The sequence below is a fragment of the Triticum urartu genome, chromosome 1A, assembly GCF_056163025.1.
Source record: "Triticum urartu cultivar PI428250 chromosome 1A, HENAU_Tu73, whole genome shotgun sequence".
Taxonomy (NCBI): Eukaryota; Viridiplantae; Streptophyta; class Magnoliopsida; order Poales; family Poaceae; genus Triticum; species Triticum urartu.
The window spans coordinates 53,202,187-53,273,831 of NC_141873.1; the positions used below are offsets into that span (position 1 = coordinate 53,202,187).

The following is a 71,645-nucleotide window of genomic DNA, read 5'->3' on the forward strand; positions in this document are numbered from 1 at the left end:
CGTACGCTTACGTGAGACTGGTTCCACCGACTGACATGCACTAGTTGCATAAGGTGGCTAGCGGATGTCTGTCTCTCCCACTTTAGTCGGATCGGATTCGATGAAAAGGGTCCTTATGAAGGGTAAATAGAAATTGGCATATCACCTTGTGGTTTTGGCATAGGTAAGAAACGCTCTTGCTAGAAACCCATAGCAGCCACATAAAACCTTGCAACAACAATTAGAGGACGTCTAACTTGTTTTTGCAGCATGTGCCGTGTGATGTGATATGACCAAAAGGATGTGATGAATGATATATGTGATGTATGAGATTGTCATGTTCTTGTAATAGGAATCACGACTTGCATGTCGATGAGTATGACAACCGGCAGGAGCCATAGGAGTTGTCTTAATTTATTTATGACCTGCGTGTCAACATAAACGTCATGTAATTACTTTACTTTATCGCTAACTGTTAGCCATAGTAGTAGAAGTGATAGTTGACGAGACAACTTCATGAAGACACGATGATGGAGATCATGGTGTCATGCCGGTGACGACGATGATCATGGCTCCCCGAAGATGGAGATCAAAAGGAGCAAAATGATATTGGCCATATCATGTCACTATTTGATTGCATGTGATGTTTATCATATTTTACATCTTATTTGCTTAGAACGAGGGTAGCATAAATAAGATGATCCCTTGCAATAATTTCAAGAAAGTGTTCCCCCTAACTGTGCACCGTTGCTAAGGTCCGTTGTTCTGAAGCACCACGTGATGATCGGGTGTGATAGGTTCTAACATTCGCATACAACAGGTGTAAGCCAGATTTACAGACGCAATACACTTAGGTTGACTTGACGAGCCTAGCATGTACAAACATGGCCTAGGAACACGGAAGACCGAAAGGTCGAACATGAGTCGTATAGAATATACGATCAACATGAAAATGTTCACCGATGATGACTAGTCTGTCTCACGTGATGATCGGACACGGCCTAGTTGACTCGGATCATGTATCACTTAGATGACTAGAGGGATGTCTATCTGAGTGGGAGTTCATTAATAATTTGATTAGATGAACTTAATTATCATGAACATAATCTAAAATCTTTGCAATATGTCTTGTAGATCAAATGGCCCACGCTAATGTTGCCCTCAACTTCAATGCGTTCCTAGAGAAAACCAAGCTGAAAGACGATGGCAGCAACTACACGGACTGGGTCCGTAACCTGAGGATTATCCTCATAGCTGCCAGGAAAGCATATGTCCTTGATGCACCGCTAGGTGAAGCACCTGTTTTCCCTACAGAACAAGACGTTATGAACACTTGGCAGACACGTAGTGATGATTACTCCTTGGTTCAGTGCGGCATGCTTTACAGCTTAGAACCGGGGCTCCAAAAGCGTTTTGAGCAACACGGAGCATATGAGATGTTCCAAGAGCTGAAAATGGTTTTCCAAGCTCACGCCCGGGTCGAGAGATATGAAGTCTCCGACAAGTTCTACAGTTGTAAGATGGAGGAGAACAGTTCTGTCAGCGAGCACATACTCAAAATGTCTGGGCTGCATAACCACTTGTCTCAGCTAGGAGTTAATCTCCCGGATGATGCGGTCGTTGACAGAATCCTTCAGTCGCTCCCACCTAGCTACAAGAGCTTTGTGATGAACTTCAATATGTAGGGGATCGAAAAGACCATTCCCGAGGTATATTCAATGCTGAAATCAGCGGAGGTGGAAATCAAAAAGGAACATCAAGTGTTGATGGTGAATAAAACCACTAAGTTCAAGAAAGGCAAGGGTAAAAAGAACTTCAAGAAGGACGACAAGGGAGTTGCCGCGCCCGGTAAGCAAGCTGCCGGGAAGAAGTCAAAGAATGGACCCAAGCCTGAGACTGAGTGCTTTTATTGCAAGGGAAACAGTCACTGGAAGCGGAACTGCCCCAAGTACTTAGCGGAAAAGAAGGCCGGCAATACCAAAGGTATATGTGATATACATGTTATTGATGTGTACCTTACCAGCGCTTGTAGTAGCTCCTGGGTATTTGATACCGGTGCAGTTGCTCATATTTGTAACTCAAAACAGGAACTGTAGAATAAACGGAGACTGGCGAAGGACGTGGTGACGATGCGCGTCGGGAATGGTTCCAAGGTCGATGTGATCGCCGTCGGCACGCTACCTCTGCATTTACCTACGGGATTAGTTTTAAACCTCAATAATTGTTATTTAGTACCAGCTTTGAGCATGAACATTGTATCTGGATCTTGTTTAATGCGAGATGGCTACTCATTTAAATCTGAGAATAATGGTTGTTCTATTTATATGAGAGACATGTTTTATGGTCATGCCCCGCTGGTCAATGGTTTATTCTTATTTAATCTCGAACGTGATGTTACACACATTCATAGTGTGAATGCCAAAAGATATAAGGTTGATAATGATAGTCCCACATACTTGTAGCACTGCCGCCTTGGTCACATTGGTGTCAAACGCATGAAGAAACTCCATGCAGATGGACTTTTGGAGTCTCTTGATTATGAATCATTTGACACGTGCGAACCATGCCTCATGGGTAAAATGACCAAGACTCCATTCTCCGAAACAATGGAGCAAGCAACCAACTTATTGGAAATCATACATACTGATGTGTGCAGTCCAATGAGCGTTGAGGCTCGCGGTGGCTATCGTTATGTCCTCACCCTCACTAATGACTTAAGTAGATATGGGTATGTCTACTTAATGAAACACAAGTCTGAGACCTTTGAAAGGTTCAAGGAATTTCAGAGTGAGGTTGAGAATCAACATGACAGGAAAATCAAGTTCTTGCGATCAGATCGTGCGGGAGAATATTTGAGTTTGGCACGCACTTAAGAAAATGTGGAATAGTTTCACAACTCACGCCGCTTGGAACACCACAGCGTAATGGTGTGTCCGAACGTCGTAATCGCACCCTATTGGATATGGTACGATCTATGATTTCTCTTATCGATCTACCACTATCATTTTGGGGTTATGCTATAGAGACTGCCGCATTCACTTTAAATAGGGCTCCGTCGAAATCCGTTGAGACGACACCGTATGAATTGTGGTTTGGCAAGAAACCTAAGCTGTCGTTTCTGAAAGTTTGGGCATACGATACTTATGTCAAGAAACTTCAACTTGAAAAGCTCGAACCCAAATCAAAAAAAATGTGTCTTCATAGGATACCCTAAAGAAACTATTGGGTATACCTTCTATCTTAGATCTGAAGGCAAGACCTTTGTTGCCAAGAATGGATCATTTCTAGAGAAAGAGTTTCTCTCGAAAGAAGTAAGTGGGAGGAAAGTAGAACTTGATGAAGTATTGCCTCTTGAACCGGAGAGTGGCGCAGCTCAAGAAATTGTTCCCGAGGTGTCTGCACCGACTAGGGAGGAAGTTAATGATGATGATCATGAAACTTCAGATCAATTTGCTACTGAACTTCGAAAGTCCACAAGGACGCGTTCTGCACCAGAGTGGTACGGCAACCAAGTCCTGGAAATCATGTTGTTAGACAATGGTGAACCTTCGAACTATGAAGAAGCAATGACGGGCCCAGATTCCGACAAATGGCTGGAAGCCATGAAATCCGAGATAGGATCCATGTTTGAAAATGAAGTATGGACTTTGACTGACTTGCCCGATGATCGGCGAGCCATAGAAAATAAATGGATCTTTAAGAAGAAGACAGACGCGGATGGTAATGTGACCATCCATAAGGCTCGACTTGTTGCTAAGGGTTATCGACAAGTTCAAGGGGTTGACTACGATGAGACTTTCTCACCTGTAGCGAAGCTGAAGTCCATCTGAATCATGTTAGCAATTGCCGCATTATATGATTATGAGATATGGCAAATGGACGTCAAAATGGAATTCCTTAATGGTTTCCTTAAGGAAGAATTGTATATGATGCAGCCGGAAGGTTTTGTCGATCCTAAGAATGCTGACAAGGTGTGCAAGCTCCAACGCTCAATCTATGGGCTAGTGCAAGCATCTCGGAGTTGGAACATTCGTTTTGATGAGATGATCAAAGCGTTTGGGTTTACGCAGACTTATGGAGAAGCCTGTGTTTACAAGAAAGTGAGTGGGAGCTCTGTAGCATTTCTCATATTGTATGTGGATGGCATACTATTGATGGGAAATGATATAGAATTCTTGGAAAGCATAAAGGCCTACTTGAACAAGTGTTTTTCAATGAAGGACCTTGGAGAAGCTGCTTATATATTAGGCATCAAGATCTATAGAGATAGATCGAGACGCCTCATTGGTCTTCCACAAAGTACATACCTTGACAAGATATTGAAGAAGTTCAATATGGATAAGTCCAAGAAGGGGTTCTTGCCTGTATTGCAAGGTATGAGATTGAGCACAGCTCAATGCCCGACCACGACAGAAGATAGCGAAAAGATGAGTGTCGTCCCCTATGCCTCGGCCATAGGGTCTATCATGTATGCCATGCTATGTACCAGACCTGATGTAAACCTTGCCGTAAGTTTGGTAGGAAGGTACCAAAGTAATCCCGACATGGAATACTGGATAGCGGCCAAGAATATCCTGAAGTACCTGAAAAGTACTAAGGATATGTTTCTCATCTATGGAGGTGACGAAGAGCTCGTCGTAAAGGGTTACGTCGATGCTAGCTTCGACACAGATCTGGATGACTCTAAGTCACAAACTGAATATGTGTATATCTTGAATGGTGGGGCAGCCAGCTGGTGCAGTTGCAAGCAAAGCGTCGTGGCGGGATCTACATGTGAAGCGGAGTATATGGCAGCCTCGGAGGCAGCACAAGAAGCAATCTGGGTGAAGGAGTTCATTAACAACCTAAGAGTTATTCCCAATGCGTCGGGCCCGATGACTCTCTTCTGTGACAACACTGGAGCTATTGCCCTTGCCAAGAAGCCCAAGTTTCATAGGAAGACCAGGCATATCAAGCGTCGCTTCAAATCCATTCGTGAAAATGTTCAAAATGGAGACATAGATATTTGCAAAGTGCATACGGACCTGAATGTCGCAGATCCGTTGACTAAGCCTCTTCCTCGAGCAAAACATGATCAACACCAGAACTCTATGGGTGTTCGATTCATCATAATGTAACTAGATTATTGACTCTAGTGCAAGTGGGAGACTGTTGGAAATATGCCCTAGAGGCAATAATAAAATGGTTATTATTATATTTCCTTGTTCATGATAATTGTCTATTGTTCATGCTATAATTGTGTTATCCGAAAATCGTAATACATGTGTGAATATATAGACCACAACATGTCGCTAGTGAGCCTCTAGTTAACTAGCTCGTTGATCAACAGATAGTCATGGTTTCCTGACTATGGACATTAGATGTCATTGATAACGGGATCACATCATTAGAAGAATGATGTGATGGACAAGACCCAATCTTAAGCATAGCACAAGATCGTGTAGTTCGTCTGCTAGAGCTTTTCTAATGTCAAGTATCTTTTCCTTAGACCATGAGATTGTACAATTCCTGGATACTGTAGGAATACTTTGGGTGTGCCAAACGTCACAACATAACCGGGTGACTATAAAGGTGCACTACGGGTATGTCCGAAAGTGTCTGTTGGGTTGGCACGAACCGAGACTGGGATTTGTCACTCCGCATGACGGAGAGGTATCTCTGGGCCCACTCGGTAAAACATCATCATAATGAGCTCAATGTGACTAAGGGTTGGTCACGGGATGATGTGTTACAGAACGAGTAAAGTGACTTGCCCGTAACGAGATTGAACGAGGTATTGGAATACCGACGATCGAATCTCGGGCAAGTAACGTACCGATTGACAAAGGGAATTGAATACGGGATTGATTGAATCCTCGACATCGTGGTTCATCCGACGAGATCATCGTGGAATATGTGGGAGCCAACATGGGTATCCAGATCCCGTTGTTGGTTATTGTCTCGAGAGTTGTCTCGGTCATGTCTGCATGGTTCCTGAACCCATAGGGTCTACACACTTAAGGTTCGGTGACGCTAGGGTTGTAGAGATATTAGTATGCGGTAACCCGAAAGTTGTTCGGAGTCCCGGATGAGATCCCGGACGTCACGAGGAGTTCTGGAATGGTCCGGAGGTAAAGATTTATATATAGGAATACCAGTTTCGGCCACTGGGAAAGTTTCGGGGGTCACCGGTATTGTACCGGGACCACCGGAAGGGTCCCGGGGGTCCACCGGGTGGGGCCACCCATCCCGGAGGGCCTCATGGGCTGAAGTGGGAAGGGAACCAGCCCCTGGTGGGCTGGTGTGCCCCCCATGGGCATCCTCCTACGCCTAGGGTTGGAAACCCTAGGGGTGGGGGCGCCCCACCAAACTTGGGGGGCAAGTTCCCCCCCTTGGCCGCCCCCCCCCCCCATCTAGATGGGATCTAGAGGGGCCGACGCCCCCCTCCCCCTGGCCCCTATATATAGTGGAGGAGAGGGAGGGCAGACGCACCCAAGTCCCTGGCGCCTCTCTCTCCCCCCGTGACACCTCTCCCTCTCGTTGGTGCTTGGCGAAGCCCTGCCGAGATCCCGCTGCTTCCACCACCACGTCGTCGTGCTGTTGGATCTCCATCAACCTCTCCTCTCCCCTTGCTGGATCAAGAAGGAGGAGACGTCTCTCCCAACCGTACGTGTGTTGAATGCGGAGGTGCCGTCCGTTCGGCGCTCGGTCATCGGTGATTTGGATCACGACGAGTACGACTCCATCAACCTCGTTCTCTTGAACGCTTCCGCTCGTGATCTACAAGGGTATGTAGATGCACTCCCCTCTCCCTCGTTGCTAGATGACTCCATAGATTGATCTTGGTGATGCGTAGAAAATTTTAAAATTCTGCTACATTCCCCAACAGAGACCAACGCCCATGACCCTGCTGCCAACGTCTGCCACCTCACCGTAGACTCCATGTGAGACTAGGTAGGATCCTTGGGTAGTACTTTCCTACCGAGACATCTATAGCATAGACTTGGACAAGAAGGCTCTAGTTCTCAGAGATAGAGCCGCACCAAAGTGCATGCATGATCTACCTTTTTTATTTACTAGTAAATGTGCTCGTGCGTTGCAACAGGTTCACTGCGGAGCAAACACTTAGTCCTCCTTCTGTGAGTCAGTGATGGGGAGCACCAGGTCAAATGAGATCTTCATCTACACCTCCGGTCACACACAAACACTGACCATACATGACCAGTAGATGACACTAACTTTGGAACTTTCATACAGATGGTGATGGAGTGATCTAATTATACACACTTCACACAGATTGATAATATACATACCGTGAAACCACCGTCAGTACTTTACTTATTTAATTTTTGCAAGCAACATCAAGCAATTGTATATACAGACCAAATGAACACGATTTATGATAATGAAGACTGCTTAGTCAGTCTCGGAGAACAATTTATATGTACAACAAGTTAAGTACAACATCGACAGGGCTCCGTTAGCAGTATAAGACAGTTTAATATATGCAAAAAGATTAACAATATCTTCCTAATTTATCCAAGAACTTTTCAAACTAACCATCTTAGTCTATTGTCAAGAATAGCACAGCAAAAGCAAGTGAGGATGGCTATAGTTGCATATGTAGAGTAAAAACCATAAAGCCTACGTTTTAACAACCCCCTGAGTCCAAGCCGAGGTGAAATATAATACAGTTTACTCATTTGCTAAACTTAATACATTTAACTCTTTAGCTTGAACATGTATCTTAAAAATGCATCAGTTTATAATCTGACCAAGTAAGGCGAACTCAAAAAAATAATGTACGTATGTTTCAAATCAGAACCGGAGTTTAGCAAACAACACAACTTATAAATTACTGCATGCTTCTTAGTCCTATCCTCTCAAGAAACATAGGGACTGAATTATGAAGGAAATATGCCCTAGAGGCAATAATAAAGTTGTTATTTATATTTCCTTATATCATGATAAATGTTTATTATTCATGCTAGAATTGTATTAACCGGACACTTAGTACATGTGTGGATACATTGACAAAACAAAGTGTCCCTAGTATGCCTCTACTTGACTAGCTTGTTAATCAAAGATGGTTAAGTTTCCTGACCATAGACATGTGTTGTCATTTGATGAACGGGATCACATCATTAGGAGAATGATGCGATGGACGAGACCCATCCGTTAGCTTACCATATGATCATTAGGTTTTATTGTTATTCACTGGTACAACGAGTTACTATACAAATGGTTTTTAACCCCTTTCCGTGACGGCGTTCGGAACCGTCACCTAGTGAGTGACTGCGAAAGGGGGGGTCCTTCCCACACGACCCAGAAACCGTCGGGGATATGCCTGGCACACACGCTCAGCAAAATGAGGTCATGTGCGACCGGCGAGCGACCAAATATGGCTATACATACAGTAGTGCTAAAAAATACAATTATACAGACAAAATCGTTTCTGGTTGTAAGTACATCCCACACAGTCAGTCCCCGCTAAACGTTTCCGTCCGTATATACATCCCACACAGTCACTCCAAAGAAAATGTTTGCGCAAGGGAGCGTAACGCAAACAGTTTTCAAGAGAATGTCGTGTGTGATTGTTCATTGATCCAACACGGTTTATTCCTAGAAACTGTGCAAGTTGCCTAAGGTCATCGCCCAAGGTGTTTTCTCAATAACCGTTTGCAATAGGAAAACCCAATTAGCAGGCTAATTGGCCAATTATCAGGATAATTGCTCTATTATTAATAATCCATTTATTAATCTAATTGACATTCATATTGAGCACATAATATATTTCATTTCCATATTAAGGAAGCAGGATTCATAATTGAAATACATCCGAGTACAACATGATATAGCTTCAGCACTCAGCTACCCCATTACACAACTGCACCAGCACCAGGTTTCACAGGCAACATCTAGAACCTTTCGAAATTAGCATCATAGACGGTACATAGACAGATGCATCTCATCTGGAAAACTGCTGAAGCGGAAGGCGAATATTGAGCCTTCATTCATGTTGAAGGTCTTTGCAACTTTAGGCCAGTGCTTGTGGATGATTGACCGTCCATCCTTCGACCTCTTCAGGAACACTTCAATATTGAACTGTGGGTGATGTATGAAAACTTTCCCCGCCTCCTCACCATAGAGGTGGTTTGAGAGGTAATTGATACGTCTCCGCCGTATCTACTTTTCCAAAAACTTTTGCCCTTGTTTTGGACTCTAACCTGCATGATTTGAATGGAACTAACCCGGACTGATGTTGTTTTCAGCAGAATTTCCATGGTGTTATTTTTGTGCAGAAATAAAAGTTCTCGGAATGACCTGAAAATCAACGAAGATTATTTCTGGAATATATAAAAAATATTGGCGAAAAGATCCACATCAGGGGCCCCATACCCTGTCCACGAGGGTTGTGGGCGCGCCCTACCCCCCTGGGCGCGCCCCCTACCTCGTGGGTCCCCTGATGCTCCACCGACCTCAACCTTGACTCCATATATTCACTTTTGGGGAGAAAAAATCAGAGAGAAGGATTCATCATGTTTTATGATACGGAGCCGCCACCAAGCCCTAAACTCTCTCGGGAGGGCTGATTTGGAGTCCGTTCGGGGCTCCGGAGAGGGGAATCTGTCGCCCTCGTCATCATCAACCTTCCTCCATCACCAATTTCATGATTCTCACCGCCGTGCGTGAGTAATTCCACCGTAGGCTTGCTGGACGGTGATGGGTTGGATGAGATTTATCATGTAATTGAGTTATTTTTGTTAGGGTTTGATCCCTAGTATCCACTATGTTCTGAGATTGATGTTGCTATGAGTTTGCTATGCTTGATGCTTTTCACTAGGGCCCGAGTGCCATGATTTCAGATCTGAACCTATTATGTTTTCATGAATATATGTGAGTTCTTGATCCTATCTTGCTAGTCTATAGTCACCTATTATGTGTTATGATCCGTTAACCCGGAAGTGACAATAATTGGGATACTTACCGGTGATGACCATAGTTTGAGGAGCGATACGTCTCCAACGTATCTATAATTTTTGATTGTTCCATGCTATTATATTATCTGTTTTGCATGTTTATGGGCTTTATTATACACTTTTATATTATTTTTGGGACTAACCTATTAACCGGAGGCCCAGCCCAAATTGTTGTTTTCTTGCCTATTTCAGTGTTTCGAAGAAAAGGAATACCAAAAGGAGTCCAAATGGAATGAAACCTTCGGGGGAGTTATTTTTGGAACGGAAGCAATCCAAGAGACTTGGAGTAGACGTCAGGGAAGCTTCGACGTGTCCACGAGGCAGGGAGGCGCGCCTGCCCCCCTGGGCGCGCCCCCTCCCTCGTGGGCCCCTCGTGGCTCCCCTGACCGACTTCTTTCGCCTATATATATCAATATACCATGAAACATCAAGGAGCGTAATAGATCGGGAGTTCCGCCGCCAGAAGCCTCCGTAGCCACCAAAAACCAATCTAGACCCGTTCCGGCACCCTGCCGGAGGGGGGAATCCCTCTCCAGTGGCCATCTTCATCAACACGGCGCTCTCCATGACGAGGAGGGAGTAGTCCACCCTCGGGGCTGAGGGTATGTACCAGTACCTATGTGTTTGATCTCTCTCTCTCTCTCTCGTGTTCTTGAGGTGGTACGATCTTGATGTATCGCGAGCTTTGCTATTATAGTTGGATCTTATGATGTTTCTCCCCCTCTACTCTCTTGTGATGGATTGAGTTTTCCCTTTGAAGTTATCTTATCGGATTGAGTCTTTGAGGATCTGAGAACACTTGATGTATGTCTTGCACATGCTACACCGTTCATAATTTTTCATACATGTCACTCTTGAGTCATTGCACATCCCGGTACACCGCCGAAGGCATTCATATAGAGTCATATCTTGTTGTAAGTATCGAGTTGTAATTCTTGAGTTGTAAGTAAATAGAAGTGTGATGGTCATCATTTTCTAGAGCATTGTCCCAAGTGAGGAATAAAAAAAGGCTAAAAAAGAGAAGGCCCAAAAAAAGAGAGAAAGGCCATAAAAATAGAAGGCCCAAAAAAATGAGAGAAAAAGAGAGAAGGGACAATGCTACTATCCTTTGCCACACTTGTGCTTCAAAATATCAACATGATCTTCATGATAGAAAGTCTCTTGTTTTGTCACTTTCATTTACTAGTGGGAATTTTTCATTATAGAACTTGGCTTGTATATTCCAACAATGGGCCTCCTCAAGTGCCCTAGGTCTTCGTGAGCAAGCAAGTTGGATGCACACCCACTTAGTTTCTTTTGTTGAGCTTTCATACATTTATAGCTCTAGTGCATCCGTTGCATGGCAATCCCTACTCCTTGCATTGACATCAATTGATGGGCATCTCCCTAGCCCATTGATTAGCCGTGTGGATGTGAGACTTTCTCCTTTTTGTCTTCTCCACATAACCCCCTCATTATATTCTATTCCACCCATAGTGCTATGTCCATGGCTCGCGCTCATGTATTGCGTGAAGGTTTATGAGTTTGAGATTACTAAAGTATGAAACAATTGCTTGGCTTGTCATCGGGATTGTGCATGATGAGAGCATTCTTGTGTGACGAAAATGGAGCATGACCAAACTATATGATTTTGTAGGGACCAACTTTCTTTGGCCATGTTATTTTGAGAAGACATGATTGCTTAGTTAGTATGCTTGAAGTATTATTGTTTCTATGTCAATATTAAACTTTTGTCTTGAGTCTTATGGATCTGAACATTTATGCCAAAATAAAGAAGAATTAGTTAGAGAAATATGTTAGGTAGCATTCCACATCAAAAATTATGTTTTTATCATTTATCTACTCGAGGACGAGCAGGAAATAAGCTTGGGGATGCTGATACGTCTCCAACGTATCTATATTTTTATTGTTCCATGCTATTATATTATCAACCTTGGATGTTTTATATGCATTTATATGTTATTCTATATGATTTTTGGGACTAACCTATTAACCCAGAGCCCAGTGCCAGTTTCTGTTTTTACCTTGTTTTAGAGTATCGCAGAAAAGGAAAATCAAACAAAGTCCAATTGACCTGAAACTTCACAGAACTAATTTTTGGAAGGAAAGCAACCCGGGAGACTTGGACTCCATGTAAGGGAAGCAACGAGGAAGCCACGAGGCAGGGGGCGTGCCCACCCCCCCTGGGCGCACCCTCCACCCTCGTGGGCCCCTCGTGGCTCCCCTGACGTACTTCTTCCGCCTATATATCTCCATATACCTTAAAACGATTGGGGAGCACAATAGATCAGGAGTTCCGCCGCCAGAAGCCTCCGTAGCCACCGAAAACCAATCTAGACCTGTTTCGGCACCCTGCCGGAGGGGGCAATCCCTCTCCGGTGGCCATCTTCATCATCCCGGTGCTCTCCATGACGAGGAGGGAGTAGTTCTCCCTCAGGGCTGAGGGTATGTACCAGTAGCTATGTGTTTGATCTCTCTCTCTCTCTCGTGTTCTTGAGGTGATACGATCTTGATGTATCGCGAGCTTTGCTATTATATTTGGATCCTATGATGTTTTCTCCCACCTCTACTCTCTTGTAATGGATTGAGTTTCCCCTTTGAAGTTATCTTATCGGATTGAGCCTTTAAAGATTTGAGAACACTTGATGTATGTTTTGCCGTGCGTATCTGTGGTGACAATGGGATATCACGTGGTTCACTTGATGTATGTTTTGGTGATCAACTTGCGGGTTCCTCCCATGAACCTATGCATAGGGGTTGGCACACGTTTTTGTCGTGATTCTCCGGTAGAAACTATTGGGGCACTCTTTGAGGTTCTATGTGTTGGTCGAATAGATGAATCTGAGATTGTGTGATGCATATCGTATAATCATATCCATGAATACTTGAGGTGACATTGGAGTATCTAGGTGACATTAGGTTTTTGGTTGATTTGTGTCTTAAGGTGTTATTCTAGTACGAACTCTAGGGCTGTTTGTGACACTTATAGGAATAGCCCAACGGATTGATTGGAAAGAATAACTTTGAGCTGGTTTCGTACCCTACCATAATCTCTTCGTTTGTTCTCCGCTATTAGTGACTTTGGAGTGACTCTTTGCTGCATGTTGAGGGATAGTTATGTGATCCAATTATATTATTATTGTTGAGAGGACTTGCACTGGTGAAAGTATGAACCCTAGGCCTTTTTTCAACGCATTGCAATACCGTTTACGGTCACTTTTATCATTCGTTACCTTGCTGTTTTTATATTTTCAGATTACAAAAACTATTATATACTATCCATATACCACTTGTATCACCATCTCTTCGCCGGACTAGTGCACCTATACAATTTACCATTGTATTGGGTGTGTTGGGGACACAAGAGACTCTTTGTTATTTGGTTGCAGGGTTGCTTGAGAGAGACCATCTTCATCCTATGCCTCCTACGGATTGATAAACCTTAGGTCATTCACTTGAGGGAAATTTGCTACTGTCCTACAAACCTCTGCACTTGGAGGCCCAACAACGTCTACAAGAAGAAGGTTGTGTAGTAGACATCAGGTGGCGGCCACGACGGCCACCTCCCGCCTTCGGGCCACGGCGGCGGAGCGGAGATGGCCCTGGATTTCGACGGTGGTGTGGCGGCAACAGCGGCCGACGGGCAGCGGCGGCGGAGCGTGTGGTGGGTGTTCCGCGCACACCCAACAGGGACGCCACGCGCACTACACTACGCCGGGGACTACGCCACCGCTGCGGTGTAGCCTCCCAGATGGAGTTGTCCTCTGATGACGGTGGAGTGGCTGAGCGACGACGACGGACCGGTGCCATTGGCGATTGTGGTAGAAGCACACAACATAAGCTACAGGGAGGGAGGGGAAAATGCGACGCAGGACTCGCTGACCGTGAGGGTTTTTATAGCAGGCCGGTAAGCATTGAGATTTTGGGGGATTTCACTAAGTCGGGCGGGAAGCTTGCGCAGGAACCTGCGAGGCTGCGCGGGAACGAGCTCACCGACGACTCATTGGCGCCACCGTTCGGCCAAAAGAACACCCCCGCGCGTTGTGCAAGTTTGCGCTGTAAGCTGTCCGCGGCAGCGGGGTGACAAGACGTGCGAGAGGAGGACGAAAGGACACATACACATACGGTTAATACAAAAAAACGTTTGCGATTTAATTACCTACTATACCCCCGTCCAGGTTTATAAGTAGGATTTAACTAATAAAATACGAATGCATGTCGCCAAAGATTATATCGTTGGAGTCGTATTTTAACATAGTTTCTAGCTATACAATTTTTGTAATATACATTAACACTTTTTTGGTTAAATTTAAGGTTATATACCAGCAAGCGTTTGCCCGCAACACACACAGCTTATTCCATCACAAACAGCTCAGATGAATCAACTGTATGCCACGTATCGCACACGCAACTCTAATCTAATTCGTGCTTGATGTCTCCGGCATCACTCGCACAATTTGTCTTATTTGCCACGTATCACTGTGCCGGCCTCTACTCGCGTCCCTCGGCAAGCTCTGCTCGCCATTAGGCGCCGCAACGCGCTTTGCTCGCCGTTAGGTGTCGCGGCGTGCTCGGCTTGTGGACAGCTTTTCCTTGCGCGTTCAACTGCTATATAATATATATATATATATATATATATATATATATATATATATATATATATATATATATTCGGACGAAATCCAAAACTCTGTCGCGGAGCGCTCTGCTCGCGTCCCTCCGCGCGCGCTCTGCCAGCGGTTGGGCGTGCGCACGATCACGTTGGGGGCCCATATGCATGCGGTTGCGCCACGCGCGTTGCCACGTGATGCAGTTACGTGCGGCGCGATGGAGTTATGCGCTGCAAATTAGAACTGCCATCAGGGCCTGTCGATATTACTGGCTGTCCGACTTCCCCTTTAATTCCCACGGCCATTATAACCTTAGTCTCTTCAACCTTTCGATCGCGCCCCACAACAGAACAAGCACACCCACGACGACACATAGAGAGGCGATGTCCAGCGGCGCTCCAATGGAGTTCGGCGAGCATAGAGTGGAGACCCACGTGAGGGAACGGAACTCTCGGTGATGTACACCATCGACCCGGCCGTGGTGGACGACTACATCAATAGCGTTGAGCAGTTGCTTGCTCGAGACAAGTACAAGGTGGTCGGCATTAACCTCCAGTACACCACTGGTCGTCCCGGCATAGATCAGAAGGTTGTCTTCGCTCAGTTGTCTGTGGGCCATCATGTCCTCATCTACCACTACTGCATGGCCACAGAGCCTTGCGACCGTTTCAACAGGTTTGTCAGGAGCACCGACTACAAGTTCGCCACGGTGGAAACCACCGACGATGCAAACGCGCTCCGTGTTACAGGTTTGGCCTGCAAAAACCTTGTCGAAATCCGTGACCACTACAGGGTCTGGGGCAGCACGAAGAAGGACTCCCTGGTCGAACTCGCCTCGGCCATCATCGACCCCTACTACAAAAAGATGAAGCGGGATGCCCAGAGAACAAGTCCCCTATCCTGTCACAGGGCCTGGATGCGGCAACTGGATGAACCTCACCTCAAGTTTGCGGCCAAGAGTGTGCACACATGCTATGAGATGCACAGGTGGATCGTTGACATGAGGAAGTGCCTCGTTATCAAAATCGGCGAGCCCGGATCGAGCCACAAGCAGAGCAAGCGTCACAAGAACTAGATGATGATCAGATGATCGTTTATGCTAGTTAATCATGCATGTAATATATAGTTTACTTTATTGGTGTGTGGAAATGCCATGTGTGTAGTAGCCACCTATGTAATTATGCATGTAATAGTTTACTTTGGTGTGTGCAAAAGCCATGGTTGTAGTAGCCACCTATGTAAGTGGATGTTTAATTTGGTTATGCAAGCATGTCCTTATAATTTTGTGTGTGTGTGTGTCGTTCTATATGCAATTCCATCGCACAACACACACGTCTTATCAGGGGCAACCATCTGTGTTATTATTGGTCTTCACACACATTTTTTATTACAGATCTGTTTGCCGCGTATCACACACATCTTGTTAAGTTGAACCATTTCTGTTCTCATGTCTCAACGCAAACAGTTCATCCGAGTGAACCGCATGCCGTATATCGCACACACCTTCATCTGACTGACCGTTTCTTTTGTGTTGCGTAATCACAAACAGTTCGTCCGAGTGAACTATATGTTGTATATCGCACACACATCCATCTGGCTGCCTGTTTCTTTTGTTCCTCCTCATCACAAATAGTTAATTGAACTGAACTGTATGCCCTACATCGCACACGCAACTAAAATCTGAACCGTGTTTGATGGACCCGCCATCGCAAACGTTTTGCACCTTTTTGACGGGTTTTTTACACCACCATTTGTGATTATGGCATCGCACACAGTTTCATCGAAGGGTCTCTGATCGTAGTGTCGCGTTAGCAGCATCCTGCAGTAGTGAGTGGGAGGAAAGTAGAACTTGATGAGGCAGTTGTACCTTCTCTTGAATTGGAAAGTAGTTCATCACAGAAATCAGTTCCAGTGATGCCTACACCAATTAGTGAGGAAGTTAATGATGATGATCATGAAACTTCAGATCAAATTACTACGAAACCTCGTAGGTCAACCAGAGTACGTTCCGCACCAGAGTGGTACGGTAATCCAGTTTTGGAAGTCATGTTACTAGACCATAATGAACGTACGAACTATGAGGAAGCGATGATGAGCCCAGATTCCGAAAAATGGCTTGAGGCCATGAAATCTGAGATGGGATCCATGAATTGCCTTAGCGAAGGAATCCAAATTTCACAAGAGAACCAAACACATTAAGAGATGCTTCAACTCCATCCATGATCAAGTCAAGGAGGGAGACATACAGATTTGCAAAATGCATATGGATCTGAATGTTGCAGACCCGTTGACTAAGCCTCTTCCATGAGCAAAACATGATCAACACCAAGACTCCATGGGTGTTAGAATCATTACAATGTAGTCTAGATATTATTGACTCTAGTGCAAGTGGGAGACTGAAGGAAATATGCCCTAGAGGCAATAATAAAGTTGTTATTTATATTTCTTTATATCATGATAAATGTTTATTATTCATACTAGAATTGTATTAACTGGAAACTTAGTACATGTGTGGATATATAGACAAAACAAAGTGTCCCTAGTATGTCTCTACTTGACTAGCTCGTTAATCAAAGATGGTTAAGTTTCCTGACCATAGACATGTGTTGTCATTTAATGAACAGGGTCACATCATTAGGAGAATGATGTGATGGACGAGACCCATCTGTTAGCTTAGCATAATGATCGTTAAGTTTTATTGCTATTGCTTTCTTCATGACTTATACATATTCCTTTGACTATGAGATTATGCAACTCCCGAATACCGGCGGAACACCTTGTGTGCTATCAAACATCACAACGTAACTGGGTGACTATAAAGATGCTCTACAGGTGTCTCTGAAGGTGTTTGTTGGGTTGGCATAGATCGAGATTAGGATTTGTCACTCCGAGTATCGAAGAGGTATCTTTGGGCCCTCTCGGTAATGCACATCACGATAAGCCTTGCAAGCAAAGTGACTAATGAGTTAGTTGCGGGATGATGCATTACGGAACGAGTAAAGAGACTTTCCGGTAACGAGATTGAATTAGGTATGAGGATACCGACAATCAAATCTCGGGCAACTAACATACCAATGACAAAGGAAATTACGTATGTTATCATTGCGGTTTGATCGATAAAGATCTTCGTAGAATATGTAGGAACCAATATGAACATCCAGGTTCCACTGTTGGTTATTGACCGGAGATGTGTCTCAGTCATGTCTATATATTTCTCGAACTCATAGGGTCCGCACGCTTAACGTTCGATGACGATTTGTATTATGAGTTATGTGTTTTGGTGTCCGAAGATTGTTCGGAGTCCCGTATGAGATCACAGACATGATGAGGAGTCTCGAAATGGTCGAGAGGTAAAGATTGATATATTGGACGATAGTATTCGGACACCGGAACGGTTCCGGATCGTTTCGGGTATTTTTCGGAGTACCGGGAGGTTACCGGAACCCCGGGGGGAAAGTAATGGGCCACTATGGGCCTTAGGGGAGAGAGGAGGCAGCCCACAAGGGGTGCCCCCCACGGGAGTTCGAATTGGACTAGGGAAGGGGGCGGCGCCCCCCTTTCCTTCTCCTCCTCCCTCTCCTTCCCCCTTTTTCCCCTTCCATGAGAAGGAATAAGAGGGGGGGCGAATCCTACTAGGACTGGGAGTCCTAGTAGGACTGCCCCCTTATGGCGCGCCCACTGGCCGACCTCCTCCCTCTCCCTCCTTTATATATGTGGGCAGGGCACCCTTTGGAGACACACCAATTGTTCCAAGCCGTGTGCGGTGTCTCCCTCCATGGTTTACTCCTCCGATCATATTCACGTAGTGCTTAGGCGAAGCCCTGCGCGGATCACATCACCATCACCATCACCACGCTGTCGTGCTGACAAAACTCTCCCACACTTTGCTGGATAAGAGTTCGAGGGACGTCATCGAGCTGAACATGTGTTGAACTCGGAGGTGTCGTACGTTCGGTACTTGATCGATTGAATCACAAAGACGTTCGACTATATCAACCGCGTTAACCTAACGCTTCCGCTTTTGGTCTACGAGGGTACGTGGACACACTCTACCCCTCTCGTTGTTATGCATTTCCTAGATAGATCTTGCGTGATCGTAGGATTTTTTTTTTAAAATTACATGCTACGTTCCCAACAAATTATCCCGTGAAAACAGATACTTAAAAGCATGAAGCATGTGAACACCTATCTGCAGCAAGGTGAGTCCTAAAGCACAGGACAAAAGCATTAGCTACTAATACATGTAGGAACTTCCCAAGTAGAAGAAAATCAAAGGGACTAATAGAAACACTTTCTACCCTGTCAATTGATGCCTAGTGGCTTCGAAGAACTGCTATGCCTGGCCTGAAGCAAAATTACATCTGCATCAGTAGGAAATGAAGGTTAAGTCATACAAAGGAAGAAATTGATTGGCGCAAAGCTCAAGAGTGGATTTTTGTAAAGGAAATAGCAATTAAAATGGTATTCATTTTAGCAATATCTTCTTTAATTCTTTCCCTCGATCTGTCATATCAACAGTGCGTTGTAAGAGGCCTCATCAAGTTTTATTATCTCTGAGCATACCGAAAAACATAACTATGAAGTTTAACCTCTCCAAATCATGATTAGATAGCATGACACATCTCTACTTATGCGGTATACTGAAAGTCCAATCCTCTATCTGCATTCTAGCTTGAGTGTGGATGTGACATTGCAGAAACATGACGGATCTGCTACGTGGATAACAGGACATGTATTAGAAGAATAACATACTCTTAATTTTCTGATTGTAGATTATTTATCAGAGTAAGTTTCTTGGCTACCAATAAATATTTGCTAAACAATTTCAGGTTACTGCAAAAAATAAATTGAGGATCCCCATATCCAAATTGCATATCCCCATTTGGCTAGGTCTTTACCTAAAGAAGCAACATCAACAGAGGAAGCATTCAGTGACTGGCTAATTACCTCCAGGCATCAGTAAACTCGTTTTGTAAATTGTTTTAAATAAAATCAACTAACATACATAACAGAAAATATAGGAACATGCTAGCTTGTTTTTAAACAAACATATTCATACAATGGGGTCACTGAAGCATCCTGTATTTTTTTAACCAGTGAACTCATCACAGACATCTTCTTTTACGAATTTAGTCTTCTGCTGTCAAGTACAAACAGGATCTGTCGGTCAAATGTAGGAGGGCATGTGTTGCTTGTCAGTCAAATGTAGTCTACTGTCGGCAACAGCTACATTGGCTACATTAAACTGACGAATTGACAAACAGACAAGACCCATCAGATGCTCCAAAAGTACCTGTGGCAAATTAGGTCTTGGTGATAGCTGATGGTCTTCCTCCCAAGTCGGCGGAGGTGATCACAGATGGCCTTGCGGCGAAGTCGACGGAGACGACGGCTGCAAAGTCGATGGATATGGTCTATTACAGAGATGTCAAAACCAATTAAATCCACTCCACTGAACACACCTCCTAATCCTTTTTTGCTAGGTGCAGCAAGCATATCTATTCATGTGTATGCAATTAAGCTAATTGATAACTGAAGAAATAGCAGAATATATGAAACTTCAAGAATTACTCCAGAATCATGCCCAAGAATTACTGTAACCAAGTTGAAGCCACCATGTTCAGGTATATGTAGTCAACAACATGAAATTTCTTGGTTCAATCCTTGGCTAGTAACAATAATTTTGCAGAAAAAAATAAACTGAAACAGGGGCTTGTATCATATCATCCAAACTGAAAATAGTGAGCAATCGGAAGTAGCACCAATTTTCAGAAAAGATAAACTGAAACAGGGGTAGATCCGAGGGGGGCAAATCAGTTACATTCATTATGCATCAGTTCAAACAAAGAAATATCGATTGAATTCATGCAGCAGCGACATGCATGACCTTTGGTAACATCTAAATTTATCAAATCAATCATGTATTTTTTGTGTAACATCTTCTTTTGGAATAAAAAATTATGACCCATTAAATATGATAATTTGAACTTAGTCTTACCAATCCACAATGTTTTTTTATATCTCCACTGATGATTGTAATAACAACACAAAAGAACTCAGTCGACACAAAAAAGTCAGTCACACATCAAATATTGGGCATGCATAGCCTGTTGCATTTGGGAGATGGGCTGCAGGGAGCCCTTTGTTTCAGTGATCTATTCCATATCCTTTCAGTGGTCAGTTGGTAAGTTAATTCAGTACATGGATTTTGTCTCAGCCATCATTTATTTCACTGTCTGTCTCTATATACTGCATTTCTGTTTGGCTGCGTGCTCTGTTTCTAGAGCGGAGCAGTAGCTACTCCACTGCACTTTTCTTTGTGTAGCAGCAGAAGCAAATTAACATATTCCACTTCTGTACAAAGGGCAGCAGCAACATATTAACATTATAATCTATTTTGTATGATGTATCAACAGATTAACATTATAATCCTAACTACACCAACCCACCTTGTATCAGTCTCAGAATATGGCCAGCATGCCTCCTCTCTCTTTAAGAACCAGCCACTTAACTCTGAATCACTTAGCAGTATTATTATTTCCCTGTTCTTAACGCAATCACTTGAAGAAAGCAACATGCTTCATGACTATATAAATGCCCGTGTGTGGTCTGACCAATCTAGTATGTACACAAATGATCAATACGGCTAAGCACATTCAAATTCCAACCATGCAAGGTATGAATCCATTGATTCTAAGCATCATGTAATTCCATTTGTTAACCACCAAATACTAATCAATGGGAACCCGTGGAATTGAGAAAGAAGATTAAACCTGAGGAAATATTGAGCGGTCCTTCTTGCATCGTGGCATTGGGCTGGAGTACCACTGCCATGGCGCCATCCCACATCACAGCTTCACCAAGGCAAGGAGCTGGCTTGAATCAACTTTGTCATTGCCGCTGGATCACTGTTTCCCTGCCTGGACGCGGCTAGGAGAAGGATGTGGGGTTGGCCAAGAATCCCTGCCTGCAGGCAGAACGGTTGCAGCAAAATTTGGTAACAAAGAGATGCAGATGATTCTGAAATTCGAACAACAATTAGTCAATCATGACTTCATGAGCATCAATTTAGCAAATAAACGTAATGAACAAATATGGAATGAGAAGCAATGAGTATATATGCTCTCTTCAGGACCGGCATGCAGAAGCTGGGGAGGCCTCGATAGCAATCTTGCAGTCACATTTGCACCCGTCCGGAGGAGGATACCTGGATGTGTTGCGGCCGTGAATGTGCCCATGATCTCGACCAGTGTAGCGCCAGGGAAGTGGCTGACGTCAAGGTGCAGGAGGAAGAGCCAGTGAGGGAAGGGTCGCCGCCTTGCGCGGATCAAGGCACTCGAGGATTCCACGAAGGAGGTTGTCAGGGAGTGCCGCCGCTTCTTCCATTTGTTGGAACTCCTCATCGTCCCGGAACACCTCCGCTGTACGTGATGTCCTCGTCCCCGTCCGCCTGCGGCTCCAACGGTGGCTGGCGAGGTGGCTGCGGGGCTCAGCCGCTCAGGGGGCATGGCGAGGCGTCTAGCTAGCTCGTAGAGATCGGGGGTTTGGTCTCCGGCAGCGGCTTTGCAAGCTCGCTAGGGCCACGAAGGCGGCCAGCCCCATCAGCACAAGATCCACGGCGGCTCAGAGATGGTGGCGCCTCCGGGAGAGAGGATCAACGCAGCATCAACGGTCTAGTGGTGGCGGCGACTTTCATCTGGTGGAGGGTTGCGAGATTCGGGCGTCGGGCATCGAGGCGATCCAATGGAGGCCGGCGGCGGCAACCAGGGCGAGCGGCTTGGAGGCCGAGAAGGGTTAGCGCTCGAGCAAGGGGATAACAGTTGGGATTCTTTCAGCCGGGTCGCGAGCCATCGGATTTACCGCATCACACGGCTGAACATGCCTCCATTCTGCAACACAGGTCTTGTTGTGGAATTATTTCTGCAATACAGGTCTTGTTGTGAAATTATTTCTGCAACACATGTTTTGTTGCGGACTTATTTCTACAACATAGGTCTTGTTGTAGAATATTATTTTTGCAACATCAGATTTTTTGTATTTTTTTGCAACTGAGCTTTTGTTGTAATTTGTTTTGCAACTGAGGTCTTGTTGTAGAAATAATTCACAAAAGAAGTTTGTTGTAAAATATAGACCTGTCATAGAGTATTGCAACATTGCATATGTTTCGGAAGCATATCTCTTTGTTGCAAAAGTGAGTTTATTAAAGGATGGTATGCAGGGCGCGTGTCACGTAGGGAAGGTGACGGATGTGGCCCAGTTATCCGCCGGTTGATGATAAGTGTTTCCCATAAAGAATCGTTGGTTGAATACAAATAAATGCAGGGTTAATTTGCAAAACCAAAACGTTTTCTCGGACCAACTTACAAAAGGACTGCAGGTTCAATTGTTAAAAACTGTAGGAACTTTTCTACAAACACGGCGTGACGGTGAACTCAATAGAAGCAATGCGTGCTTTATTAATAGGACCTAGCAAATATGTCTGTGTGTTACAACGGAAGAAAAACAATCAAATTATGCAGATATCATAAAGATAAAAAAAAGTCCAAATCAATTGCTAGGATGAAATAAGGACTTTTAATATCTTATTTCGTAACCATGTATGAATGATGTCATGATGAGATAACGGACTTCTTTTTGAAGCTCTGGACGTGGGCAACCCCACGGACTTTTAAAAGGTCATTTTAAAAACTGAAAGTTTGATGGTCTCATAATGACTTGATTTTGTAAGGCGCCATAATGAAATATTTTTTGGATGAGCAAACTACATTGATGGACAATGCCTGAGCTAGATTGGTGTGTCTCACCTTGACATAGCATAGCGGTGTTTTCCATAACCAATAAAAATTGTGGCATCAGAATAAACATAGTTGTGTATGGAGGCAAAATAAACATTTAGTTATTTTCATATAGCTTACAAAAATGAACCCATAGGAAGTTGTGTCAATTTTGGGGGGCTCGGCGTTATACAGAACACATAAACATTTTTCTTAACCGACGCGCGAGGATCTAAATAAAATCATAAAATGACTTTTACAGATCCCCTAATAAAATCTCTACGTAAGCAACAGTTTGTTTTGTCCGTCATTTACGTATCCGTTTTAATTTTTGTGAACATTTAAAAAAAATCATGGACATTTTTTTCAAATTACCGAATATTTTTTGAATACAAGATAATTTTTTCAAAATCATGAACATTTTTATTTCTCTAATTTTTTTAAAAAAATCGTGATTTTTTTATAATATGTGAACAGTGCTTTGAAATCACGAACATTTTTATGATTTTCCGATATATTCTTTCAAAACTCGCAACTTTAGAAATTTGGCTTTTTGAAAATCCCGGATTAATTTAAAGAAGGAAAAACAAATACAAAAATGATAAAGAAAAAAGCAAAAAATGAAATAATAAAAATCAGGAGCGTCACGACCGGCGTATGCGCTAGCCCATTACTGCGCGAGGAAAGTTGGAGGCGTGCAGAGAAAGGGGAAGACCAGGGCCGTAGCCACCGAGCTGCTTGTCTCCTCATGACAGGTGGGGGTATTAATATATAATAACCAAATCTGGCGGCGTTTTAAAAAAAAGGCAATAGCCCCTTTATTATTAGGGGCTATTAAAAAAAGTTACTGTAAGTCTGTAACTAAGGAAATGTTAAAAAAAGTTACAAGGTGCACCGATGAGGAAGGAGAGTTAAGAAGGAAAAAAACAGTTAAAGCTGGATCAAAAGTATCACACCAGGCTACCAAAGTAGACCGGATTATAGCAGATGATGAGCAGCGGAACTCGGCGCAGCATTTGAGAACAACATCGGTTCCTTTCCTGGAGTTGGAGACCAATGAGTTCCTTCTTTTCCAGATGTTCCCGATAAGCACGGCATAAGCGTCAACTCATCACAATTAGAAAATCACATACTTATGTGCAAAAAAAGGAGAGATAATTCAATCCTCAACACAAGCATAAAGCTATCCCATTTGCAAAGAAGACACACACAATCTTCAGCTATCAACGTAATCTATAAAGGAAGCCCTCACTAGGATAGGCCATTGACAGAGCACATATATACTATACGGTTTCCCTGGAAAGAGGATCGACCCCATTTGCAAAACATCAGCTGAAAGGGTCGGCAATTGACAAGTCACTTGAGTTGACATAATTGGTCTGCCAGCGAGAGTAACCGCTTCTGAATTTCAACCGAGCGTCCGGGGAAGCTCTAGCTTCCACTTGTAGCAGCCTGAGTTGATCAGTCATCCAATTCTTGTCGATGGCAATCGTGTCACACACTGCAAAGTTGATTTCCTTCACCACCCTCGCATTCAAAACAAAAAACTTGGCAAATCCAACTTCTTCCTCGCCACCTGTGTAATTCTTCAACACGAGTACTTTGAGATGACTCTCAAGGCATTTGACTGGATTTAGTGGGTCATACTGATACAAGTTTTTCATCTTTGCCTTCAAATATTCGTCCCACTGGGAAACAACAGATACATGCATGAGAATATATGTTAAAGTAGGTAGTTGCTAACTAGACTACAATATATACATGAGAATCAAGCATTCGTTTCAACATCTAAAGCAAACAAAATTAGCACTTACAATGACATAGAGCTTTTCCAAGCAGGGGAAGCAGTTGAGAACACCGAGAACCGCGTTCAAATCAGGACCAGAAAACTTGAGAGCCAAAATGTTCATGGTGCATATCGAATGGCCTAAGCTGGGCCGGATCCTTCCCTGAAGAAAAGAGAACAATGGGCATGAGAAACAATTATGCATGCATGCATCTAGGATTGCTGAATGCGAGAGCTAATAAGGGTAGTGTTGCTGCTACATACCTGGAAGACTAGGTTTGCAATCTTGATTTTGGAGACGTGTGGTGACAAAGGCCCCAATACCTTCAGTTTAGGCGCCTTGTTTACTTGAATAGTCTCACCGTCTACACCTCGGCAAAGAAGCCTTTCAAGGCGAGGTACGTCGTCAACGACCAATTCTTCTCTGCCAAGGAGAGTAGCGCTGAAGCTTATGATCCTAAGAGTTGGCGAGCTAATGTGGAGGCAACCCACATCATGAATGTCCTGCAGAAACAGCGCCTCCAAAACATGGCAGGCAGAGAGCAACACGTCCATGGCTTCCTCCGAGATTGAAACAAGCCACAGAGTGAGTTTCCGGAGGAGGGGGAAATTCAGAGAAGGCGCTGCAATGTCACTTGGGAGTTTGCACATGCCGATCCGGGCCACGAGAAGAGTCGGCGCCAAGCGGATCATGGATGGTAATGGCAGCTGGTAGTGGTCCACTGACGCGTGTAAACCACCCCAGAACTCGAAGCTGATGTCAAGTTCCTGAAGGTTGCGGAGGCATGAGGAGCAGAACCAGCTCTCGATCTGGGCAGCGTCCTCAGCCAACTTTTTCTTCGGTTTGTGCAGGCGAATGTGGTTGAACGAGAAGCGGCGGGCCGGGCCTGGGTGATCACGGAGGATGCTGGAGACGATGGAGGAGAGCTTGAACTTGTTGAGGCAGATGTCGCGGGCGTCCAGGTTGAGAGGCGCGGATCGCCAGAGCGGACACCATCTCCGGGAGATAGCTTGCGTGCGGGCGCCGTCCTTGGTTGGGAGGAGGGAGATGATGCTCCCTAGGATGGCATCGGGAAGGTCGCTGATGAGATCGCCGTGGCTGGGACTGGGGAGATCGCGTGCCCTTTTCCGAGGCCTGCGTCCGGCGGTTCCATCGGGCGTGCGCCTCTTGGTCTTGGCTGCTGTCATCTTCTTGTCCCTGGAACTGCCGCGGCTTCCTTTTTATTGGACGTGGGCAACCGCTGCCAGAGTCACGGACTTCTTCTTCGTGTCTGGCGGCTGGAGAGACGGAGAATACCTACAGAGGGGCCAGGTGTCAAATTTGGGCTTTTAAGCTGATTCATCACTTCCAATGGGAGACAACTCTAGACCTACTCCTAGTAGTATATGCGTTTTGGTATATGTAAAAAAGTAGTAGTAGTGTATGTGTCCGATCATAGCAAATTTTTATTTTTCGAATTAAATGATTTATCTTAAATTCTTAATTCAAATTTTGAAACATGCATATGTATGCATAATGACTACTCCCTCCATTCACTTTTATAAGTCATTTCAGACAGCTGAAAATGGGCTGCTTTGCATGCTGTCTGAAACGTCTTCAACGCCTTATAAAAGTGAACAGAGGGAGTATATATGTTCCACTATAAAAAAAAAATCGACCACATGGACCAACAGGGCCCCCGATCTTCAATTGCTTGAAAATAGATAAACATAGTACCATATATCCTCAGCACAGGCAAAGCCTCAGCTCGAACATTACAGGAATACAATTACTACCAGAATTTTATAAATTTCATCTACAGCCATGTAGCTAACACAGAGCACACTCCAATAGCACGACCTGAAAGCACCAACAACCTTGAAGAAAAACAGCAAACCATACAGCTCTCTATCTAACCAACTGAGGCCCAGTTCCTTTCAGCTTTTGGGAAACTTCCCACAGAATCAGCCGTCAAGTTCTTTTCTGTGATTGTGGTCTGAGATTATGGGATGAGTTGTGTGCTGAAATGTATGTACCCTGAACTGAAACTGAGTGCTGAATTGCTAACACTTGGTTGTTTCGAGCAATTTATCGTCAAATATGAGCATGAAAATGATTTGTGAATATCATAGATTGCTAAATATTACAATAAAGAAGGTTCCGAGTTTCCTTTGCTATAACTTGTAATCACGGTAGCATTGAGCACTCACAGTACCAAAATTCATCCATCCATCCATCCTCTAGGAAAAAGCTAGCGCCATCCATTCAGACATCAACCAAATCACCTACTCCTACCAAACAAACATACATCCATTCATCCATCCATTTAGGAGACCGAGCAGAGAGGAAACATGCATCCAGTTCATCCACTCATCCATCCATCTAGGAGACAGAGAGGAGAAAGCTCGCCTGAGGCGACGTCGGGCGTCGAGGTCACCGGCGGGGGCGGAGTCGGGCGAGGCGGCGTCGGGCGTCGAGGCCAGCGGGCGGGGCGGAGTTGGGCGAGGCGGCGTCGGGCGTCGAGGCCGGCGGCTGGGACGGAGTCAGGCGAGGCCGGGGCGGGCGTCGAGGCCGGCGGCTGGGGCGGAGTCAGGCGAGGCTGTCGGGCGACGCGGCGGCGGCGGCCCTGCAACCCTAGCGGCGGGGAGTTGGGGGATCGCGACAGAGAAGACTTGTCGTTGTCAGGACCGAAGTGTGCAGGATTCAGTTATCCTGTTAATGTTCAGACAATGTTAATGTTCAGACAAGAGGTGTAGCAGATCCGGCGACACCGTTTCAGTAACAACGAATGGCCACGATGGCTCTGGGGTAGATCGTCACCGTCGGATCCACTCACTTTACTGTATCATTTATTTCAGTTACAGCACTTTCTCTAGTTGCCATTGGCTTCGCCTGTAAACAGCCGGGTTGTGGCTGGACCGAATCATTATCGATTTCCTCAATTGCCTTGCCAGCTGTGGCTGAACAAGAACCCTAAACACTTACTCTTACATCAATACAGCTGAGATCGGGCTATAATTCTACAAACTCCTTTCGATTTGTCAACTAGAATCACTCCCTTCTCTTCGCGTCCTGACAAATTGGTATCATGAGCCATCGTTCTTTGGCGGAAACGCGCTGTGGTGGTGAAATTTTTTCTTAAGATCCGCAATTCCCACCCTATTTCCCTCCCTTCTCTTGAGATCCAACGGTACAGCAGGTTGGGCGGAATTGGTGGCGGGGTTCGGGTGGAGGCGCAGGCGGCGGTGAAATTCGGACACAGATCGGTCGAGCAGAAGCGGTTGTTTGAACACTCTGTTCGATCGGTAAAATCCCGCGTTCTACGCTCCGATCCGTGTGTCAAGGAGGCGAATTCTTCGGCGGCGGCAGGATCTGTGGTATTGGGAAGGGTTGCTGACAATTCAGTGGTAAAATTCCGTACCCATACTTCAGATCGAGGCGATGGGGCGTTCCAAACCTGTTGACGACACCGAGGGCCAGGAACTTTTGGCCATGCGAGAGGAATTTGGGGTCTTGCAGAAGGATAATGCACAAGTAAAGTCACAAGTGTGTAAACTGCAAGCAGATGTTCAGGCAATTGGGTCGAAGCAGGGTGAAATTTCAGCAACAGTGGGTGAAGTTGAGAAAGTAGTGTTGGATCTGGGGAAGCAGTTGTCAGTAATCAGTAATGTTCTTCAAACACTAGTCAAGACAACCCAACAAACCCAGCAGTTAGATCAACCTTCTAGTTCTCAACAAGTGCCCAAATCCCCTACCTTAAACCAAGATCTGACACAAGAGCAGGAAGGACGATTGGACCAACTAAGGCAGCAATTAGCAGATGAGAAAGCAAAGTCCAAGCAACTGGAAGATCTTCAACTTCAGAATCTACCTCCTATCCGCACAAATCAACCTAATGGACCACCTGGTTTCACTCAGCAGGGCAGACAGGAAACACACAACTCTGGTAATACTCCTCTGACGGCAAGGAATAATACACATACACCTGTATTCAACCACTTCTATCAGAACTACAGGGACAGACAGTTGTGGCAAGGATATCCAGGGACTTATGAACTTGATATGCAAGCTCAATTCATGAAGTCTCTGACTAAAGGTCCTAAACTGGAATTTCCTAGATTTTCGGATGAAGATCCAGTGGGTTGGATCAGGCAATGTAACAAGTACTTTCAAATGTTAGCTGCACCTGAAGAGTACAAGGTTTCTCTTGCCCAAATGTATATCATTAGAGATGCTGATACATGGCTTAGGAGATCTGGACTATTGAAGAAACAATTGTCTTGGACTCATTTTGGGAAAGAAGTCATAAAAAGATTTGCAGAGCATGGATCTTATGATTTAACTGAAAAGTTCAACTCCCTCAAGCAAGGAAACAGTTTAGTTTCAGAATATACCAAGAGCTTTGAAGATCTTATGGCTGATGTGCTGGAAGAAACTCCTGAGCTAGGAGAACAGTGGTTTGTTAGGTGTTTCGTCAATGGCTTGAGAGAAGGAATTAAGTTTCAAATCAGACCACTCAGACCACAGTCACTCACAGATGCTTTCTGTTTGGCCAAAGAAGTGGAGCCCAATCATCCACCAGCAAGCACAATGCAGAAGAAACAACATAACTCTTTTGTAAATTTCTATCAAAAGAACAGTAATAGTCTGCAGAACAAGAACAGTACTCCAGCAGTTGGGTTTCAGCAAACTGTGCAAGTTAAACAACCTGAAAATACCAACAACAATTCTCAGAGAATTAGAAAAGTAGGAGAATGTTGGAGATGTGGAGACAAGTGGATGCATGGTCACAAATGCAAGCTCATACCTAACATTCACTTACTGCAACAGGAAATGGGAGAGCAACCAGAAGACACAGAAGACAGCCCCCCTCTAGAACAAGAAGAAGTTCAGGATGAGGGAGAGCAGGCCATGTTTATCACTGCTCATGCCATGGGGCAACAACTGGCAGTTCCCACACCAACAGTAATAATCCATATCAATGGCAAAAGAGCTGTTGCTTTGCTAGATTCTGGAAGTTCTTCCTCTTTCATGAATCAAGAATTTGCTGTGAAAACCAACTGTCATCTCCTTCCAGTTAAACCTAGAGCAATAGCAGTTGCAGGAGCAGGGAAACTCATATCAAATGCTGTGATTCCAAACTGTGAGTTTCAGTTAGGAAAAACAACTCTAAAGCATAACTTCAGAACATTGTCCCTTCCTAGTCATGATGTAATACTTGGCTATGACTGGTTTACAAAGATGAGTCCTGTATCTTTTAATATACCTGATAACACCTTCAGTTTCACTATGGAAGGAAAGAAAACAGTGACAACAGCTATATTCAATACTCCTGAAAAGGCGAAAGAAATCCCAGCGGAGGCAGTGAGTAAGCTGTTGGATAAAGGAGCAGAAGGATTTTTACTGCAAATGCATAATATTGTAATGGAAGCACCTGCTAGTTTTCAAACCCCTCCCCAGCTCCAAAAATTACTTTTGGAATATGTAGATTTGTCTGAGGAACCACACACTCTTCCACCACACAGAGAGTGTGACCATACTATACCCCTACAACCAGGAGTTGAGCCTCCTCATTCCAGACCATACAGAGTACCACACCACCAAAAACAGGAAATGGAAGATCAAATCAAGAAAATGCTGGCTGCCCATTTCATCAGACACAGCCATAGTCCATATGCAGCTCCTGTGATATTAGTGAAGAAAAAGGACAACTCAATGAGGCTATGCACTGACTTCAGGAAACTCAATTTTGTAACTGTCAAAAACAAATTTCCCATACCAGTAATAGAAGATTTACTGGATGAGTTGAATGGAGCTTAGTACTTCTCCAAGTTGGACTTGAGAGCAGGATATCATCAGATTAGAATGCACCCAAATGATATACATAAAACTGCTTTTAGAACTTTCTTGGGGAATTTTGAATACCTAGTAATGCCCTTTGGATTGTCCAATGCACCGGGCACTTTCCAAGCACTCATGAATAGCATTTTTGGACCCTATCTGAGGAAATTTGTTTTGGTTTTCTTTGATGACATATTGATCTACAGTAAATCCCTCAAGGAGCACATGGAGCATATTGAACTAGTGCTTAAACTACTGAAGGAGAACCAATTATGTGCTAAATTGTCCAAGTGTGTTTTTGCTGTCCAACAAGTGGAATACCTTGGACATGTAATTTCTGCAGCAGGAGTAGCAACTGACCCACAGAAAATCAAAGCAATTGCTGAGTGGCCAACACCTGATAATGTGACAAAATTGAGAAGTTTTCTTGGACTGGCAGGTTACTATAGGAGATTTATTAAAGGCTATGGCATGATATGCAGACCTTTACATGATCTTCTGAAAAAGGGCAATTTGCTTGGAAATCTGAACATGACAAAGCATTTGGTCAGCTTCAGCAAGCCTTAATCACAGCACCTGTCCTAGCATTGCCTGATTTCTCTAAACCTTTCATATTGGAAACTGATGCCTCTGGAAAAGGAATAGGAGCAGTATTGATGCAGCAAGGTAGACCCTTAGCTTACTACAGTTCTTCCCTATGCCCTAGGAATGCTGTTATGTCTACCTATGAGAAAGAGGCACTAGCTATCTTAGAAGCTCTTAAGAAATGGAGACATTATCTCATAGGAAATGAACTGATCATCAAAACTGATCAACAGTCCCTGAAGTTTATTACTGACCAGAAGATCACTGAAGGAGTGCAACACAAATTAATGATGAAGTTACTGGAATTTAACTTCAAAATCCAATACAAGAAGGGTATACAAAACAAAGTAGTTGATGCTCTCTCTAGAGTACTCCCTTCTTGCATGGCTATCTCTGTGGCAAGCCCAGTGTGGGCACAAGAACTAGTGGGCAGCTATCCTAAAGACCCAGTCACCAAAACTCTCCTGGAACAGCTACTGTTACAGAAAAATAATACCATGTCTGATTATAGTTTGACAGCTGGTATTATTAGATATAAAGGCAGAATCATGGTGGGAGATGTGGAAAACCTGAGAAACAAACTTATAACTGCATTGCATAGTTCCCCATTGGGAGGACATTCAGGAACAAGAGCCACATATCAGAGAATTAAAAGCATCTTCTATTGACCTGGTTTAAAAGCTGTTGTGGAGCACTTCATTGCTGCCTGCCCTATATGCCAAAGAGCCAAACATGAAAATTGTTTACAGCCTGGTTTACTAGAACCTCTTCCTATGGCTGACATGGCATGGCAACATATACCCATGAATTTCATAGAAGGACTGCCTAATTCTCAAGGTAAGGAGGTCATCTTGGTGGTAGTGGACAGATTCACTAAATATGCCCATTTCATTCCACTGTCACATCCCTACACAGTTCTGACAGTAGCTCAAGCAGTGGTAGACAATATCATCAGATTACATGGACCACCTAAAATGATCATCTCTGACAGAGATAGAATTTTCACTAGCAAACTGTGGAAAGATATCTTTGCTGCACTTAACAGTGAATTACGGTACAGTACTGCATACCACCCTCAAACAGATGGTCAAACAGAACGAGTGAATCAGTGTCTGGAAACTTATTTACGATGTATGACCACTGATCAACCCAAGAAATGGTCTTCCTGGCTGTCCCTAGCTGAACTCTGGTACAACACTACTTACCATACTGCTCTGAAGATGTCGCCCTTTCAAGCATTATATGGTTTTCCCCCACCATTAATATCTGAACTAGCTATACCTGGTCCTGAAGATGAGGAAGCGCAATCCTTTCTAGCAGATAAACAGCTCATGTTAGATCACTTAAAGTCTAATTTGCAGCAAGCCCAAAACAGAATGAAAAAGTATGCAGACATGAAGTGAAGTGAAAGGGTATTTCAAGTGGGAGACATGGTATATCTGAAAATGGCTCCTTATAGACTTGCTGCATTTGGATTTCGTGGAGCTCTGAACCTACAAAACAAATTCTATGGTCCATTTATGATTATCCAGAAGGTGGGCAAAGTGGCTTATAAATTGCAGTTTCCAGATCATGTGAAAATCCACCCGGTGTTTCATGTTAGTCAGCTGGAGAAACACATCGGCTCCAAAGCCATTCCCAGCACTAACCTACCAATGGTAACAACTGACGGTACGATCAAAACAAGGCCTGCAACAGTTCTCCAGGTCAGACAAATTCCTAGACACAATTTACCGGTGGTCCAGTGGTATATCCAGTGGGAAAATCTGTCGCCTGAAGATGCAACTTGGGAGGATGCAGATTTCATAAAAGTACACATTCCCAGAATTCTTTCGGGCGACTACACAAGGGTGGAGAGATCAAGAGCAAGCGCCATGAGGACATGTCGTTTCTCAAGAAGGGGGTACTGTCAGGACCGAAGTGTGCAGGATTCAGTTATCCTGTTAATGTTCAGACAAGAGGTGTAGCAGATCCGGCAACACCGTTTCAGTAACAACGAATGGCCACGATGGCTCTGGGGTAGATCGCCACCGTCGGATCCACTCACTTTACTGTATCATTTATTTCAGTTACAACACTTTCTCTAGTTGCCATTGGCTTCGCCTATAAACAGCCGGGTTGTGGCTGGACCGAATCATTATCGATTTCCTCAATTGCCTTGCCAGCTGTGGCTGAACAAGAACCCTAAGCACTTACTCTTACATCAATACAACTGAGATCGAGCTAGAATTCTACAAACTCCTTTCGATTTGTCAACTAGAATCACTCCCTTCTCTTCGGGTCCTGATAGTCGTGTGACTCGTTTGGTGCAGCCGGCCACCAGTGGCAGTTTCTTTGTAATTTGCCTCTCAAACAGGGGGTACTCCGTGGGAGCGCTCAGAATTGCCAGAAGCGAGGTTCCCGCACGATTTTTGATTGAACTACCGATTCTCAGATGATTTTAATCAATTAGATCGAGTTCTTTTGAGCTTTTGATTTTCCAGATCAAGATTGTTCATTTTTTTTGGAGGATCAGATCAAGATTGTTCATAATCGAGCCAAAAGAACTGGGCCGAATACAACAACTCTCCTGCTTATCCTGCAATTCTCGGCACCGCAAGCGCCCAGCCTCGCTTGTTGCTGAAACTTTCAGCCGCTACCCGCAGCAGTAGCCTTGCTCCGTTGACCAGTGTATCTAGTAGGCCTAAGCTATGTACTCCAGACCAATATATTAGTCAGTGCCGCGTTTGAGTATTAATACTCGCCGGATCATATGAAAACGCATCACGATAATTAAACAATTGTGTTTCTAGTCTTCCATAAAGCCCATAAAACATCAGCTGCAATGTATCCATTGAAGCAGTCAAAATTGAATGGGATTAGTGCATCGGAGATGGCTGTTAGCAGGCTCCTGACTGCTGAGTACAGTCTCTATGTTGAGGCTTGTGGCGGTTAGCTTGAGGTTTCTTCAGGGTTGGATCCTACTGGTCCCGTTTTTCTTTTCTCTCTTCTATTCTCTCTGTAAGCAGTTTTCCCTCTTATAAATGAAATGGCAGAGCACTTATTAGTCACGGCACAAAAAAAGAAACAGTTTCAAATTGGCTACAACTAACGTTTAGGAATCAGGGAAAATATCGAAGCTGGCATCTATTCATGGACCAGAGGGCGAGATGAATATATTGGCTACAACGGTTGGATTATGTTTATATTTTTCAAGGTCCATGGAATAAAAAACAGTCTTGCTTATCCATTTTTCCTTGCAGATATTCTTCTTCCTTTTTTTCTTAACAATAGTTGACCAAATCAGAAATGCACTCCAAAACTCTCTCTTGGTTGAGGAGAAGAGTTGCCAAGCACAATCATGCAAAAACAAAAAAACATACAACTATGTAAAACCAGAATGCTCTGATTTCAGTTCAATACTGGATCAATGGATTGCTAAGTTTGTTCCTTTCGGTTCAGTTTTCATCTCATCCAACTGTACTACCGTTCTATTTTTTATTTTCCTTGTTCATCTTTCCCATTTTGGAAGTTGGATTCAGGATGCGTGTAATTTCTGGGTCCGGTTCTGTTTTGAATGAGATTCGACTTACTACACCCCATGTATGAAACTAAGATACTGATATCTTGGCAGAAGCCCTTGTTTTATTAAACAAAAAAAGGTAGGGGCCTCCCCTCCCAATATTCTGTTGCTAAAAAACAACATATATCGTAGGTACTCAGAAACATCTTATTACATTTAAAACTCGCATAGACTAAGGTACACAGTAGTATGTCGATGCCTACTCCAGCACGATATTTCACATGCAAAAACTCTCAAACTACATATTGAGACAATATTCTTACCCATTGAACCAGATTAGCACATTGGCACATAAAACCACACAAGCATCTATGTATCTTGCAACATCTTAGTTCCACTACAAACATCGGTATTGGCTGTGCCTAGAAGTATAAGAAGTCAGAGCATTAAGAACAGTTCCGAGCGGAAAATAAAGATAAATGACTAAGAGGAGGCAATAGTGAGACAATTAGAAAGATGGACCGACAAATATAGCTACATCAAAATAGCTCATAATTATTGATGTTCTATAACTCACTCTTTATGCTAGCAATAGATAAACAAGACCATGCAAGAAATATTCATTAACACTACGCACTTAGCTAATTCATAATAGATAATTTAGGTGGTAAGAATGAAAGATATGAATTGGACTAGAATTTTTCTCATGTAAATTCATCCTTGACATGTTAATAGGAGAAAATTATATTTATACCAAAATAATAAGATCTAGTAACACAAAGTGATCTTGGGTATTTTGCCTTAAATAAATGGACCCCAAGACAAGAAATTCAGTTTTACATATGCGTGCCACAAAATAAACCAATCACCTGTAGAAGGTATCATGAACAAATGACAAAAACACTGGTATTTTGGAAAGTATGGATTCAATGGAAGTTGTTTTTATGGAATTATGGTTAATACAAAGATTAAATCAAATAATCATGGATACAAGAATAAAACTAGCTTTGAGGTTGCAAATATGCCTACTAAGTTATATTTATTTGATATTTGATTCAGTGTTCTCAAAGACAAAAGACAACTACTTCAGATAGCAAAGGAAAATGTCTAACTGCTTCCTTTTACCGGAAACTATTGAATACTTTTTAGTTGTGAATAAACATTTAAGAATCACAATAATTGTATTCTAGCAAAATGTGCAGAACATAATCAAATTGGGTTACTCCTGCAAGATAAAGACTAAGTATGAGTAATCACCTGGTGTATAGAGACTCGTGAAAGGATGGTAGTTATTGATATGATGGCCTTCATGAAGTCTTTTGGATTGCATCAACTTAAGTTCAACTATATATACATTGGTGTTCACGTATATAAAAATTGCATCAATGTCTTCAGAGTATGCCAATATATTTTGCGTCCCTCCTTCCTCAATCTGAGGAGGCAGCCCAAGAACGGTACACATTTTAACGGTCTTCTGCAACAACCATGTAGCAACACCATGAAAATCGACATCCATCTGCCATATTTCGAGGTGAGGGTAATACAATATGGCAAGGCCAACAACACCATTCTCTGTTTGAATGATCCGGCGTCTGTCACGGCAAAAATTATTTGCAACCGGAGGCCCCTTAATCAAAGCTAGACTTTGCATATCCAAGTCGAACTTAAGTATGCCATCCTTTGTAGACAACAACCAATAAAGCGCATTACCAACAAGTGACCCATGAGTGCATGTGTCACGGATATGAGACGGAACCTCTATTGAGATAAGATTGCCCCATACACCAGTGTCCGAGGAGTAAACAAAGGCAAGGAGCTTCTTTTCCTTTCTGTCCTTGCACACCAAGACCACCTTGAAGTGGCTGAACTGGCAGGCACCGTGGACGTGGCCCTTGTCGGTGCAGAGCACCGCCCCGTTGAGGAAGCTCCTCTTGAACAATGGAGGAATGGCCACGCAGCGCTGCTCGCCGGTCATGGGGGTCCATACGACGATCTCTTTCCGCATCCGGTCCTTGACGAGGACGCGGCCATGGCGGCAGCTGAGCACATCGTACTGGCGGCCACGGCCGAGCTCGTCGTCGTTGCTGCGGTGGCCCCTGCAGCTTTCAAGCGAGAAGCGCTGAGAAGGGATGCGGTAGGGAGGCACAGGGGTGAACGCGATCTCGTCGAGGCACTCGAAGAATCCAAGGAGCGGCGGCTTCCAGTGGTGCGCACAGAAACGGTCGAGGAACCTGGGGTCGGCGACGAGGCGCCGCCATCTCTTGCAGACTGCGGAGGCGCGTGGCAGGGAGGACGGCCGGAGACGGAGAAGGATCTCCTCGAGGAGATCGTCGTTGTCCGGCAGGGGATCGTGACGACAGAGGAGATCGTTTGCGACGGCGGCGGCGGGCAACGGATCGAGACGACATGGACGAAAAACAACGTTCGCGATCAGGTTTCTCGCGAGGCAAAAAGAACATCTTAAATACTTCCGTGTGCAGATGTGAAAACCAGGAATATAGTAACCCGACGATTCTTTTGGAGTTGCATCCGGACTGGAAACGAATCGGTGTAACTTTCCTGGTTAACTTCCGTGTGCACACGCATGAATTAAACGTGAAGCCCTCATGCCAGTGCCACGTGGCTAAAATTGATACCCCCTCCTTCCATGTGTATACGAAACCATCGTATGTCATAAGTACTACCAAAATAGTGATATTAATAATTTGACCAAGGAAGGACGCGCCGTACTGCGCGAGTTGCGCGCTAGAGGCATTCTTCATCATGTTTCTTGTTCATGATCCAGAGTAGGCCGTGTTCATGTTTTATTTTCAGTTCTGTGCCCCCGTCTTGGTGTTAGCAAGACTATTTATAGTCTGTTATTCACTCAGTTGAAATTGACCGAGGCAATCTTTATAAATTTTTTTTCAGTTTTGTTGCTTTTCCTAACACATTTTTTTTATTTTCAACACGATGGAATCCCTCCACGGTGGTTATATTTTCATTTCCAGCTAACCGTATTTTGTACAAGTCCAGGAGGAAGAAGACATGAGACTTAGAGCCCATGGAGATGGAGGAGAACATGACGTTCAGTCCAGCCATCCACGAGAGAGATCATTGCCTTTGTCTTCGCCTCCTTGAACAACAACTTCATTAAGTTCCTTAATGACACATTGTCAAATTCCCCCCTGTAGGGGTGCGATGGTTGATACTGAAAGTCCTGGCTTTCACAGTTGCAGCGTGCCACTGATCGATCCAGGAGAGAGTCGCTCGTCCACATCGCCAGTAATTAAATTCCTACCTTTTATTAAGGCTTGAGCACACCGTGCTCATGAACTAGCTAGGATGGTTTCAGCACCGGATGCGGTGATATCCTTACTTGTAGACAATGCAACAATTCAGCACCGAATTGGTGCCTACTTCAAGCTTTGCAACAATTAGGTATGATCACATTTGAGCTTGCATGATGGTACCGTTCTTATTCTTCAGGTTTTAGTTCCTTTCAGGTCATAGTTGGCAACATGGTTCAGGGATGCATCAGTTAAACATTTTGGGGCCACTATAGATAAGTATTTACGAAAAAGCTACAATACTCCTTCAAGTTAGATTTATACATGAACTGCAAAGAGTTTTATGAATGTATCATTACATTGTTTTGGGTTTACACATGAACTGCAAAGAGTTTTAGGAATGGATCATTATATTGTTTTGGGTTTATACATGAACTGCAAAGAGTCTTACCATGATTTCCTGTACTAAAAAGGACTGGTGCACACTTGCTTCGCTGGAAAGAGTCCCCCTGTTTTACTATCTTTGTTAAGCCCATCGAAATTGGTAAATGATTCGGTTCCTTTTCATCAACTGGAAATTATAGGTCCGTGGCAACACTGCCGGAGTGTGCGCCGCCTACACTGACCAAGAAACTTTAACAAGTATAGACCTGCCTTAAGTATGTATGTAGTCTACTTGTGCATTCATTTTCCCCTTCCCCTTGCATATGAATCCATCTGATCATGTAATTCCATCTGCATTTCAACAGGAGTAGCATATTCTGGTAGCCAAGAGCTTTTGGAAACATCAGTGATCAAAGAGGTCTCCAGCAGAGATAGCAGAGGTGCTCATGAGGAATGAAGAGACAGACATCACACTCGAAGGTCTTACTTATCCAGTTCCTCCAGGGAAAGAAAGATGGCGCTGGCAAAACAGAAAATGTGGACCAGGTGGCCAAAGAGGAAGAACAAGAGAGAAGTGATGTTCCAGACAATCAAGATCAGCAAGATAGGAGCAATGTGTATACAATGCGAATATCATACAATTAGTGCCAGGAACTTCCAGCAACAATGTATCGTTTTTCTATAACGATATCAATTTTGGTAACAATAAGGTAATCTGGTATCGTGAATTGTGATACAATTTGAGTGCATACAAACCAAGTTATGAACTGAGTAAGCTGCTATTTCAATGCACAAATACTGTTCAATATAAGCAGTCTACAAGGTTCAAATAGTCAATGTAGTCAAAACTCAAACCTAGTATATTTAAAGGAAACTTAGCATGCCTGGCTTCTATGACACATTCCAAATCAGTCTTCAGTACAAGTGTTCACCCCATTTTCTTCTCGTAGGTCATACTCGACAATTAGGCCAAGATTGTCAACAAACTTGTGATACACCTGGCACCCAGCGCACTGTGTGTGCAGTGCATGTTAGAAAGTAATGAACAGCATATCTCAGAAAATAAATGAGAATAGACATGGACTTGTTTAATATTAAAAAAAAGAGCGCGGTAGGCAGATAAGGTCAGTACTAATATAAGCAAAGCTGCTGGATGTACAATGCAATTAAATAAATACTCTGAACAATTTACCTGAAGAAAAACTGTTCCTCTTTCATAGGCCACCCTGTTTATCAAACGCTCTGTCCTTGCATCACATTTAGTACATGTAAACTTCACAAGCAAGCTTCTTCTAGGAAGCTTTATATCAAAACTAGCTTCCTGCAATATCAGATAAGAAACGTATGTTGTTTTAAAGCCATTCTAGACAACAGGTTAATCCGCAGTATGATGATTCAATTTCAAAGTGTGATTTCATACAGTACAATTTACTATTTTAGTATATAGGAGTATGGTATAAGGATGAATATCTGCATCATTAAGCTTTCAGCCTACCCAGTTCAAAAGCTATGGTTTGTGCCAAGTTTTGAAGAGTACATTGCTGCATGAGTATTATGTGGGGGCTGCATAATTAAAATGCCTAAAAGTACAAGACTGAAAGAACCCAAAAGGTACATCGTCTATGATACGTTTAGCATTTGTATTTGAACTGGAATAGGATTGCATAAGCGCACTCAACAAGTGATCTGAACCGGTGCATAACAGGCAAACCACACCTCATTCTAATAATCTCACAAGTTTAAGGTTGATAACGGCGGCAATACTGAACTTATCGTGCATCATTCAGAGCCGTGGCTTGCAAGGTATTGTCCACAGCTGCCTCTTGTGACGATTTGACACCAGGTTGATACATGGATGCGGTTATATATCTCTGTGTTATTAAGCAATATACTGGTAAATTTTTAGTTACGATTCAAAGTCCTAGTAATTGATAGATGGAGTAGTAGATATTTGAAGCAAGCAGCTAAATATAGTTCATATTGCTGCCAAATCCACAAACAATTGCAGAATCGCTTACCGTAATTAGCTAGTCCAATTTCATTAACCTAACCACGATTAGCACAAAAGGCAGGCAACACGCAGACAACCAGTTCATCCATAGCCGGGGGGGGGGGGGGGGAAGAGGGGGTTCTCACCGCCGGTGACGCTGCCGAGGCGTTGTCCGGACCAACCTCGCCGGAGCAGGCACAAACATACAGTCGCCTACGACGACATGAAACCCTCAGGCTCCTGCAAGGAGAGCACACAACCAACCTTATTAGCTCAGGCGTCGTTGGGGGAGCTGAATCCGACAAGGGCAAGAAGCAAGCTAGTACCTGGGAGCGGGCGTCCCGGGCATGGGATTGGAGGAGGCGACGTGAACTCGTGACGGGGGTGAGCTACGGGTGAAGGGGCTCCCCGGGAACGGCAGCGCCGCCGCCGCCGAGCAGCCGTACGCCGCAGCCGTCGTCGCCATCGGCCGGCCGGTGGCTACTGGATTGGACTGAAGATGGAGAAATAGAAAACGCGAAGTTGGACCATTGGATTGATGATGAATGGCACAGATCGCAGTGCTGGGATCCGTAGTACACGCAAATGAGGGGAATGCTTGTATGCAAAGAGGTCCCTCGTCTTTGGTGAATTTGCTTCCGCCGTCCTCTTCCTTCAAGCCACAATCACCCACCAGGCCACCACTCCCGCCTATCTCCGCACTGCTTCCCGACGGCGGCGGCGCTGCTCCAGATCTACGGCCAAGCGCACCCCTTCCCTTCCCTTCCCCAACTACTCCCGCCGAAGGCCGCCTACGGGGCAACCCGGCCCCACATCATCGAACGGGAACCGGCCGCCGCCGCCGCCACGCCCGGGGGCCGCGGGCGCACCGCCTCCGACACATCTACGGCGGGAGGAGCTCTCCCTGCCCTGCTCGCGCGCAAGCTGCAAGGTGGGTACCTCGCTGCTTCCCCTTCCCCCCAATGCCATTCCGGATGGGATGCATTATGTGCTCGCTACCACATGTTAATACATGACCATGATGCATATAATCATGTAACAAGCCTCCTGTGTATCTGGCAAAACTACAAGGAAGATCAGATCCTAGTTTTGATGGCATGATTGTTCCATGATAATGATATTGTTTAACACCCAACCTATTTAGTGTTGTATCCATGGCAAATGTGACTGTTGAAACAGCCTGTTACATAGCTCCTGCACTCTAGGTTTACATAGCTGCTTATTTTGCATCCAACTCACTAGTCTTACTGAACTCGAGATTTGAAGAAAACGAGCATTCTCCAGTAGCCAAATTATTAAGGTAATCTCAAATCTTCCAAAAATTCTTCAGCCACATTTTGCTTAGTTAGCATGCAAACAGTTTGCGCATGAGCACCACCCGGTTGTATTGTCGGTTGATGGTTGTATGTGTTGGTCTATGTTGGTGATAATGATAATGGAATATAGCAAAATGTGGCTTCTCGGTGTTTTTTGGTGATGCTAACGCCGGTTTACTCGTTTTTTTTTTGGAATATACCAACCCGGTTATAACGCCCGGTTGAAGAAGCTTAATCGGTGTTTAACATGTGTCCACCTTGGACTGGTGTTTGCAAATTTCCCCTCGTGATGAATGGAATATAGCTCCTCTGCATCCTCTACATAATTCCTGCAAATTGGTTTATTTTTATCTATTATAGTGATAATGATTTGATCTTATCTGGCACAAAATTGACAACCACTACCATAATCACAATGCTTTGTAAATTTATATGATGCTATATTTTTTGAAGTAAGACCATGCTAACCTGGTTCTCTTGGAAAAAGGGACACGTGAGATTGCATTATATGGTAGTATTACTTGAGAGTATTGTGCAAAATAATGTGTGCTTTGGTTTTTCTCTTACCTTATTTGCTTGGGCTAAATGTTCCAAAGATATGCTGATATTTAAAGGTAATCTTCCTTTTGTGCAGGCTAGAGTTTCCCATAAATAACTAGATGGCTCAAGCTGCAAGGCTGAGTCTAAGAATGCAGAAAGAGATTAAACTTCTGCTCAGCGATCCACCTCCTGGAGTTTCTCTTAATCTGTCTGATGAGGAAAGTTCCTTGCCGTCTTTATCGAGCATTGAGACCAGTATGTACCCCCCACCCACCCATACACACACACACACAGTCATCCCAAACAGTGCCTATATTTGCCATTCCAACTATTTTCTCGTCGATTTGATGTGACTTTTCTACTCATTAAATGAAGGAATTGAGGGCCCTGAGGGAACAGTTTATTCAAAAGGAGTTTTCATTCTGAAGATCCAGATTCCTGAGAGGTTTGTTTTGATTATGATGGAAGCCAACCACCCCTTCCCTTTTTGATTTGAATGTTCTGACAGTCACGCTTGCTGAAATGCAGATATCCTTTTCAACCTCCCAATGTGACTTTTGTTACTCCCATCTATCACCCCAACATCGACAATGGAGGACGCATTTGCCTTGACATTCTAAATTTACCTCCAAAGGTTAATTATGTGAACTGAAACTAATTTATGATTACATGAATTATCTTGTGCATAAAGGTAGTCCTCAATCCCAACAATTTTGTGTATGGATAACGAATACTGATGTGCAGGGTGCCTGGCAACCATCACTCAACATTTCTACTGTTTTGAGAAGCATTGGTTTGCTGCTAACTGAGCCAAATCCTGATGACGGGCTCATGGCGGAAATAGTAAGTACTTGTTTTTGGAAGGAAATGGAAATGCATTTGTTTCACAATCGTAGGCAGATCAATGATCATATCATGACAAAAAATGTCTTCGTAATTCAACCATGCTGTTATTTTTGTTACAGAGTCAAGAGTACAAATACAACAGACAAGTTTTTGACATAAATGCTCAATCTTGGACTCAGAAGTATGCTAATCCGGCAGTAGTTGGCACAAGTGGTTGGAGCTCTTTAGATGCTTCAGTTCAGGTACACAAGCGCCTGAAATTCTAATCTCCACTTTGTTGTGTTCTTGTCGTGAGCTTACTGTGTATACTGATAGGCACAGACCATGAAAATGGAGAACTCACAGAACCTGGAACCTTTGCTGGAAGTTCCTAACAAAGATTGTGAAGGGAGTCGAAAGAAGATGCGGTTACTGGGTAAAACGTTATCACTAAAATCAGAAGGATCTGAAGAGAATGCCAGCACTCTTAAGCAGGATGTGGTGGCAGGCCACTTACGATCCACGGCAGTATCCACTCTTCCTACTACATGCTTGTCTTATGTTTCTGTCAGACAGAATCCTACTTCCGAAAGTATTTCTGCCAGTGCTGATAGTGGAGTAATTTCAAAGAAACAATACCAAGTAAATAGAGCAAACTTCCAGTTACATGGACAGAGACCTTCTGTTACATTAGAGGCTCCAAACCAAAGGACCAGTGACAGTGTGGAAGGTAAGTTCCCCAATCATCTTCCAGTGTCAGCATCCGATACTAAAGATCATGTCACGCAATCTTCTGGTGATGTCTTAGTGAAGAGTATGACAAAAAGCATTGGTGAATCATCAGGTAATGTGCATAAATCATCAGAAGGCAATAGAACGACTGTTGGGTCACTTGGTCAGACGATGCAACTGAAATTGCTAAAGCCTGAAAGCAAGAGCAATGATCAGAATGAATATATGGCTCCAGATCATCTTTCTTCACTGCCAGGTTTTAATAATCTGCAGAAAAAGTCCTCAGATGTTTCAAAGGAAATTTCTATTGGATGTGCTGATCTGGTTCAAGACAATTCTCATACTGAGCATGTACTTTCTAAAACCCAGTCGGTAATACATAAAGAATACAATCAAGGTCGAAAGAAGCTGAGCTTACTAAGTAAGAGGCTGTCACTGAAATCTGAGCTGCCTGAGATGGACAGGACAAGTGACAAGGGATATAAGCCATCTAATTGTTCACAGGATGATAGGAAGCCTAGTGAACTGCCATTGTCAGGTCCAGTTGCCATAAGCCGAACCAGGGACCTGGGCTTTGTTGATTCACAGAAAAGTTTCAGCCAAAGCAATCGTCCCGTCAAACAGAATGCAACATCTATGAAAAATGTTGTTTCAGACAGTGAAGATAGTGCAGACGAATGTCAGGTCATTGAACCAGGCCTTGTTCAATCACACAAAAGTGTCAGCCAAAGCAATTGTTCCACCAAACAAAATGTAAAGCTGATGGAGATTGTTTCAGATAGCGAAGATAGCGCAGACGAACGTGAAAAAAAACCTTCAAGATCAAGGTTATCGTTGATGAAGAGGCGGTTGGCTGGAAAGCTTCGAAGTTGATTCCATCCGAAAACGTTGTTGTCATGTAGAGGCTTTGAAGATGAAGATGTCCCATTAGTAACCAGGCTGTTTCTGGGCAGCTCGTGCACGTTTTGATGTTTATATTGCTTTATGATGTGGCGACTGTTGTGGTTGTGTTAGCAGCTAGTCTCATTGGGAGCAACTCTGTTTCTATGTTTTTATCCCTGGTTACGATGTAAAAAGAAACAAGCAAGAAAGCAACGTGCTTTCTTTTTATCTCATATGATGCTTACTTTCTCTTAAAATCAGTTTGGTTAACAATTTGAATACCAATATTCTAAACAATTTGGAAAAAGGATAGCTTGCATACTTGCTTGTTCAGTAAAATTGATAAGTTATTAAATTATTACCTATGCATTCTTGCCATCTAATTTTTCACATCTAATCATATATCTGTGAGCAAGCTCGTATTTACAACTCCATAGTTTCTCCACAGCAAAAAGGGCTTATTGTTCCCTCGTAAGCCCATATATTTCCTGGCAAGCGGTGCATTCTGTATTTGTTTCAGTTGTTTGTATTATTTATTCGTGTTACAATTCATTTTCTTGACAATTTTGTACTGATTGTTTCCGAAAATTACAAGCTGAAAGGTCGCAAAATTTAGTCTCTATGGGACGTCATATAAGATGAGGCGCCCCTGGAAAGTATTGGTTAGTCTGCCTGGTAATATATAAATAACATGTGCTGATGTGCATTTCGGGCAATTTTTTTTTGCGGGTACGGGCAATTATGGTATGCTTGTAGTGTTATTGACAGGTTACTTCCTGCTATTCATGTCCTTTGTCGCTCCTGTTAAACCTTTGCAAGCATGTTGCCCGTATTCTCATTCTGTTAAAAATAGGTTTGCCCCTACCATAGCTGTCCATACGGCGCATCCATCCATTGTAAAGACCTCGGGTTATAGGTGAGTTACACAGGCCAAACACCAAAGTTGAGAACACTTTATTATTTTGGGACGGACCGAGTATTTGTTCTACCCCTGCTCCATATTCCGGCATGCTCTGATATGTTGTAAAACTAGTTTCTTCGACAGTGACAACAAAGAACTCTCCACTTGTGCAAAAAGCTCTGATCCAAGATCCTCCTCAGAATTCTAGCAACACATGTGATTGCTTACCTGCTAAAGACATTCTTTTTTTTATTGTGGATTTTTTTTAATCTATTCATCAAACATCATGGCAGTACAAAAAACACATGAAGCAATAGTTAGGCCTTGAGCATCTGGGGCAAAATCTGTCGGCAATCAATGGTTAGGCCTATTCCAAAAAATCAATGGTTAGGCAGTACGTTTCGAGAGAGCACAAATTTACTCTTCTTTTGGAAACAAATCTGTCAGTTAACAGCTTCTGAGGTAAGTTTCAGTTTCGTCAGGTTTAGGTGTTTGCTTTCTTTCCATCAGTTTTGTCAGTAGAATGTTTTCCTTCAGTTAGCAGAAATAAGCTGAGCTGCGACTCGGCCGTAGTTTGTTAGGTGTTTCCGCGGCCCTGAGCTGATCGTGGGATGAGTAGATGGTCACGGCCGCATCACGGGCGACATGCAGGGAGAGCTGGGATGGCGGTGCTCACGACCCGGACGTGCCTAGCTTTTTGTTTTCAGTTAGTTTTCCTGTAATCGCTGAATAAGGAGCAATTTAGCAGAAAAGCTGTGAGGTTGAACGTGGAACAAAAACTCCATTGTCCCTCTCGTGAGCTCCACCGCTAGGTCTGACAAGTGGCATCAGAGCCGTTTTGTTAGGTCCCCGACAGGTGACGACGGCAAGCAGAAGGCGGGGAACGTCGACGACGATGGCAGAAAAGGCGCGCCAAAGTCCGCAGCCGGCTATGGGCGCGAGCTGGCGGTGGCGAGGCAGTACGCGCCGGTCGTGTCGGGTCCCTCCAACGTGCCGCCGTTGACCCGGACAAAATACGCGGAGTGGAGCCTCCTCATGGAGGTTGGGATGCAAGCGAGAGGCATGTGGCACGAGATCGAGGGAGCTGAAGACCTCGACGACGAGTTTGGGTACCACAACGACCGGGGCGCGACGGAGTTCATCCTACGATCGGTGCCGCCGGAGATGCTGCCCATGCTGCCGAAACACAAGACCTCCCAACAGCTATGGGAGGCGATCCGCGCTATGCGCGCGGGCTCCGAGCGCGTCTGTGACGCCAAGGCGCAGACACTTCGCGACGAATTCGATCAACTCCGTCACAAGCCTGGTGAGTCCATCGATGATCCGGCGATGCGCCTGACAGGGCTGTGCGCGCGGGTCAAAGAGCTCGGAGACACGATCAGCGACAAGCGGGTGATCCAAAAGTGGCTTCAGATCGTCCCCAAGCGCTACTCGGAGCTCGCGATCTCCATCGACAACCCGGTCGATATGGACACAACCTCGATCGAGGAGATCATCGGCCGTTTCAAGGCGGCCGAGGAACGGTACGAGCTAGACGCCGAAGTAGAGGGTGTCAGCAAGCTCCTATTCACTCTGGAGGAGTGGAACGAGCACCTTGGGCGTGGTGATCAGGGCGGCTCCTCGAGCGGTGGCGCAAACGGTGGCAAGAAGCCGCGCGGAAAGGGCCAGGGCGACCGCGGCAAGAATGCCGCTCGCCTGGGCGGCGACAAGGGCGGGCCCAAGCGCGCTGGCAACTGTCGCTACTGTGGCATTAGCAGCCACTGGGTCCATGAATGCCGCAAGAAGATCAAGGGACGAGGGTGGCGGCTAGGCGAACGTCGTGGAGACAGAGGATGCAGATCCTACGCTTCTCATGGTGCAGGTGACGTTGTTGCCGTGGAACCTGCACTAGAGGCGTGTGGCGACGAGGTGGTACATCTGCACGAGGAGCGCGCTGAGGTCAGCCTCGGCGCCGTCGGAGGCGCCAAGGAGCCCCGATGGCATGTAACGCCCACGATGCGGCTATATCTTTCACGTGTCGAGGCACGACTTAGAGGCATAACCGCATGGTGGTTTTATCGCAAAAGGGGTAATCTTCACATAATCCCATGTACTGAAAAAGAAAGGGATAACGAGTTGGCTTACTATCGCCACTTCACACAAATAACAAGTTTAAACATACATCATCCAGAATACAATCAAGGTCGGACTACGAAACCAAAATAAAAGAAGACAACCCCAAATGCTAGATCCCCGATCGTCCCAACTGGGCTCCACTACTAATCATGAGGAAATGAAACATAGTAACGACCAAAGTCCTCGTCGAACTCCCACTTGAGTTTGGTAGCATCACCTGCACTGGTATCATCGACACCTGCAACTGTTTGGAAGTATCCGTGAGCCACGAGGACTCAGCAATCTCACACCCGCGAGATCAAGACTATTTAAGCTTATGGGTAGGGTAAGGTAATGAGGTGGAGCTGCAGCAAGCGCTAAGCAAATATGGTGGCTAACATACGCAAATAAGAGTAATATGAGAAGCTAGGCAACGGTCGTGAAACTATAAGTGATCAAGAAGTGATCCTGAAACTACTTACGTTCAACCATAACACAAACCGTGTTCACTTCCCGGACTCCGCCGAAAAGAGACCATCACGGCTACACACACGGTTGGTTCATTCTAATTAAGTCAAGTGTCAAGTTCTCTACAAACAGATATTAACAAATTCCCATCTGCCACATAACCACGGGCACGGCTCTCGAAAGTTTATCCCCTGCGGGGGTGTCCCAACTTAGCCCATCACAAGCCCTCACGATCAACGAAGGATATTCCTTCTCCCGGAACAACACGATCAGACTCGGAATCCCGGTTACAAGACATTTTGACAATGGTAAAACAAGACCAGCAAAGCCACCCGACTGTGCCGACAAATCCTGATAGGAGCTGCACATATCTCGTTCTCAGGGCACACCGGATAGGTCAAGCTACAAGTAAAACCAGCCCTCGAGTTTCCCCGAGGTGGCCCCGCAGGTTGCCTGGTTCGGACCAACACTTAGAGAAGCACTGGCCCGGGGGGGGGGTGTTAAATAAAGATGACCCTCGGGAGCGTGACTCCCAAGGAAAAAAAATATAGGTGGTGGTGATGCAAATGATAAAACCAAGGTTAGGCCTTGCTAGAGGAGTTTTATTCAAAGCGAACTGTCAAGGGGGTCCCATAACCCCAACCGCGTTAGGAACGCAAAATCAAGGAACGTAACACCGGTATGACGGAAACTAGGGCGGCAAGAGTGGAACAAAACACCAGGCATAAGGCCGAGCCTTCCACCCTTTTGCCAAGTATATAGATGCATTAATTAAATAAGAGATAATATGATATCCCAACATATCCATGTTCCAACATGGAACAAACTTCGACTTCACCTGCAACTAACAATGCTATAAGAGGGGCTGAGCAAAAGAGGTAACTTAGCCAAACAACAGTTTGCTAGGAAGGTTGGTTAGAGGCTTGACATGGCAATATGGGAGGCATGATAAACAGGTGGTAGGTAGCGCGACATAGCGATAGAGCGAACAACTAGCAAGCAAAGATAGAAGTGATATCGAGGGTAATGGTCATCTTGCCCGAGATCCCGCAAGGAAGAAGAACGAGTCCATGAAGAAGACAAACGGATGTAGCCGAACGAAACCTCACAACTCTGATGCAGAGCATCCTATGGACATCACCATGTCAAGAGTCCGTTCGGCGAGTGACACGTGCGACATCTACTTCACATACACAAAGGTGAATCATCTCCTTTACACGTGCTCACTTGACACCTTCGAGGATGGTATACTACTTGACACTCCACTCGTGTGCATGCATAGGTATTGTCGGAACACTACGGACGACGAGGAGGAGTGCAAGCGCCAAGGAACAACTACACCATCCGCGAGGGAAGCCTGGAAGCGAAGACGGAGCTGCTGAAGCTACAGCGGCCGGACATCCGGGCCAGAGGCCGGACATCCGGCACCTGGGCAGCCGCACAAGAACTGCCCCAATAGCCGACCAGCCGCAAACTAGCTCCAGGCCCCGGACATCCGGCCCTTCCCCCAGAAATCCGGACAGCAACTATCCAGAGAAGAACAGATTCGGCCCCGCGAACGGCCGGACATCCGCCCCCCAGCCCGGACATGCGGCGCCTGCCTGCGCGTAGAGTCGGGCCAAAGGCCCATGTATCCCTTTCCCACATACCCATTCATGGCTTAGACTATATATACCCCTTCCCCTCCTCCTAGTTAGGGTTAGCATTGGTTTAGCTCATATTTATAGATAGAGCATTTCAGCCTTCGGTGTTTCACCGTTTTGACCATGACTCATTCACCCGGAGTCCGTTTTTGACGTTCTTTAGCTCGTTTTGAAGCTCTTGACATCTCCCTTCTCACAAAAATAATACCATCACCATTTGACTCCATCAAATTTTTGGAACTTTGGCATCTTTGCCTAAGGCTTCCACCATATCATCCGCATAACCACCACCGACTTCCGCAACCTAACCCATATTGATCCCCACAGCATTTGAGGTTGTTTGAGTTGTGATTTGAGTCTCCTAAGGTGTTTCGGCTACTTAGGGATGGTTGCTTCTTCATCAACCACCACCATAACTTCCACATAGGCTTGCCCACCATATACTTCTACCACTCCAACTTAACCCAATTTTGTTTGTGTTGTGAGTTGTGTCTCCTAAGGTGTTTCGGCTACTTAGGGACCGTGCTTCCAACTCCGACACCGTGTATAGTCCACCACCTTACCCTCCATTTCCGCATTGCGTACTCCACAACCCATCATTGCCATTCCGCAATTCCTTTGAGCTTCCACAAAACCACCACCGCATCCCGCTACCACCATTTGACATTTGCCTTTGAGATTTTGAGTTCGCGGTTTTTCCGTTTCCTAAGGTGTTTCGGCTACTTAGGGACGAGTCTACATCATCTTGGTATCTCCATCAAGATTACCGCCACTCATCATCACCAAGGACGGTAACCTCCGTATCATCTTGGTATCGTGGTATCCCTCCTTTGTATATTCCCTTGCCATTGCATTGATAACCTCTAGCCTATTTTGCGTTACTTGCCTACCGAAACTAGCCATTTGAGTATTGCCGGCAATGTTACTTGTGCACATTAGTGATCTACACCTTCCATTGCATACATACCATATCATATTGGTATATATCATCCCTTGTGCCACAAGTTTGTTCTCGCATATACACAATTGCTATCTTGGTTTGTGCATTGTGCAAAAGTGGCCATACAAAAAAAGAAAGAATAAGCTTTTAAGCAAAAGAGAAAGAGCAAAGAAACTTGTAAGCAAGTACCATAGCATCATACCACATTGTCATATCCGATCATCTTGGATCACCTTGAGAGGAACATCGTGAACCATACATATATAGCATACTTGGGATAGAAAACTCATAGATTTTGCGTTTTATAGGTTGTGCACAAGTTTCATATCCGCCTATAGAGCAATCGTGCTAGCGTCTCTCTTGAGTTTTGCAACACGAGCGTTTTTCGTGGATTCCACATTTTCTGCTCATCCTTGGTTGCATGACCCCGTTTATCTATCCGTGTGTGCGTTTCCGTGTGCCATTCATTGCTATTGGTCTACTTGTTTCACTTGCGAATTTGTGAATCTTTTTCAACATTATTGACTCTTGCTAACATTTTACATCAAATTTTTGTGCCACTATCCTCACCGAGCTCCACCATAAGCCTTATTTGTGTAGGTGTGAGAAACCAACAAGAATTGGTACCAATTGTGCTATTTCCTTGTTACATCATTGAGTGATCATTGATCCATCTTCAACACCGGTCAAGGTACATTTGGTATAGTTCTTCTCCTTTCTCCACTCATATTTGCTCGAGTCTTGTGATGGATAGGCAAGGCATTTCATCTTCGGTCTACAACAACAACGACAAGTTCGATGCCACGAACAACTCTAACGACGCCAAGATGCAAGCTCAAATGGAGGAGATGAAAGCCCTCATCAAGTCCTACAAGCGGTCTTCCTCATCTTTGAGAAGATGCTCAAGAGCACATGCCTCCGAGCTACCATCTCCGGCAAGGTCACATCGGCATCGACACCATCACCACCACGAACGTGAAGGTCAAGAGCTCAACACCAGCAACTACTCAACGACTTCACCATCTCCCTTGGCATCTTCGCCAAGCGACTGGATCTTCGCCTTCGGATATATGACATCTTCGCCAACAAGCACCTCAAGACTACGCTCAAGAGAAGCTCCCCAAGCTCAAGTCCGCGACTTCCACGAGCTACTACGACCTCGACATCGACCATGAGATTCCTTTCTATGGAACTCAAGAACCCGAGGAGTATCTCGAGTGGGGGCGCCTAATGGATGACTACCTCAAGCTACATCAAGTTCCATTCGAAGATCAAGTGAAGTGTGCCACAATGAACTTCCATGACTACGCGTCCACATGGTTGCTTCACACACCTTCGGAGAGATACGACATGAGTTGGCCCAAGACGAAGAGAGCTTTGCAGCGAGAGTTCGTGCCTCCAACCTACACGGAACAACTTCAACACCAATTGGAGAACACCATCCAAGGATCCAAGTCCATCGATGAGTACTTCAAGGAGATGAAGAAAGCCTTGCGACAAGCCGACGTGGACGACCCCATTTTGATGAAGTTCCACTTCATGATGGGATTGCACAACGACATCTCCAAGACGATCTTCCTCGAGAACTACAAGTCCCTCGACGAGAACTACATTGGTGCTCTCAAGGAGGAACAAGAACTCATGAAGCCCAAAGATTTTCCACCCCAAGCTCACTTCGCGACGACCAAGCTCCATGAGAACGAGCATGAGGCTAGTAGCACCATGATGTCCAAGCCCGACGAGCTCCAAGACGATGCTCCCAAGTTCGACTTCACTGCCATCCCTCTTTGTGGCATTGATGATGCCGAGTCTACTTCGACTCTTTTTCAAGATGGTAGGGCGATGAGTACGAGTACGGAGACCTTCAAGGACCAAGCTTTGGAGGTGAGCGACATGGTGTCGAGCAAGGATGATGCTTCCATCTTAGGAGGCGAGAGTGATGATGTGCCATCTTCGGCCTTCATCCACAGCGACGACGCCGAGATGGTTGAGCATGGGATTCTACCTTCGACCACGGCGACATATGATGACTTGAGTGAATTTTGCCACCATATTGAGAGTGAGAGTGACTTCACCACTAGCCCCATATATTATGTGTTGCCACAATTCCCATGTGAGGAGAGCCACAACCCCCACCACTTGAGTGAGATGAGTGACTCCACCATACGTGAGATTGAGTGCACCTACCTTCACGGAGTGAGTGAACCACCACATAGAGAGAGTGAGGCCACTATGATTTCTAACGACTTAACCTCTACCTCTATTGTGTCTTCTCATTTGGTTCTAGGGTCCATATACGATGACGCGCCGATTCGCGACGACTTCGTCCTATCTTTGGACAAGACGATGGCCATGGTGGAATATGATGCACCCCTCACATGGTTCCATCAAGATGAAGATGACCACCATTTGGTATTTCCCACCTCACCTACACCACTTGAGTGGAATGACAAAGGTAACATAGCTGACGGTGATGCTCTAGTCCCACTAGTGGACATTCTTGACATTGATTGCTTGCATGATGTTGATCAACCTATTACCATGCTTCATGCTAGTGCGACTTCCCCATGCGACGATTTACCCATTTATGATGAGTTTGATGATTGCCATGTGGAGTCTATTAGTTGTGATGCCATGTTGCATAGGATTTCTTGTGACAATTCCTTAGGTCACGTCATGTTTGCCAATCCGCTTGACTTGTCATATGCTATGCATGAGATCAATCATATGTCATATTTGCAATCTCTTCATAGTGACTATGCATATGCTATTAAAATAAACCCAATTTGCACATATGGCATAGATGACAAGCCCATGGTTATCGGTATTTGTTTTTCTTGTGATGATATTGAGATGCTCCCTTTGCATCATTTATCTCATATGCCATGACATGACCACCTAGCTTTGGATATGCATTGTTTTGGATGTTGTCCATTTTCTCCATATGATGTTTCCAACATTGCTGATGAGGAGACCCCCATAGTTTCCTCATACATTTTAGGAGATTTTGATTCATCCCATTCATTGCAAGATCCCAATACTTGTGTTCTCAATTTGCATCCCCATCGTGTTATACACAATAACTATTCTTTCATGATGGATGACATGTTCTTATACCATGCATCAAATTTCTTTGAGCGATGCTTATCTTGTGCTAACTCTCACGTGCACATACACATCATGATGGATGATGTGTACATTTACCACACACAATCTCTTTCGTTTGTGTCTCTTTTGTGTAGGTACCCATGAATTCTTGTCAACCTCACAATCCCACGAGTTGACAAAACGAGCTCTAGAGAGCAACGATGACTTGGGATCCCATGGATTGTCCTTCCCACCGCTCTCTTCGCGCAAAGACTTCACGCATTTATTCTACATGTCCCTCAGATGGTTATGGATTATTGGCCAATACATATTCTATGCCCATCTTGCCATGTTCACTTTGCATGATATGCCCATTCCTATGCCTTTGCCATGCATTTGTGACCCATGCTTTGCATTACACATGACGATTGATTCCCATCCTTGTATGTATATTTGCAAGCTTGGTGGAGATATTGCTTGCTATTGCCATGTTTGCTTTGTGCCCCATGCCTATGATGATACTATGATATTGCTTTGTGTTTGTGCTTGCGATATGTCATGTGCATTGTTGGGGAACGTAGTAATTTCAAATTTTTTTCCTACGCACACATAGGATCATGGCGATGCATAGCAATGAGAGGGGAGAGTGTGTCTACGTACCCTCGTAGACCGAATGCAGAAGCGTTAGCACAACGCGGTTGATGTAGTTGTACGTCTTCACGATCCGACCGATCCAAGTACCGAACGCACGACACCTCCGAGTTCTGCACACGTTCAAATCGATGACGTCCTGCGAGCTCCGATCTAGCAAAGCTTCATAGGAGAGTTTCGTCAGCACGACAGCGTGGTGACGGTGATGATGATGCTACCGACGCAGGGCTTCACCTAAGCACCGCTACGATATGATCGAGGTGGATTATGGTGGGGGGGGGCACCGCACACGGCTAAGAGATCAATGATCAATTGTTGTGTCTATGGGGTGCCCCTGCCCCCGTATATAAAGGAGCAAGGGGTGGAGGCAGCCGGCCAGAGAGAGGCACACCAAGAGGGGGAGTCCTACTCCCACTAGGAGTAGGACTCCTCCCTTTCCTAGTAGGAGTAGGAGAGGGGGAAGGAAAGGGAGAGGAGGAGAAGGAAAGAGGGGGCCGGCCCCCTTGTCCTAAACCAATTCGGTTTGAGCCTTGGGGGGGCGCCCCACACTCTCCTTGCTGCCCTCTATTTCCACTACGTCCCACTATGTCCCATTAAGCCCCCCCGAGGGGGGGGGGGTTCCAGTAACCCCCGGTACTCCGGTATATGTCCGAAACCTTTCCGGTGTCCGAACATAGTCGTCCAATATATCGATATTTACGTCTCGACCATTTCGAGACTCCTAGTCATGTCCGTGATCATATCCGGGACTCCGAACTACCTTCGGTACATCAAAACACAAAAACTCATAATATCGATCGTCACCGAACTTTAAGCGTGCGGACCCTACGGGTTCGAGAACTATGTAGACATGACCGAGACACGTTTCCGATCAATAACCAATAGCGGAACCTGGATGCTAATATTGGCTCCCACATATTCTACGAAGATCTTTATCGGTCAAACCGCATAACACCATACGTTGTTCCCTTTGTCATCGGCATGTTACTTGCCCGAGATTCGATCGTCGGTATCTCAATACCTAGTTCAATCTCGTTACCGGCAAGTCTCTTTACTCGTTTTGTAATACATCATCTCGCAACTAACTCATTAGTTACAATGCTTGCAAGGCTTATAGTGATGTGCATTACCGAGTGGTCCCAGAGATACCTCTCCGACAATCGGGGTGACAAATCCTAATCTCGAAATACACCAACTCAACAAGTACCTTCGGAGACACCTGTAGAGCACCTTTATAATCACCCAGTTATGTTGTGACGTTTGGTAGCACACAAAGTGTTCCTCCGGTAAACGGGAGTTGCATAATCTCATAGTCATAGGAACATGTATAAGTCATGAAGAAAGCAATAGCAGCATACTAAACGATCAAGTGCTAAGCTAATGGAATGGGTCAAGTCAATCACATCATTCTCCTAATGATGTGATCCCGTTAATCAAATGACAACTCATGTCTATGGTTAGGAAACACAACCATCTTTGATTAACGAGCTAGTCAAGTAGAGGCATACTAGTGACACTCTGTTTGTCTATGTATTCACACATGTATTATGTTTCCGGTTAATACAATTCTAGCATGAATAATAAACATTTACCATGATATAAGTAAATAAATAATAACTTTATTATTGCCTCTAGGGCATATTTCCTTCAGTCTCCCACTTGTACTAGAATCAATAATCTAGTTCACATCTTTATGTGATTAGTTCACATCTCCATGTGACTAATACCCAAAGGGTTTACTAGAGTCAATAATCTAGTTCACATCGCTATGTGGTTAACACCCAAAGAGTGATCATGTTTTGCTTGTGAGAGAAGTTTTAGTCTACGGGTCTGCAACATTCAGATCGGTATGTAATTCGCAAATTTCTGTCTACAATGCTCAGCACGGAGCTGCCCTAGCTAATTGCTCCCACTTTCAATATGTATCCAGATCGAGACTTAGAGTCATCTAGATCGATGTAAAAGCTTGCATAGATGTAACTCTTTACGACGAACTCTTTTATCACCTCCATAACCGAGAAATATTTCGTTGGTCCTCTAAGGATAATTTTGACCGCTGTCCAATGATCTACTCTTACATCACTATTGTACTCCCTTTCTAGAATGATGCTAAGGTATACAATAGGACTGATAAACAACATAGCATACTTTATAGAACCTATGACTAAGGCATAGGGAATGACTTTTCATTCTCTTTCTATTTTCTGCTGTGGTCGGGTTTTGAGTCTTTACTGAACTTCACACCTTGCAACATAGGCAAGAACTCCTTCTTTGACTGTTCCATTTTGAACTACTTCAAAATCTTGTCAAGGTATGTACTCATTGAAAAAACTTATCAAGCGTCTTGATCTATCTCTATAGATCTTGATGCTCAATGTGTAAGCAGCTTCATCGAGGTATTTCTTTGAAAAACTCTTTTCAAACACTTCTTTATGCTTTCCAGAAAATTCTACATTATTTCCGATCAACAATATGCCATTCACATATACTTATCAGAAATGCTGTAGTGCTCCCACTCACTTTCTTGCAAATACAAGCTTCACCACAAGTCTGTATAAAATCATATGCCTTGATCACTTTATCAAAGCATATATTCCAACTCCGAGATGCTTGCACCAGTCCATAGATGGATCGCTGGAGCTTGCTCACTTTGTTAGCACCTTTTAGGATCGACAAAACCTTCTGGTTGCATCATATACAACTCTTCTTTAAGAAATCCATGAAGGAATACAGTTTTGACATCCATTTGCCAGATTTCATAAAATGCGGCAACTGCTAACATGATTCAGACAGACTTTTAAGCATCGATACGAGTGAGAAAATCTCATCGTAGTCAACACTTTGAACTTGTCAAAAACATTTTGCGACAATTCGAACTTTGTAGATTGTAACACTACTATCAGCGTCCGTCTTCTATTGAAGATCCATTTATTCTTGATGACTCACCGATCATCCGGCAAGTCAATCAAAGTCCATACTTTGTTCTCATACATGGACCCCATCTCAGATTTCATGGCCTCAAGCCATTTCGCGGAATCTAGGCTCATCATTGCTTCCTCATAGTTCGTAGGTTCGTCATGGTCAAGTAACATGACGTCCAGAACATGATTACCGTACTACTCTGGTGCGGATCTCACTCTGGTTTACCTACGAGGTTCGGTAGTAACTTGATCTGAAGTTAGATGATCATCATCATTAGCTTCCTCACTAATTGGTGTAGGAGTCAGAGGAACAGATTTCTGTGATGAACTACTTTCCAATAAGGGAGCAGGTACAGTTACCTCATCAAGTTCTACTTTCCTCCCACTCAGTTTTTTTGAGAGAAAATCCTTCTCTAGAAAGGATCCATTCTTAGCAACGAATGTCTTGCCTTCGGATCTATGATAGAAGGTGTACCCAACTGTCTCCTTTGGGTATCCTATCAAGACACATTTCTCCGATCTTGGTTTGAGCTTATCAGGATGAAACTTTTTCACATAAGCATTGCAACCCCAAACTTTAAGAAACGACAACTTTGGTTTCTTGCCAAACCACATTTCATATGGCGTCATCTCAACGGATTTAGATGGTGCCCTATTTAACGTGAATGCAGCTGTTTCTAATGCATAACCCCAAAACGATAGTGGTAAATCGGCAAGAGACATCATAGATTGCACCATATCTAATATAGTACGGTTACGATGTTCGGACACACCATTATGCTGTGGTGTTCCAGGTGGCTTGAGTTGCGAAGCTATTCCACATTGTTTCAAATGAAGACCAAACTCGTAACTCAAATATTCTCCTCCAGGATCAGATCGTAGAAACTTTATTTTCTTGTTACGATGATTTTCCACTTCACTCTGAAATTATTTGAACTTTTCAAATGTTTCAGATTTATGTTTCATCAAGAAGATATACCCATATCTTACTCAAATCATCTGTGAAGGTCAGAAAATAACGATACCTGCCGCGAGCCTCAACACTCATCGGACTGCATACATCAGTATGTATTATTTCCAACAAGTCTGTTCCTTGCTCCATTGTTCCGGAGAACAGAGTCTTAGTCATCTTTCCCATGAGGCATGGTTCGCAAGCATCAACCTATTCATAATCAAGTGATTCCAAAAGCCCATCAGCATGGATTTTCTTCATGCGCTTTACACCAATATGGCCTAAAGGACAGTGCCACAAATAAGTTGCACTATAATTATTAACTTTGCATCTTTTGGCTTCAATATTATGAATATGTGTATCACTACAATTGAGATTCAATAAACCATTCACCTTGGGTGTATGACCATTGAAGGTTTTATTCATGCAGACAGAACAACAATTATTCTCTGACTTTAAATGAATAACCGTATTGCAATAAACATGATCAAATCATATTCATGCTTAACGCAAACACCAATAACATTTATTTAGGTTCAACACTAATCCCGAAAGTATAGGGAGTGTGCGATGTTGATCATATCAATCTTGGAACCACTTCCAACACACATCGTCTCTTCACCCTTAACTAGTCTCTGTTCATTCTGCAACTCCCATTTCGAGTTACTAATCTCAGCAACTGAACTAGTATCAAATACTGAGGGGTTTCTATAAACACTAGTAAAGTACACACCAATAACATGTATATCAAATATACCTTTGTTCACTTTGCCATCCTTCTTATCCGCCAAATACTTGGGGCAATTCTGCTTCCAGTGACCAGTCCCTTTGCAGTAGAAGCACTTAGTCTCAGGCTTAGGTCTAGACTTGGGCTTCTTCACTTGAGAAGCAACTTGCTTGCCGTTCTTCTTGAAGTTCCCCTTCTTCCCTTTGCCCTTTTCTTGAAACTAGTGGTCTTGTCAACCATCAACACTTGATGCTTTTCTTGATTTCTACATTCGTTGATTTCTGCATCACGAAGAGCTTGGGAATCATTTCCGTTATCCCTTACATATTATAGTTCATCATGAAGTTCTAGTAACTTGGTGATAGTGACTAGAGAACTCTGTCAATCACTATCTTATCTAGAAGATTAACTCCCACTTGATTCAAGTGATTGTAGTACCCAGATAAACTGAGCACATGCTCATTGGTTGAGCTATTCTCCTCCATCTTGTAGGCAAAGTACTGTCAGAGGTCTCCTACCTCTTGACACGGGCATGAGTATGAAATACTAATTTCAACTCTTGGAACATCTTATATGCTCCGTGGCTTTCAAAACATTTTTGAAGTCCCGGTTCTAAGCCGTAAAGCATTGTGCACTAAACTATCAAGTAGTCATCATACCGATCTTTGCCAAACGTTCATAACGTCTGCATATGCTCCTGCAATAGGTCCGTCACCTAGCGGTGCATCAAGGACATAATTCTTCTGTGCAGCAATGAGGATAATCCTCAAATCACGGATCCAATCCGCATCATTGCTACTAACATCTTTCAATTTATTTTTCTCTAGGAATATATCAAAAATAAACGGGGAAGCTATGTGCGAGCTATTGATCTACAACATAGATATGCAAATACTATCAGGACTAAGTTCATGATAAATTTAAGTTCAATTAATCATATTATTTAAGAAACCCACTTAGATAGACATCCCTCTAGTCATCTAAATGATCACGTGATCCAAATCAACTAAACCATGTCCGATCATCACGTGAGATGGAGTAGTTTTCAATGGTGAACATCATTATGTTGATCATATCTACTATATGATTCACGCTCGACCTTTCGGTCTCCAGTGTTCCGAGGCCATATGTGCATATGCTAGGCTTGTCAAGTTTAACCCGAGTATTTCTGCGTGTGCAAAACTATCTTACACCCGTTGTAGATGAACGTTGAGATTATCACACCCGATCATCACGTGGTGTCTCGGCACGATGAACTTTGGCAACGGTGCATACTCAGGGAGAACACTTTTACCTTGAAATTTAGTGAGAGATCATCTTATAATTCTACCGCCTAACTAAGCAAAATAAGATGTATAAAAGATAAACATCACATGCAATCCAAATATGTGACATGATATGGCCATCATCATCTTATGCTTTTGTTCTCCATCTCCAAAGTACTGTCATGATCTCCATTATTACCGGCATGACACCATGATCTCCATCATCTTGATCTTTTATCAATGTGTCATCACATGGTTGTCTCACCAGCTATTGCTTTTGTAACTATTGCTATCGCATAGCGATAAAGTAAAGCAATTACATGGCACTTGCATCTTATGCAATAAGGAGACAACCATAAGGCTTCTGCCAGTTGCCGATAACTTCAACAAAACATGATCATCTCATACAACTTATATCTCATCACGTCTTGACCATATCACATCACAACAAGCCCTGCAAAAACAAGTTAGACGTCCTCTACTTTGTTGTTGCAAGTTTTACGTGGCTGCTACGGGCTGAGCAAGAACCGTTCTTACTTACGCATCAAAACCGTAACGATAGTTCGTCAAGTTGGTGCTGTTTTAACCTTCAACAAGGACCGGGCATAGTCACACTCGGTTCAACTAAAGTTGGAGAAACTGATACCCGCCAGCCACCTGTGTGCAAAGCACGTCGGTAGAACCAGTCTCGCGTAAGCGTACGCGTAATGTCGGTCCGGGCCGCTTCATCCAACAATACCACCGAACCAAAGTATGACATGCTGGTAAGCAGTATGACTTGTATCGCCCACAATTCACTTGTGTTCTACTCGTGCATATAACATCTACGCATAAACCTGGCTCGGATGCCACTGTAGGGGAACATAGTAATTTCAAAAAAAATTCCTACGCACACACATGATCATGGTGATGCATAGCAACGAGAGGGGAGAGTGTGTCTACGTACCCACGTAGAACGAATGCGGAAGCGTTAGCACAACGCGGTTGATGTAATCATACGTCTTCACGATCCGACCGATCCAAGTACCGAACGCAGGGCACCTCCGAGTTCTGCACACATTCAACTCGATGACGTCCCGCGAGCTTCGATCCAGCAAAGCTTCACATGAGAGTTTCGTCAGCACGACGGCGTGGTGACGGTGATGAAGATGCTACCGACGCAGGGCTTTGCCAAAGCACCGCTATGATATGATCGAGGTGGATTATGGTGGAGGGGGCACCACACACGGCTAAGAGATCAATGATCAATTGTTGTGTCTATGGGGTGCCCCATGCCCCCGTATATAAAGGAGCAAGGGGAGGAGGCGGCCGGCTAGGGAGAGGCGCACCAAGAGGGGGAGTCCTATTCCCACTAGGAGTAGGACTCCTCCCTTTCCTAGTGGGAGTAGGAGAGGGGGAAGGAAAGGGAGAGGAGGAGAAGGAAAGAGGGGGCCGGTCCCCTTGTCCTAAACCAATTCGGTTTGGGCCTTGGGGGCGCACCCCACACTCTCCTTGCCGCCCTCTATTTCCACTAAGGCCCATGTAGGCCCATTAAGGCCCCTGGGGGGGGGGGGTTCCGGTAACCCCCCTATACTCCGGTATATGTCTGAAACCTTTCTGGTGTCCGAACATAGTCATCCAATATATCGATCTTTAAGTCTCGACCATTTCGAGACTCCTCGTCATGTCCATGATCATATCCGGGACTTCGAACTACCTTTGGTACATCAAAACACAAAAACTCATAATACCGATCGTGACCGAACTTTAAGCATGCGGACCCTATGGGTTCGAGAACTATGTAGACATGACCGAGACACGTCTCCGGTCAATAACCAATAGCGGAACCTGGATGCTCATATTGGCTCCCACATATTCTACGAAGATATTTATCGGTCAAACCGCATAACAACGTACGTTGTTCCCTTTGTCATCGGTATGTTACTTGCCCGAGATTCGATCGTCGGTATCTCAATACCTAGTTCAATCTGGTTACCGGCAAGTCTCTTTACTTGTTCCATAATACATCATCTTGCAACTAACTCATTAGTTACAATGCTTGCAAGGCTTATAGTGATGTGCATTACCGAGTGGGCCCAGAGATACCTCTCCGACAATCGGAGTGACAAATCCTAATCTCGAAATACGCCAACTCAACAAGTACCTTCAGAGACACCTGTAGAGCACCTTTATAATCACCCAGTTACGTTGTGACGTTTGGTAGCACACAAAGTGTTCCTCCGGTAAACGGGAGTTGCATAATCTCATAGTCATAGGAACATGTATAAGTCATGAAGAAAGCAATAACAACATACTAAACGATCAAGTGCTAAGCTAAAGGAATGGGTCAAGTCAATCACATCATTCTCCTAATGATGTGATCCCGTTAATCAAATGACAACTCATGTCTATGGTTAGGAAACACAACCATCTTTGATCAACAAGCTAGTCAAGTAGAGGCATACTAGTGACACTCTGTTTGTCTATGTATTCATACATGTATTATGTTTCCGGTTAATACAATTCTAGCATGAATAATAAACATTTATCATGATATAAGGAAATAAATAATAACTTTATTATTGCCTCTAGGGCATATTTCCTTCATGCATTGCCTATGCCTATTATTTGCTCACATGACATGATTGCCATGATTTACTCTAGTATGTTGCATCTTTGCACTACTAGCTTGCACAACTTGATTACTATGATTGCTTATGTTGCATCTTCGATGACTCAAACTCGCTCGCTTCATGCGGTTGATGACAACCATCTACATGCTTTGCACATGATTGTTATTGCTTCTTGTCATATATCTCCATATGTTGCCTCTCTCATGCTAGATGATTTGCCATGTATTGAGTGCAACGATGCATTTCTCCTTGCTCATGATATTGCCCCATAGCATTATCACATCTATTTGGAGATTTTGACATATTCCTTGTGAAGCATGCTTGTCTTACCTCTTTGCATCATATACCTAGTGCCATGAATATAGCCATTATTGCATCATATTATTCATGCACTTGTGCTTCTAATGGTTATGTGCAAGAGAAGAAAACCATCATGATGGATGATGTGTTTATCTACCATGCGCATATGTTCTTTCTTTTGTTGCGTGCATGTGTAGGATACTTGGACTTTGTGTCAATTTCCACGTCACGTGAGTTGACCATTCGAGCTCTTGAGAGCGAACCATCTTCTACCACGACGATTCTACATCGCACTTGCTTGTACTTCGGCATTGTGAAGAATGCACAAGGATACGCCTTCCAGGTGACATCTTTCTTGAGCATGGATATTGCGGATCATACTACTTATGTTGCTTGCACCATGAGACTTCTTGTTCATACCAGACCACTTGATTGCTCACATGTTAGAGATCTTGCTTCGACTTGTCATTTCCACCATTCCATGCATCATGATATATATGCCTTGTGTGTTGCATCCAATTCTTGGATTACTTGCTCCTCTCATATGTTTGGTTGCAACAATGTCATCATTTCACATATGCCATGTCCCATTGATTGCTACATGCTTGCCTTGATTGCCTCACACATGATGAACAATTGCTCTTTTCATTGTGTTGAGTGCCACACGATATTCAAACATATTTGCATCTCTACCTCACAATTGCATACTTGCCCCCATGATTTCTTTGCTTGTGCTCGATTGATATGTTTACATGCCATGTCACAATCCTTTGTCACACCCTATGCTATGCTTGATGACGACACTTGTTTGGTGAATCACCTCTTGAATGCTTGGTTTTGCACTAACACTAACCACATTTGTTTTTCCAAGTGTTTGTTGTCCTTGCTACTTTTGAAGGAATCACTAGATGGTGCGACATTGGAGAGTGCCCATTTCGAGCTTCAAGACGACCAGTACTTGGTGAACGTCTACTTCTACACGGCGAAGCCATCTCTTTCCCATGGTGATTTGGTTTTCGATCCGAGGTCGGATATTTCCCAAGGGAGGGGAGATGATGCGGAGCATCCTATGGACATCACCATGTCAAGAGTCCGTTCGGCGAGTGACACGTGTGACATCTACTTCACATACACAAAGGTGAATAATCTCCTTTACACGTGCTCACTTGACACCTTCGAGGATGGTATACTACTTGACACTCCACTCGTGTGCATGCATAGGTATTGTCGGAACACTACGGACGACGAGGAGGAGTGCAAGCGTCAAGGAACAATTACACCATCCGCGAGGGAAGCCTGGAAGCAAAGACGGAAGAAGACGGAGCTGCTGAAGCTACAGCGGCCGGACATCTGGGCCAGAGGCCGGACATCCGGCGCCTGGGCAGCCGCACAGGAACTGCCCCAACAGCCGACCAGCCGCAAGCCAGCTCCAGGCCCCGGACATCCGACCCAGCCCGAACATCCGGCCCAGCCTGGACATCCGGCCCTTCCCTCGGAAATCCGGACAGCAACTATGCAAAGAAGAACAGAATCGGCCCTGCCAGGCCGGACATCCGGCAAGAGCCCCGGACATCCGGCGCAGAGTCGGGCCAGAGGCCCATGTATCCTTTCCCACATACCCCTTCATGGCTTAGACTATATATACCTCTTCCCCTCCTCCTAGTCAGGGTTAGCATTGGTTTAGCTCATATTTAGAGATAGAGCATTGCTCATCCACATCGGATCTACTCCATGAAAGAGACCACGACCTCTACGGAGAAGAACCCTTTGGATTCAAGACCTCCTTGCGGAGAAGAACTTCAAGACCTCCTCACGAAGAAGACCGGTTACCTCTTGTATCGTCCGTTGTTGACTTTGGATCTTGTATCTCCCTTTGTGTTCATGGATCTAGCGCATGTGTGATCATTCTTGTTGGTTCAAGTGTTCTCTTGTGTTCCCCTCGTGATTTTTCTCTCGTTTTCCTCCTCGTGTTCTTCATGGGATCCGCTCCTTTTGTGAAAGATCGGCCACTAGGGTTCCACCCTACACCAAACGGACATAGCCGAATGAAACCTCACAACTCCGGAATGGAACTGAAGCTAACGAGAGAAGCAAACCGGAAAGAAGCAAGGAACATGGTAAACACACAAGCATAAACATGACATGATGCACAACCAAAGATGATGCATGCCCGGTTTAAATATGCATGGCATGGCAAAGTGCACAAACAAAACTACAAGTTAAGTGGATCTCAACATGTAACAAGATGCAGGTTGACGAAACACCACATTCGATTATTTAGTTCACTCTTGTTTATGTGCTCAACAATGTTAAATGTTGGTTAACATGGCAAGAGATGAGGCATGAGTAAACTAACTATTTTGGCAAGTTTAAATGAGGCCGTAAATAACAAACAACAATTCCGGAAATCCTCATGTGCATTTAGCAATTTAATGCAAACAACAATTTTAAACATTTTAAATGTTATTGTCATGATGCAGATGACATGTGCAAGTTTTATGTAATCTTTGTTAAAAGTTGACATGAACATGATATGAAGCCTTTGGTCGCCATGACGGAATGAAAATGGGTGCCACGTCGGCGAAACGGAAATGTTATCACGACAACATTCCGGTGATCCGACAACTCGATTGAGATGCTGGTGCAAAGGAACAAGTGTGGGTGCGCGAAACGTGCAAGAGTGATGGGGAGTGATCCTGGATCCCGGGTGTCCCACATGTCGGTGGCATGGCTTACGGCAAACATGCAAAGAACAAATCGGACACGGTGCAAACATAGGGTGCATCTCATACAACACATGCATTCGGTCCACGGGCATCGTCTCGAGGTTATACTTTCGAAGTGCGCCTTTTCGGAACAGATCAAATTCGATGCAAGGTAGAGGAAGTAGACGTTCTCGGGACAGTCGTAGTAGGTAGTAGTGGTACTATCGATCCTCAGCAACGGAAGTTGAAGTAATGGTACACGTTCGTTTTCGAAGAGATACTTGACGAATCCAACGTTTTTGGGGCGACGATAGTTGTACATGTGGTTACTTGGTTTTGTTGGATCCACGAGGGTAGTCGTACACATATCGTAGAGGAATTTGGTCTTGCGAAGAGGTACTTGACGGCAGTGGTACTTGGCGCATCCGAGGGTCGTCGTGTCGTGGTACTTGGCAAAATTCTCGGAGAAGATGCGTCCGGGTACGGGTCTTGGCGTGTCGTTCTTGCCAATCCAAAACCAAGAGAGACAAAAAGGCCTCTGGTGGGCAGAAGCAAGGAGGCGATGGTGCGGCGGGAAGCAACCAGAGGTGCACGGGCACAAGGAGGTGAAGCAGAGGACGTGGAGGCCGGAGGTGGTCCTCGTCGATGATGGAGGGACGCATGCGCGAGCGGGAGGTTGGGCGCGCGGCGAATGGTGGTGGAGGTCGCCGGTAGAGATGGACGAAGGAGGGGCACGAAGGGCCGTGCTCGGCGCTAAAGGGGCGGCTTGGAGCAGCGACCTGCAGGTGGTCGCCGGCGCGAGCGCCATGGCCGGAGATCGAAGTCGGGGGCAGCGACAGAGGGTCATCGCAGATTGAGGGAGGCACCGGGGAAGGGCTCGCCGGGCGGCACGCTGGCCGGCGCGGGGCAAGGAGGCGCAGGCGTGGCTCGCTGGCTGGAGCTTGCTAGCGGCGGAGGGTGGCCGGAGCGGGCAAGAGGTGGCTGTGGGCGTGGGAGATCGAGAGGGAGGAGGGGGTCGAGCGGATGGGGATGGGGGTCGGGCTCCTCCCTGGCGGCGTGAGGTGGGAGACGAGGGAGTGAGATGGGATCGTGGGGTGAGGGGGTCGGGGCTAGGGTTAGCTAGGTTTAGGTGGGCCTAGAGGGCCGGGGACTGGGCCGGCCTGGAGGACCGCGGGGAGGGATGGCCGCTGAGAGGCCCAGCTGGGCAGGACTGGCTGCTGGGCTCTTTTCTCTCTCTCACTCTAAATAAAAATAAATAAAAACAACACATAGATAAGAAAGAAAAGAAAGGGAGGTTTGGGGAAGAAGTTGGACACGCGGATAATTTTTACGGACTCACAAAAATGTGCACGGTCCATGAAAAATAGAAGTGGCCAAGATTGCGAGACTTAAATTCAAACTCATTTGAATTTAAATTCGAATGGTTTGAACTAGGACAATATTTAGAAGAGCCAAAAAATGATGAGGATTATTGGAGGAACCTCGATAAAAGTGATAAGAATTGCGGACAAGATTTGAAGGTCAAACTCGAGGCAGAAAAGACATGAGAGTTTAAATTGCAAGTGTGTTTGTGGTTAATTCCAAACTAATGGAATATTCATAGTATCTCCCTAAATACTGGGAGGATATGTTATAAAGAGAACTCACCATGTGAATTTCCTCGGTTTAAATAGATTGAAAGATCTATGCAATTTATTTAAGTAAGTTTTAGTTAGTTTGAGAAAAAGATGGCATGATGACATGATGCAAAGATGAATGCAACGAACCAAACAAAACATACGACAATTGTCGGAAACCATGGAAGGCATCTGAAGCTCCGTAACGGGGCGTCACAACTCTTCTCCACTTACAAGAGATCTCGCCCCGATATCTAAGGATGGCACCGTAGAGAAGTGGAAGAGGAAGAGGTAAACAAAGTTGCTTATTTGACAACTAGTGAAACCATGAACCTTGAGAGGTTGAACAACTTGAAAGAAGAATACAATGGATATGAACAAGATTGCGAATACTCTGTTAGATAAAAGGAACATGAAATACGACGAGAACCGAGAGGTTAAGTGACAAGATTGATTTTGAAACCACTCCGGTTAAAACAAGATAGAGAAGGAATAAGAATGATATAATTTGGACAACACTCCGGCTGTAAATGGAAGGAGTTGAACATGAACTTGACAAGATGAGAGGATACTTGATGAAATCAACAACACACTGCCTCTGGAACTATTGAAAGAATGGCACAAGGGTAAGAAAGATTTCAGACATCACTCCGGTTGAGAAGGGAGGCAAAACTTTATAAGATGAGAGAACTTGAATGGAGGACACGACACTCCGGTTGAATGGATATGCAAAGGAAAGATCATGATCTTTGACAAAAATGGGATGATGGGTCCAAGAGTGCAACATCACAATGCTTCCGGAACGAACGAATAGAAGCTAGATAGTTAGGAAGAAAGAAAGTAGAAGAAAATGATAACTTCTACCACCAATGGATTTGAAGGCATTCTTAGAAAGATGGATTGAATGGAGTTGTTGAAAATTAAACAACAAAAGAATAATGTTGTTGTGGGCTTATGGAAAACGTGTCAAAATTATGAGGTGAAATTCTGCCACTAACGGAAACAATAGATTGGATTGATATAAACAAGGAGACAAGAAACTTATTTCACCGGGAGGATAAATGAAGAACTTGGGTCATTTATAAGCACCATAAATAGCAACAATCCTTAGGGAACGCTTTAGGTGAAATATAGCCCAAGATAACTCCAACGAAGATATTGATGGATTGAGAAGAGCTCATTCTCGAAGAAATTGATGGGTTTAACTATCTCATTCTTGACAACTGTTGAATCATGACACACGAAGGGAAATTGTCAAGAGTGACATAACACCACCTCAAAAGATAAATTAGAACGAATTGCATTTCGGAATGCAAGATGAAGAATACTTGAAATCCTCAAAACAAAACATGTGTTGAACACCATGTTTATTTTAGAGTATAGCTTGGCGGATCTTAGCTTCAAGAGAAATCTTGAAGAACAATTGAAGAATGAAAGGAATCCTTGATGAACTACCATGTAGAGCCTCCATGAAGAACTCCGGTAATAAAGGATGATAGAAAGAAAGAGAAGTTGAATTTCGCGATGATGGATGATATAAAGAACACGATGTAGAGCCTTGACATTATTTAGATGGAGCTTCGCGATGATGTAACCGAGAAAACTTGGAACTCCGAAAAAGAAAGATGAACGATTGAAACCAAGAATTTTGATGAACCTCCGGAATAAGGAATTGAATTTACTCGATGAAACAAGAATAAGAATTACATTATGCTTATCCTTCATCAATTAAATTGATGACCCACAATGGATTTGGCATACTACTCATTCTCCTTGGAAAGGATTAACAAGAGATATAGCGTAAACTTGAGGTCTTGATGGATCCACCAGTAGGCTTTAGGAAAGAACGAATGAATTGATATGATACCAAGAGAAGAGGAATCTTGAATGAACCACCGTAAGAATTGAAAATGAATGTAGCAAAGGCACAATTCACCGGGAAGAATTAGAAAACAACGTTGATACTTGAGGGAATTTAGTTACAAGAGAACGAAGAGATCATGAACTGGTTAGAGGATATTTGAATGATGCACTGGTAAGATGTGGAGAACGAGAGTTGAAAGCTGGAATGATAATTCTGCGATGATGGGCTCCGGAGAATCAAACTAAAAAAACTCCTGAATTGCTCCGGATGGGTATGAAAAGAATTCCCACAATCGAAAATAACTATGAGAGGATGGCATAAAGCTAGAACCATGAATCTTTGGAAGAATGGGGAAGGATTTAAGAGGAACTCTTCTTCGGTCTTCAAAGTCCGAGAATGATGACGGGAAACACCACCAAGAATTGTTTAGACACTCCGGGAGAATCGAAAGCGAATAGGTTGAGCCAACGATGGAAAGAATTTGAAAGATCTTGGAGAAATAGATATGACTGATTATAATTCATTCTTACCTCAAACTTCGAAAAGAATTTGGGAATAGCTCCGAGAAAATTAGAAGAGTCAGGTAAGATCCTGTGAAAAGACCTGTGGGTTAGGGCCCACTCAAAAGAAACACTGTTGAAAAGATTGCTTGAAAAGGGAGATTGCACCGATTGAATTAACTGGCTTGAATGAGATAACAATCTCGAAATAGGTTGAACGGATTAAGAATTGAATCATGAATCTTTCGAGAAATCTTCAACACTCCAGTACAAATGAATATCTTGAGGTGAATAATTAATTGGTGCACCGGAATGAGAAAGCATTTGAAATAAGGAAAGAGATATGATCAACACCGAAAGCTTGAATTGAATCCACCAGAAAAGAAAAAGAATGAAGAATGATGAACTTGAAGCTTCCTTAGTATCTTCCTGAGAATCACCGGATAAGAACATTGACGGAAAAGAATGGAGAGGCTTCCCATCAATAAAAGGATACTTGATTAAGAAATCTTAGTCCTTGAAGAAAAAATGTGGGAGGGCGGGAAAAACAAAGACAACTTGGGACAGATGAAACAAATACCATTGAGAAAACTTAGAATTGATCTTCCAGATGTTGAAATGATCAGATCCACTTGAAGAGAAGCACGCTGGTTGAAAAAGAATTGACATGACAATCTCAATAAACAAGAAAGATTAGCATCCACATAGATATATGAGAACACTTCTTAGGGAAGGTATGGAATCAACACTTGACATTGAAGCAACTCAAATACCACAACTCAAAACAAAACAAAGGATTGGCTTGAAGAATAAGCCAGAAACAAACATATGATAGAGATTTTGTCCGAAATTTTTGTGGTGGGGCCCACACGGGCTCGATCGTATAGTACCATCATGTACAAGGCAGTGCACATGACATACGAAGCATCCCCAAGTCAGCATAGCCAAGGACTCTTTAAGACACAACGAGACCACTGTAAAACTAACCATGGATAGGCGGACCACTAGACGTCGAACCCCAATCTCATATCATGCATCTGTTGGAAAGATATCCTAGGTAAGTACTTGAATTCCCACCTATTAACTCCCGAAACTTTCTGGTTATGCAATCTGGTGTTGGGGATACAGGGCGGAACAATATATATCACACAACCAACAAGCCCTACGCTCCAACTATATCCATCCAACACATAACCAAGAAAACTCCAGAAATCATGTACCTCAACCTTCGAAAAGCATCTGTTATACAAGGTATGGCGATACTCCTGAACTCCCGCCCAGTACTGGGTGGCGTCGAGGTTATCTCACCAACAACTGCATAAAAGATATTTTCGATGTCGGCGAACTCAGGTATTCCAGAACTGCAACGATAAAATTGTGATGACAACACCTCGGAGCTCAACTCCCCGGGACACTGCCACAACCCCTAAATGTCAGGACGCATC

General features: G+C 44.2%; 5 protein-coding genes and 1 long non-coding RNA gene across 9 annotated transcripts; 2 read left to right on the top strand and 4 right to left on the bottom strand.

Moving 5' to 3' along the window:
• Positions 1–19,566: 19,566 nt before the first annotated feature.
• On the bottom strand, positions 19,567–22,389 carry LOC125545934 (uncharacterized). The gene is made up of 2 exons (XR_007300356.2): positions 21,322–22,389; positions 19,567–19,940 (listed from the first exon to the last, which is right to left on the bottom strand). It is a non-coding gene; the product is annotated as an uncharacterized LOC125545934 (long non-coding RNA).
• A 2,050-nt stretch (positions 22,390–24,439) lies between these two features.
• Positions 24,440–27,803, bottom strand: LOC125545940 (FBD-associated F-box protein At5g60610). 2 transcript variants are annotated; one of them, XM_048709999.2, is made up of 4 exons: positions 27,498–27,803; positions 25,373–26,405; positions 25,137–25,271; positions 24,440–25,010 (listed from the first exon to the last, which is right to left on the bottom strand). In XM_048709999.2, exons 2-4 carry the CDS (start codon positions 26,294–26,296, stop codon positions 24,651–24,653), a joined length of 1,419 nt encoding a protein of 472 aa, XP_048565956.2. In that variant the 5' UTR covers positions 26,297–26,405; positions 27,498–27,803; the 3' UTR covers positions 24,440–24,650. The 2 variants fall into 2 exon arrangements, with proteins under 2 accessions (XP_048565956.2, XP_048565963.2); XM_048710006.2 differs by having other exon boundaries at positions 27,299–27,803.
• A 193-nt stretch (positions 27,804–27,996) lies between these two features.
• Positions 27,997–34,093, top strand: LOC147989939 (uncharacterized). The gene has a single exon (XM_087519769.1). The coding sequence runs from the start codon at positions 28,530–28,532 to the stop codon at positions 30,906–30,908; it is 2,379 nt and encodes a 792-aa protein (XP_087375895.1). The 5' UTR covers positions 27,997–28,529; the 3' UTR covers positions 30,909–34,093.
• A 2,142-nt stretch (positions 34,094–36,235) lies between these two features.
• On the bottom strand, positions 36,236–38,097 carry LOC147989940 (F-box/kelch-repeat protein At3g23880-like). Its single transcript, XM_087536616.1, has 2 exons — positions 38,012–38,097; positions 36,236–37,475 (listed from the first exon to the last, which is right to left on the bottom strand). Exons 1-2 carry the CDS (start codon positions 38,095–38,097, stop codon positions 36,236–36,238), a joined length of 1,326 nt encoding a protein of 441 aa, XP_087392742.1.
• Positions 38,098–39,305: 1,208 nt separating this feature from the next.
• On the bottom strand, positions 39,306–41,221 carry LOC125545969 (uncharacterized). The gene is made up of 4 exons (XM_048710042.2): positions 40,986–41,221; positions 40,806–40,899; positions 39,862–39,990; positions 39,306–39,682 (listed from the first exon to the last, which is right to left on the bottom strand). Exons 1-4 carry the CDS (start codon positions 41,123–41,125, stop codon positions 39,578–39,580), a joined length of 468 nt encoding a protein of 155 aa, XP_048565999.1. The 5' UTR covers positions 41,126–41,221; the 3' UTR covers positions 39,306–39,577.
• A 91-nt stretch (positions 41,222–41,312) lies between these two features.
• Positions 41,313–45,187, top strand: LOC125545955 (uncharacterized). 3 transcript variants are annotated; one of them, XM_048710031.2, is made up of 8 exons: positions 41,314–41,590; positions 42,610–42,770; positions 42,891–42,960; positions 43,044–43,149; positions 43,260–43,358; positions 43,481–43,603; positions 43,677–44,070; positions 44,185–45,187. In XM_048710031.2, exons 2-8 carry the CDS (start codon positions 42,635–42,637, stop codon positions 44,943–44,945), a joined length of 1,689 nt encoding a protein of 562 aa, XP_048565988.2. In that variant the 5' UTR covers positions 41,314–41,590; positions 42,610–42,634; the 3' UTR covers positions 44,946–45,187. The 3 variants fall into 3 exon arrangements, with proteins under 3 accessions (XP_048565980.2, XP_048565988.2, XP_048565974.2); XM_048710023.2 differs by having other exon boundaries at positions 41,313–41,590; positions 43,683–45,187; XM_048710017.2 differs by having other exon boundaries at positions 43,677–45,187.
• The last annotated feature ends 26,458 nt before the right edge of the window (positions 45,188–71,645 follow it).

Bases quoted from the DNA above. Each gene is read 5' to 3' on its own strand.
- LOC125545955 (XM_048710017.2), top strand. From the start codon at position 42,635: ATGGCTCAAGCTGCAAGGCTGAGTCTAAGAATGCAGAAAGAGATTAAA. The intron at 42,961-43,043 runs GTTTGTTTTGAT...GCTGAAATGCAG, and splicing joins AAGATCCAGATTCCTGAGAG to ATATCCTTTTCAACCTCCCA. The intron at 43,150-43,259 runs GTTAATTATGTG...ACTGATGTGCAG, and splicing joins TTCTAAATTTACCTCCAAAG to GGTGCCTGGCAACCATCACT.
- LOC125545969 (XM_048710042.2), bottom strand. From the start codon at position 41,125: ATGGCGACGACGGCTGCGGCGTACGGCTGCTCGGCGGCGGCGGCGCTG. The intron at 40,900-40,985 runs GTACTAGCTTGC...CTCTCCTTGCAG, and splicing joins CCCGGGACGCCCGCTCCCAG to GAGCCTGAGGGTTTCATGTC. The intron at 39,683-39,861 runs GTAAATTGTTCA...CTGCACACACAG, and splicing joins GAGGAACAGTTTTTCTTCAG to TGCGCTGGGTGCCAGGTGTA.
- LOC147989939 (XM_087519769.1), top strand. From the start codon at position 28,530: ATGGGGCGTTCCAAACCTGTTGACGACACCGAGGGCCAGGAACTTTTG.
- LOC125545940 (XM_048709999.2), bottom strand. From the start codon at position 26,296: ATGACAGCAGCCAAGACCAAGAGGCGCACGCCCGATGGAACCGCCGGA. The intron at 25,272-25,372 runs GTATGTAGCAGC...TCTTTTCTTCAG, and splicing joins TTGCAAACCTAGTCTTCCAG to GGAAGGATCCGGCCCAGCTT. The intron at 25,011-25,136 runs GTAAGTGCTAAT...GTTGTTTCCCAG, and splicing joins TGGAAAAGCTCTATGTCATT to TGGGACGAATATTTGAAGGC.
- LOC147989940 (XM_087536616.1), bottom strand. From the start codon at position 38,097: ATGGCTGGACTGAACGTCATGTTCTCCTCCATCTCCATGGGCTCTAAG. The intron at 37,476-38,011 runs GTTAGCTGGAAA...GAAGTATTTAAG, and splicing joins CTGGACTTGTACAAAATACG to ATGTTCTTTTTGCCTCGCGA.